We start from the raw sequence: 66,054 nt of genomic DNA, 5'->3' as shown, positions 1-66,054 counted from the left end.
TATTATATATTAATATGTATTACATATTTTATAAAATTTATATATATATATGGAGAAAGAGAGAGAGAGCAGGGGACCCACACAATAGCAAAGCTAAAAGAAATCCAGAAAAGCAAAGGAAATAAAAAGGATAAATATAATCAGAGAAAATCATAGTAAAAGCACCAAGGAATAGAACTTAAAATGGCAGAACATTGGATGGAGGCCAAACTATAGTTTTTTAAAAATCACATAGAATTTAGTGGAAAAAGACATGGAATGAAAGTGATCAAAAAGAAGATAAAAGATGTGCACTAGTGGAAAGCTAACATGTGAGTGAATGCTGTCTTTGAAAACATGAATGGGGAAAAGAAGAAAAGGACAAGAAAAAAGAGAGAATAGAAGGAAAAAATGGAAACAAAGCTTTTTGTAAATAAGGAGGGGATGAGGGATTGAAGGGAAGAGAGAAGAATGGGAAAAAAGAAGAAGCAAGATATATCACGTACAGGTGCAAATTTCCTATGATGAATGTGATCATTATGTATATGTAAAATGTACCAATAAAATTTTATAAAAGAAAATATGAATGGACAAAAGGAATGAAAAAATTGACATAATAGGAGACTTTTATGAAATACAGAAGGTCTCAAATTTGCATTTTGAAAGAGTTCACCATATTCCAAGAGCACTTAATAGAAGTTTTTTCCTTAAACTTTAAAGATAAAAGAATAATAATCCTACAGTCACCTAGCAGAGAAGGAAAGATCATCTTCATAAACAACAAAATCAGAAACATTCCAAGTAATGTGAGATGCTAAAAGAAAATGGAACACTGTAATGAATACTGAGGGGGAGGACCATTCTATACCGAGTCTGACCACGTTTCCCGTGGAGTGGTAACAGGAAGAAATTCTCAAACACGTAACACTCAAACAGTATTTATGCACTTCTAAAAAAACCTATCACAAAGAAAATCAAGACAATGAATAATAGTGAGTTCATGAATCATAGTCATGAAGTACAAAACTTGGTCCATGAGCCTTGAGTAAGTTTACATATAAAATTATATTTAAATAATTGGTATTTAAGTCATTAAAAAAACAAAAAGCTCTTCCTGAGCTTTTAATCTGTTTATAATATATATAAAATTATACTTAAATATCTGGTATTTAAGTCATAAAAATAAACTGGTAACATTTAACTCAAAAAAAGGTATAATATAAATAATAAGAACAGTGGACTGGAAGAAGAATGATATTTGCTTTCCAAACTAACTGAAAGGGAGGGAAGGAATGAGAGAAATCTAAGGCTGATTTTATCTTGCATTAATATTTCATGTCTAAAGTTAATTGAGAAATATTAATGGAAGATTATCATTTAAAGAAGACTGTATATCTTCCAAATTGCTGGAGTGATAGGTGGTCTTCTAAAACGACTCTCTGTGGTCCCCACTTCTTGGTATTCATGCCTTTGTGTGTGAGCTGAACCTAATAACTCATCGCTGACAAAGAGAATATGGCACTGATGGGATGATGGGATTTCATTTCTAAAAGTAAAAACATAATGGTGGAGTTTTACTTCTAAAATTAGGCTATAAAAGACTGACTCCTGTCCTGTTTACATTCTGCCTTTTCTCATGTACTTGTTTTGACAAAACAAGCCGCCGTGTTGTGAGCTTTCCTGTGGAGAAGTCCCTGCACTAAAAAACTGAGATCCTCAGCTCAACAGCCCTCAGGAAACTAAATCCTGTTAACAACCACATAGATGAGCTTGAAGGTAGGTTCTCTCCAAGTCTATCCTCCAGCTGAGACTACAGCCTTGGTCAGTACCTTGATCCCATATAAGTGCCTATACCTGATGATTCAGCCAAGCCCGGCCCCACAGAAAGTGCTAGTAAATGTGTGCTATTTTAAGCTGCTATATTTTGTGGTGTATAGTTTGTTACACAGTAATAGACAACGAATGGCAAAATGTTCTCCTTGACCAAACCATACTCAAGCTCTTTGAGTCCTCAACCTTGGCCTATAAAGATTCCAACAAAGAGTAGTATAGTTCCTAGAAACTCAAGGCCATGTCCCTTAGTTAGCCCTAGCACCTGTTAAAGTGCCTCCTTGATACTGTTCTAGGCCTTGCAAAGGCCTTGAACTATTTGTTTTAGTCGGCACCTGACAAAAGGTCCTGGACCGCCCTTTCTCAGAGCGTTTACTGAAGAAGGGCTTGCAATTTCAAATCTTTCCTCCATCTTTTGCATCTCTTATGACTCAGAAATGCTTTCTCAAGAACCTGAAAGCCAGCCTTTGGAAATATGATCACTAAGAAGAACAGGCCCTCTGACTTAGCCTCTGTAGGAGAGAAGACTCCAGTGGGCAGACACAGCTGGTCTTAACACTTTATGCTGTAGTTATCTCCTGCTCCCAATCCTAGAGAACACCTTCACATGAAGGGACCATTTTCTTCTTGCCTGTCTTCACCAAAATTCTTCCATTTGCTCAGTCATGCCTGAGTCAATATTCTACATACTGTGACCTACTGAATCAGCCTTGTTTATGGACCTTTATGCTTAGGGTAATTATCCCCTTGCTCCAATCCTCAGCTCCATTAAAAGGGTCAAATCCAATCAGAAAGATCAAGGGCGGAAAGAAAGAGGATGCTACAGTCCAAACAAGTCTGCCCCCCTTCTGGCAGGGATTATGAATAAGCAATGGTCCTTGGATTGAGTTCTTCCCTCCTAGGGCCTTCAACATTCCAATACGGACCATGAATCACATTGAGCGAGAAATAAGCCAGACTCAGAAAGACAAATACAACATCACGTATTCTCCCCAATATGTGGAATCTAAAACAACATGAGGAGAAAATAAAAAGGAAATTATTATTAGAAAAGGAGAAGGGAAGAAGCTCTGGAAGGAGGTATAAAAAGAAGATAAAAGATGTGCACCAGGATGGGGTAGTAAATTATATTTATTGAAAGCAAATAAAGGTAAAAATAGGTCTGACCATGAGGCAAGGAGAGCAACAAGGGGTGAAAATGATTAAAGTATGTTATATGTATGCGTGGATCTGTCAAAATGGAACACAGCAATCCATTTAGCCATTACACACTAATAAAAAGACAGTGGGGAAAAAAAGAAACCATTTGATTTTTATACCTCTACACCTCTAGCCATACAGTCAGAGTCCAACCATTCATCCCTAATCCCCACACTCACAGCCTCTCCATAATTCTATTTCTCGATTCCTCTGGGGCTGATTTCACTATGTCCTTTATCTGTATTTGTGCAGTCACCACAAAAAAAAAAGAAGTCTCAGACTTCCAGGTCCCTCCCAGTGTCTCATTCCCACAAGGTGCTACACATTCTTACTGTCTTCCACTCTTCTCTAGCCCCTGCAACTCTTCCTCTGTGTGCTCAGAAATTCTTCATTTTTCTTCCACATCTAACCCATCACCCTTCATTGCCACCACTCTGCTTCAAGATGCTATTATTTTTTGCCAGGGTCCCTGCAATAATTTCTTACTTAGTCAGCTTCCACCATGGTTGTTTTTACTCTACCCTTGACAGAGTGGCCAAAATGATCTAAAAATGTACCCAGCCATGTCGCTGGACTACTCAAAAACTCTCCAGCAGCGGCCCATTTTATTCAGGGTGAAAGCCAAAGTCCTTATGATGCCTAAAATCATACATCAGTTGTCCCCAACCCAAGGGTCATTTTTCAGTCGTCCCCTGTAACTTCCTATTCTCTTCATTCCAGCCACAATGGCCACCTTGCTGTTCCTTCTCTCAGAAATCCACAGGGCCAGCAGCTATCAGAGGCTGGGAAGAAGAGGGGGAGGGAGGGATGGGGAAAGGGCGGTCACTGGGTGTTAAGTTCCCAGTAGATAGGAGAAATAAGTGCTAGTGAGTAGTCAGACATTTGTGTGTATCTGCAGGTCCACCAAGGAAGGACAGCCACAAAATGAACTAATTCAAATTCAATAAATGATATTGCCGTTAAATTTACTGCATTCTGAGAAAACCCGTATCTCTTAAGCTCCGTGAACAATGCTCTATATTCATATGTAAAATAGATTCGAGGTTCAGATTATAAATAGGTTATCACCGACCTCAGTGAACAGTGGGACAGTTGAGACACCCAGGATTGTGGGAAGATTGTTTGCTGTGCAGGACTTTTTCAGGCAATGCAAGATGCCTCGCAATCTTCCAGTAGTGCTCCTCCCCAATCACTAGAAAAAGCAAAAGCACTCTGGTAGAATTGGAAAACTCAGAGAGGCAGTTCTACACCAACAGCCTCCAGACCTACACATCCAGTCCCTCTTTTCAGGGTCTCACTAAATTGTCCAGGCTGGCCTCGAACTCGGGATCCTGAACCACTCTGGCCAGGGGACACAGCGATTGCATTTTCCCTCCAGCCTGCTCACCGTCCTCTGTTTTTTTGTTTTTTGGGGTTTTTTTTTTGGTTTTTCCTCCGGTACCAGGAACCGAACTCACGACCTTGCGCTTGCCAGGCAGGCGCTTTGCCGCTGAGCTAAATCCCCAGCCCCCCACCGTCCTCTCTTGAGTCCGTTACAATCCCACTACCTCGTCCCTCCCCTAGTGTCCTTCCATTCCATAGGCGCTTATTTTGGTTTTCTTTATTTCCTTTTTTACTGAAGATTCGGTCCTCAGCTATTTCAGGACAATCCTGCACAGCAGGCCCCTCTTCTTTCACGGCGTCTACCACCTCTGTCCCCAGTCCTTTGTTTCCCTGTCCCCAGTCCTTTGTTTCCCTGTCCCCAGCTGCTGAGAGAAGGGCTGGAGAAGGGAATGAACAGTTCAGAGTGACTTCATTCCGCACAAGGAGAAGCACAGGAACCTCCCTACATCTCCGGCTTTTCTCTGCCTAAATCCCAATGTTGCTTTATGGGTCTAATATAACAGATTGTAAGATTTTTAAAAATGGTTTAGAAGTGCTGTAAAACATTCTAAGGCTTCTGAGGTATTTTGTGAGCCACAGAACAGTGTCCGGAGCAGAGGATGCCACAGGTGTGTGTTCACAGTGCAGGCAGAGTGGAGTCCCACAAAATAGGAACTTGGCCCGGGGAACCTCTAGGGATTTTTGTTGCCAAAGACCAGTTTAAAACTTCAGCAGGGGTTATCAGGAGCAAGCAAGACGGAAAAAATGGTACAAACTGAAAACACTGTTTTTAAAACATCTCTCCAGGAGTGCCCTCCCCTAGGGCTCTGGAAGTTTAAATTGCAGCAAATGTCTCCCCCAACCCTCCTCCGTGCCAAGTAGCCTGCTTCGGTTCAGGTCCCGCCCCCGCCCCCGCCCCCATCCCCATCCCGGTCCCCATCCCCATCCCCGTCCCCGTCCCCACCCCACGGACTACAACTCCCGGCGTGCCCCGCGCACTGGTGGGGCTCTGGGCTGGGTTGGGGGCCCTGCGCGGGGCAAACCTCGCGGGAGGTGAGCGCCGCCCTCTCCCCTCTGCAGGATGCGAGAAACCGAGGACGCCGCGGCAGAAAAGCGAAACAAAACAAGCCGACCTGGGCTACCGTCTGTTGCACCCGTGGGCGTGCACGCCCCCTCGAGTGGAACTGGGGCAGCGGCGTGCCCTGGCCAGGACAGGACCCCCACAATTTCTTTCCAAAGACCGGCGCCCCCATAGGAGCCACAGAGCCGCAGAGCGACTGGGTCGTAGCAGAAACTTTGCCCCAGCCTGTGGCGGTGCACGATGAATGGTCTGGCTCGTGGCCGGCGGTGCCACGCCACATACATACAGCGCAGACATGCACCACAGCACATACATATTCTTATCACTGAAAAGTTAGCCACAGTTTGTTGCAGAGTGTGAGGAGGGAACAGGTGAGTGCTAGTGAATGTGTTTTTATTCACAAATGTCAGTTTATTACCAAACTTTAAAACTAGCTGATAAGTGAAACTTCCTGTTGTCATACTTTAGAATTCCTTTGTGGTTCACTCTTTATACCATGGGACTGATTTCAGCAAATGTCCTGAAACCTTCCACTTGTTTAACAAGCAAACTTTTGCTCACAGCAGGCTATCGGGGAGGGGCTGTCCTTTCCTCTGTGTAGGAAGAAGTGCTTGGAAAAACTTCAGAGAATCCTTTCTCCTGTGAGTATATCTAAGAAAGGGTTGGGTGTACTACATTTTCTTTGCCTCTTTCAATTCAGGAGTGGTGAGCCTAGCTCGTGTTGTCAGGATACCTTTTTCCCCATTTCCCTGCCCTCGGGACTCACAGTCCAGCCCCCTTCCATTTGGATTTAGCTGGAGAGTAGTTTAGGAATTTTAGGTCCAAAAGCATGGAAATCTGTTGATGGAAGAGCTTTTTGTCTTCTCAGAGTTCATCATTTTGATCAGCAGCGATGACGCATCCACACGCCTGATCCATGGAGAGACAGACAGGCAGACAGAACTCAAGAATATTTGACCTCTTAGATTGGTCCCTAAATTAAAAATTGTTTATTTTTGCCAGGGGGGACAATGGCAAAGATAGGTAAAGAGAACACTTGCAATACTTATCAGCGATAAGTATTCCTGGAATAAACAATGGATACATTTTTTATTTTAGAATTCAGATTCTAAATTTAGATCATAGTTGCTGATCTGCATGTGCCCTTAAACATTTCTAGATAAACGGATGGTAGCACACTTTCTTCTCAATTCTACCTGAATTGTACACAAAGCAGTCATTTTCTAGGATCCTTTGGGGGAACAGGTATTCTGTACCCTATTTTGAGTAGTTTGTAGATACCCTTAACTAAATATGTCTAAATGTTGATTAATGTTTATTTCAATGAAGAGGCAGCTATGTATGTTTTCTCTATGTGCATAGAGTATTTATAGAGGGAGAGTGTTCCTCTTCAGGCAAGCCAGGGAACTGTGAGATTGAAGAGGGTAGTTTAATTAAAAGGTCTCACCCAGCATTTCTGTTCCACCTCCCAATTTCCTGATTTAGGATTTAGGATAATGGTAAGAGGCCATAAATTTGGGGGTTGATATAATATCTTCCTATTCCTATGTGACCCACATAGTACAATATCAGGTGCTCATAAATTGTGTTGGTTGCATTTGTTGAATTCTGCTTTTTTTTATGCAACTGGGATAAGCAGTTAAAATGAAGCCTTGCAGAACTATTTGTTTTCCTTTTGTAGAATAAAGGTTTGTTTCGTTTGAATTTTTGTTGGCTTCATGGGGTAGGATAAACGCCAAAATAAAAGACTGGGGGTGTTTTCAGGAGATCTGGTCATCTATTTTACATCCTCTCTGAAATATGCTACTTCCTGACTAATGAAGTAAAGGGATTTGCTGCTGGGCAGGGCTTTCCTTATTCTCACAAAGAGATTACTTAAAAGGCAGCTCTGGGAACTTTGTCCACGACTCTTTATTAGGACAAAAAAGAAAAGAAAAGAAAAGAAAAGAATAACACAGCATTGCAGCTTTCGGGTGTTCACTGAACGTAGCTCCTAACCCCGCAAGTTCTCTCTCTTTTCCTGGAGGAGGGACAAAAAGAAATAGTTTAAAACATGACATTTACACTCAGGACAGCAATAGAGGCATATGCAACAATAATAAAGCAGAGGAAGAAAAATAAGAGCCTATTAAGACAGCTTGGATTTTTTTCACCCAAGACAGGTGCAGGGAAATTTTTACAGTTTCTGGACTCGTGATTCATTCACTTCCACTAATTGTGCTGAAGGTACTTAGCCAAAGTGAACACTGTAGCTTTAAAAAGTCAGCCATGAACCAGAAGGCAGTTGGTGCAGCTTGTGTGTGATTCCTAACGTCATGTTGGCTGAGAGCCAGCCTGGTTTTATTTCACTGTGTCAAATTGTACCTCCTTATTGAATTCCTTTGCCAGCCTACTTTGTGAAAGAAAACATTGGGGTTTCTTTGGCTGTTCTTGATAAGCCTATAAAAATTGATATGTTTTAGTTGCTTCTAGGTAGGTTTTCTTTTTACTTTTCCACCAGAAAAAGAAAATACTAGTAATAATAATAAGACAATGTAGTGTGATGTTGCAGAGTATCATTGTGAGTGTTTTGTTTTGTTTTGTTTCTGAGACGCTTTAGAAAATGGTGAATGTGTAACAGTTTCCAACTGAAGTGAAATCATTCTTTAAGCTGGAGCAGTAGCGCTATCTTCCTGTCTACTCTGTAGCGGTGTGTGGATGTATGCTAATAATCTATAAGTATATTAAATGTGGGATTTCTCTAGCAATAATCTAAGTGGCTTAGCAGCTGGAAGTTTGTGTGTGTGTGTGTGTGTGTGGATATGTGTGTTTCAGGAGTGAAGATTATCCCACACTTACAGTGTTATTTGTTAATCATCTACTTCGCTAACAGTGGTAAAATCTTGTGAATTATACTAAATGATGCACTTGCCATGTCAGAGTAATCCCAGGAGAAGGAGTGCCGAAGTATAAAGTGATTTGAGAGGAAATGTATTGAATTTATGGCTTCAGTTGAATAACAGCAAATACGTTTCGGGACTAGTTTTTTTTTCTTCTTCTTCTTTCTTAAAGCAGTTTTGTTTATAGCTTTCTCATCTTGCTAATTGCACATTAATTGTGGAGGGCTTTTATTTTTGCACAGTCCTTATCCCTCAAACAAAAAGAGTGATAAATGCTACTCTATCTCCTTAAATGTTTTGATGATTTTACGTAAATCTGATTAGCTCCCTACACTGTCTTACACACACACACACACACACACACACACACACACCAGCACCACCTTTCTGTGCTAAGGGTTATCTAGCATTTTTTTGTAAGCTTTTTGCTTTAGCACAGCCTGGTCACCTTCCAGACTGGTTTTTTGAAGCTTTGACTGAGAATAGGTGAGGTAGGGGAACACTTCCTGACAAAAGCGTTAACTGCCCTACTGCATTACATTGAAAAAAATCTAGGAGTCAGCCCCCTCAAAAAAGGCAAATAAAAGAAACAATCAAAGCCCGTGGTGGGAGGCAGCAGGCAAAGGGGGATTGTTTGTCTTCTACTTTGACTCATTTATGAGTTGCAGTGTCTTCAGTGAGAGTCTGGCACCCAGAGGACGCTGTGCTGGGTCGCACAGCACTTATTTTGAACGAGGATTCAATTTCATTTGCAAATGCTCATTGTCGAGGAGGGGAGTGCCAGTACAGATGAAAGCACCCCAGTCCGTCTCCTCCAGTTCTGTAGGTTTAATCACATCTCTCCAATCGCTGACGGAACTGGAGATTTAAACAAAACATACCGTGAACTGGTGTGAAGCTGTGAAAGGGACCTTTATGTTTCCGATTCAGAATATATATTCTTCTCTCACTTTCTAAGAATTAAACACAAGCTTTTCTCCCTTATTGATTAGTTGCTGAAGTAAAGGAACCCTGCAGCCTTCCCATGCTCTCTGTTGACATGGAAAACAAGGAAAATGGCTCTGTCGGTGTAAAAAAGTAAGTGAAGCTGGCTTCTGAGTTCTGCACACAACAGAGGGACTTGGTTTCTATTTTTATACTTCTTGCTTATCTACCACAGTACACAGTTTGGGGATTGTCTTGGTTCGTCTGCCCTGGCCACTGGCCTCCTTTCTCTGCTCCCAACTCCAGTTGCCTTTTTCTGTGTTCCATTTCAGAGAGAGAGAGATGACTCAGACATCAAAATGTGCATGGGAAGGGTAGTGTGTTCGGCCGTGAACGAGGGTGAAGGATTTCAGTCCTGCATTCTCTATCCTGAAACAAAAACTCTAAAGCTAACAAACATTTTGCCTCACAAATCCATATGATACTAAGGTAGGGGCAGAAAATAGCATTTGAATTTGGTTTCCTGGTGTTAGTCCTTTTTTTTTCCTTTTTGGTTAAAATCACCTCCAACTCTCAAAACTGAGAAGGGAAAAGCTTCAGTCAAAATGGGAAGTTTAACAACTTCTCTGTCGTGTGTTTTTTTTAAAATTTATTCCTTGAATACAAAATATTTCAGTGCATACTGTAGTGTTCTATTTTAATGTCTGTTACTTCATTTGAAACTCCTGATTATATTTGTTGTGTAAGGGAAGTATGCTTGATTCTTTTAAAAAGGAAAATTCACTTTATTATGTAGCATTATATATTCTGAAACAACAGAAAGCTAAATCAGAGGATATCTGTAAGTATGTGGAAAATGTATATCACCAGTGAGGAGTTATAGCGAAACTATGACCATTTTCATTACCAAAAGAAAGGAAGTTCCAAGAGAGTGTTAATCTATTTTATTTCTTTCTGTGTTGTTTGGCGTCTAAAATTACTGTCAGACTTCAGCATTAGAGGAAACTAAACATTATCTACAGAAGTCATGACGTCTAAATGAAAAACAGTGTATTATATGTTTACGAACAAAATTATATTTTGCCTCAGAGCAATATTATTTTAAAATTAACTTAACAAAATCTTTTTTATTTACAAGTCTTGAGCAATTTATATATCAGTTTTATACCACCATGCTCTCTCCCATTCTTAAAAGTTTGGCATAGGTAGATGTGGGAGGGATGAAAGAAATGACTACTTCTTTATGAGATAGAGAAGTGCTGTCCTCCAGTACAAGTGGTGATCATAGAAATATCATGTATTGGTCCTACCCAAAATGGTAGCCACTAGTTATATATGGCTATTAAGAACTTGAAATGTGACTAGTGTATCTGGTGAACTGAGCTTTTAAATTTTTAAACTGTAATTATTTTAAAAATTAACAACTTTTTCTATATAATGTACATCTAATGAATAACAAGTGCTGAAAATATAAGATTGGGAAGTCTTGACATTTGAAACCACTACCACACCGCATCTCCTCATCATGCTTTGTAATCTCTCTCTCCTGTCTTCTTCTCTCTTCCTGTCCTGAGGCAACCATTGGTATGCTTGCTATCTGTCAGTATACATTAGTTGTATTTTCTGTAACTTAGTATAGATGGATTATTCTATACACACAAACATGTACTTGTATATAGCTTAGTGTCTCATTGGGCATAGTATACTTAGTTCATTGCTTTGATAACCGAGTAATTGTTCATGATCTGGATATACAACAATTGGTTATCTATTTCTCCTACATGATAGATATTTGGATTGCTTACACTTTTTTAGGTACTGTAAGCAAAGCTGCTTTCATCACTCATGCACAGGTCTCTGTGTGGAGATAGGCTTTCATTTCTCTGCCATAAATACTTAGGATTGGAATTGGCTGGGCTGTGTAGTAGGTGTTTAACTTTTTAACAAACTGTTCTCCAAACTTGGGGTCCCATAACCTTCCACTGATAGTGTGTAAGTATTCTAGTTGTTCCACATCCTCACAGACTTATGTTCAGTTGTTTCATTTGAGTCATTGTATTCAGTGTAGGAGTCATTTTTGTTTCCCTAGTAACTGAAGATGTTCAGCATCTTATGTCTGCTTATTTTACATCTGTCTATCTTCCTAGGTGATGTGTTATTCAAATGTTTTGCTCTTATTCTTATTGGGTTCATTTTTATCATATTTCTTGTAGAGAGAGCTTGTATATATTGTGAATATAAGTTCTTTATCATATGTATTACCTGAAAATATTTTGTTCCTATATATATATATATATATATATATATATATATATATATATATATTGTCCTTTCATTGCCTTTGAAAGTACAAAAGTTAGATTTGAGGAAGTCCCATTTATCAATTTTTCTTTATGGCTAGTGGTTTTGGTGACGTATTTAAGAAATCTTTGCCTAAACAGAGACTCAAGGATTCTCTTCTATGTTTTCTTCCAGAAATTTTATGATGGTAGGTTTTAGGATTTAGGACTATGATTTTTGGGTTAATTTTTATGTGTAGTGTGAAATAATGGTTGAAGTGTTTTTGTTGGTGGTGATGGTAGGGTTGTTGGATATTTTGCCTATGAATATCCAAATTTGTCAGCACCATTTATTTAAATGCTTCTGCAACTTTATTGAAAGATAATTGATCAGATATTGTGGATCTACTTCTAGGCTGTTTATTCTGTTCCATTGATCTTTTGGCAAAGGAAAGTTACACCAGTGCAAAATTGTTTCCGTAATTGTAGCTTTCATAATGATAGCCCGAAGTCAGATAGTTAGCCATCCAACTTTGTTCTTTCTCAAGATTGTTTTGGCTCTTTATTTTCAATACAAATTTTTAGAATGTGCTTGTCAGTTTTCAACAAAAAAAAAAAACAAACGACAACAACAAAACCCTCCTGGTATTTTAATTAGTATTGGCATAGATCAGTTTGGAAAGAAGTGACATCTTAACAATACCATGTCCTCCAATAAATGAACATGGTATATTTTTCCACTTACTTAGGTCTTCTTTAATTTATCTGAGCATTATTGTATAGTTTTCTGTGTGGGTCTTACACATTTTGTTAGATGCATCCTTATATATTTCATGTTTTTATACCATTGCAACTGATACTGCTTTTTTAAATCTGAATGTCCCAAGAGTTTGTTGATAGTATGTGGAAATGCAATTGATGTTTGCTTATTAATCTTGTATTCTACAACCTTACTAAATTTGTTTATTATTTCTAGTAACTTTTTGGTCAATTCTGTACTAGTTTTTAACATAAGCAATTATATCTTGTCACTAAATATGATTTTATTTCTTTCTTCAGATCTGGATGACACCTATTTATGTGTCTGTCTGTCTATTTTTTCCTTACTTTTGCACTACGAGAACCTCTAGTAAAAAGTTGAAAACAAAGTGGTAACAGCAGTTACCCTTATTTTGTTCCTCATCTTAGTCTTTTTAAATTTTTTTCCCCTATATACATGAGTCCTTTTTTCTATCTGCTTCTAGGATTTTTTCTTTATTTTTTATATTTTAAGCAATTTGATTATGAGAGTAAGTGTGATTTTTCTTCATGTTTCTTGTGTTTGGGATCTGTTCTGTTTCTTAGATCAATTTTGGAAATTTTTCAACAATTGTTTTTAAATATTTTTCCTGTTTTCCTTTTAGATGTATATTTGATCATTTGGTATTATTCTATTATGCACTGATGTTCAGTTATTATTTTGTTCTTTTTTCTCTGCTTCACTTGGAATGGATTCTATCGCTTTGCACTTCACTGTACTAATCTTTTAAAAATTATAATTTCGTATTAATCCTACACCATATATTTCATATTTCAAACAATATAGTTGTCTATAGAAGTTAACCTTGGAGATATATATATATATATATATGTTCTATGTGCCTACTTAACATATTTAATCTTAACCTTTTCTCTAGCTCCTTGAACACATGGAATACAGTCATTATCACTTTTTATGTCCTTGTGTATTAATTTTACCACTTGAATAATTTCTCAGCTTCAATTGATTGGTCTTTCCTCTCCTGATGAATTATATCTTTCTATTTCTTTGCATGTCTGTTAATTTTTGATTGAATACTAGGCAATATAAATTTTACCTTGCTGAGTGTTAGATGCTTTATATATTCCTATAAATATGATTGATTTTTGTCCTGGATGTCATTAAGTTACTTGAAAGCATGTTGATCCTTTTGCTAGGCAGAACCATAGCTACAGTCAATCTAAGGTTATTTTTCTCTCTTACTGGGGCAAGGCCCTTCTGTGCACTCCTACTACCCCTGAACTATGAGATTTTCCTCTCCGGCAGCAAGAAAAAGCACTATTTTCATTTCTGCATGATCTTCAGGGATTGTTTCCTAGAATCCTTTTGTATGGTTCCTCCCTTAGCCTCATAAAGTCTCTTCAGATATGGATGTTAATCAGAACTGTGCTAAACACTCAAGGCAAGGCCCTGAAGCTCATCGGAGTTCCCTTTTTGTGTTTTTCTTTCCTCTCCAGGGATGCCTTGTGCACACCCTAAAAACTTTCTCAATGGAGTAAGTGGGAGGGGCCTGCCTTTCTTGTTTTCTCTCTCTTAAGAGTCACTGTCACCTTTACTTCCTGTAACCAATGCTTTGGGTGCCATTTTTAAAAAATATATTTTTGTCTTTTCTCTGATTGTCATATGCAGAAAGATAAATATTATTCCCATGACTCCATCTTGACTAGAGGTAGAAGTATGTACATATGGTCACAAATGGTAGCGGCTTACATATTGGGTAAGACAGAACTATCTTATAGTGCAAGATCCATAAAGGCATAAAACATAGTCTTAAGGATATGTTGGGGAGGGGGCTGTCCTGGGCAGCGTCAGTGACATTCTTGGCCTCTACCAACTAGATGGTAATTGTAACCTCCCTCCAGTCATGACAATCCAGAATGTCTCTAGATGTTGCAAAATGATCCCTGAGAGACACAGTCATCCCTAATGAAGACCTACTAGTTTAGAATAACCTCTACACAAGAAATGTATACAGGGTGGCTTCTGTGTATTAGGAACTAGTGTACGTATTTATACCAATCCTTCTGCTTAAAACTCTAAAAAGACCAGGAATTTTAAAATGTTTCAGTCTGGAGACTGCTTTGCTTTTCTTCTTCTGCTTCTGCTTTATATATCATAGACGAGAGGGAAGAGGAACAATAAAAGCAAATGTAGTGAAATATTAATGTTTTGAGGGTTCTCGGTGAAGGATGTGTGAAATTTCTGGGCTATTCTTAATTTTTTATGACTCTGAAGTTATTCCTTACAAAGTTAGAATGAAGAAAGTTCATTACTTGGGAAGGAAAATGTATCCTTCTTTAGGGAAGAAGCAACACTCCTGACTCAGAATTGGAGACCAAGGCTGGGGAAATTAAACATCATATTGCAATGGAAAGTACTTTTGGCTTTCAGTCAAGTCTTAGGTTCGGAAGACTTGATTTTGTTTCTTCACTAGTAAAAGAATAATGAGTAGTCATTTAATTTCTCTTTACTTTGGTTCTCTTGACTATAAAATAGAAATGGAGAGTTGTTCACAGGATAAAAAAACAAAAAAACCAAAAAACCCAAACTCTTCCAAATTGTAAATAGCGGTGATAGTGCTTATTTTCCAATTCAAAAAGCATCTGAATGCATTGTGGTAATTATCTTCACAAATATTACTTCATTCAGTCATTGTGATGTTTGATATGATAAATATATCGCAGCTTTTTGTTTTTTAAAGTAGCTAAAGCTCAGAAACTATTTGAAAATCCAGGAGAAAGTAGCAAGACTGAGGGTTAAGAGCAGTGCTTTGGATTCCAGAGTAGCTCTCTTTTTTCCACACAACTTCTGTCTGTCCTGCAACTGTGTATCTTCACTCAATCCTATGAATGCAAGTGGGCTTTAGGCAGCCTGGGGGCAAACCAATTTCAGAGATGGACCTTGGCCTTTAGGTTACTGCTGCAAGAGGAAACCAAGGATGGTTGAACCTCCTATTTCACAGCTTCTTATTTGTCAGACTTGTTAACCTAAGTGAGATGGGATACATGATACCTTGACAGTTTTAAACAAAAATCATGTGAGACTTTTCTTACATCCTTCTTTGTTTCATTCATTTATTCCTGCTAAATTCTCCCAGCCTGGACCTATAACAGTTGTTCGCTAATATGAATCCTTGGTTGGATCTCTGTTATTCTCTATATGAGTTAATATGATGTTGGCATAACATTCACAAAGATTTAAAGTCTACTTGAATTCATGCTGGAAGGCAAGAGTGAATTTTATGTCAACAGTAAGTATCAACAAATCAATATGAAATGCACAAACAGAAAGAATATTGTAGAAAAATGGCCAAAAGGTTAGCAAACATTCCACAGAAGAGAAGATACATGGCCAATTAAAATATGGAGAGATATTTAGTGGTATTAGTGACCAAGAAAATGTAAATCAAAATCATATCAGTTCATTTGGCAGAACCAGTTGACTTAGCAGTTCACTTGGCAAAATTTTGAGAAAATGACAATACTAATCATTGGAACAGATGTATATTTATAGGTATGGTATTGATGAATACTATAAATTGGTAAATGACTTTGGAAAATAGTTCAGCATTATTTCCTGATATCAAACATTCAAATATTCTGTAGCTCAGCAATTCCATTTTTGGATCTACATTAGTGCTGCTCAATAGAAATAAAACCTAACTCACCTGGGTAGTTTTAAATTTTCCAGTGGTCATCTATAAACAAGTTAAATAAGTTTCAACAATACATTTAAGTAAATCTATAAAAACATTATTTTAACATGTAATGAACGTAACTATTAATGGGATACTTTATACTTGGTACTAAAGTTTCTTAATTCATTGTGTATTTTATACTTATAGTGTATCTCAAAAGGAACACAAAACTTTCTTTGGAAATACTTGATCCATATTTAGTTGTCATAAAATTTAGACAGTAGAAGTAGAAGAATCACATGCCAAACTAATTCCCAATATACTCAAATTTTCCAGTAACTATATTTGCACACAGTTGTGAAATATACTATTTATTTTGTCTTGATTTAACTTTGAAGCAAAAGCCTGTTGTTTTCATAACGATATCTGTCCAAGTTAAATACATTTGGTAATGTGCATATTGATGTTATTAACATTGAATTTGAAGAGGTTTGCATAAACTGATAACTCTAAGTGTATCAGTTCAGTAAAGTTTTGTTCAAATTTTTCTTGAATTTATTCATGTTAGAAAAATGTCTAAAATTATTATTATTGCCTTATACCCTGAAATGATATATTTTCAATGTAAAAATCTGATACCTACTTAGCTAGGTTACAGGTCAGCTTTCAAATCCAGTGTGCTATCAATAAGAAAACATAAACTCCTCTACCATTTTTGTCTTTAATTCTTGAATATTGGCAAACATTCCTTTTATTTAATAAAAACTTGCATTTGTCTTAGCAGTGCTACCAATCTTTGTAAAACTCTTCCATGACTTAAGCAATCAAGCTCTGGCAGAGTACAGATCATTAAATTTCTTGTATTCTACTTCTTTTCATAGTTCTGATTGCTGGCACTGATAGTCACTATTTACAGATATATGCTGATCTAAAACACTTTTCATGAGTCTGCTTCAGAAAACTGAACCTAGATATCAGATAGCAGAAGGAAGCAATAGGAAAACATTGGTCTTTCATATTAGCATTTTAATAAAACTAGTGTGTACTTATTTATTTATGTCAGACAGGTAATATGCTCACGTCTTAACAAGGATTTAGGGAGTGACATCTCATGCAGACGGCATGAACACCCAATCATCACGCTCATGAACCAAAAGATCTAAAACCAGTGTTTTAAAGCCTACATAGTTGAAGCACCATCCATTGGGATAGAATTTCATTATTTTATATGTAGCTGAAATTCCTCGGCAGAGGTAGAAGATGTAAAAGCATCTGTTATGACTTGTGTCTAGATGTCCCCCCAAACCTCATGGGGTTATTATAGGTGGAGCTTTTTTAGAGATCACTGAACCTAGAGTGTATGATTGATTCATGGTGTAATGCTGGGATTAAGGGTGTGTGATTACTAAATCAGTTCACTGATTGGTTTGACATGGCCCTAATCTTGGTAGCCTAGATAGGATATAAAAGAGGTAGAAAAAAACTGCTAAGGTCTCTTGCTTGCTTTTCTACCTTCTGCCTGCCATGAACTGTTTCTCCTCTGTGATGCCCTTCTGTCATGCCCCTGCCTTGGAGCCAGCCAAATATGGACTGAAACCTCTACAAACTGTGAGAGCCAAATAAACCTTTCCTCCTTAACTTTGGGTGTTGGGTAGTTTGTTTCAGCAATGAGAAAAGTAGCTAAGACAACATCTAAACCATGAGTTAAACTTTTCAGGTTGTAAATTGCTATTTCTTCATGATCTTGGAAGTCTTTTAATATAAAACATAAGCACTAACTGAACATGTTTATGTTGCACTTTCATCTGCAGCTAAAGAAAAGTACTTCCGCTTTTTTAAAGTTTTAATCAGTTGAGCTTAGGTTCTGGTAAATAACTTACTATTGTTTTTTGTGAAGTATCTGTTTAACCTTTTCTCATGTTTTATCAAAACTTCTCTAAATGAAGCACGTTAATAAAAGAATTGTTTTCTTTTTTGGAAAGAATGCAAACCATTGCCAGGTCTTGTAGTTTATACTTTCAAATGCTGTGCTCATAAGGCTGAGTAAAGAATGTCCTAAGTTTGAGGCCAACCTACACAATCTAGTGACACCTTGCTTCAAAATTTCTTTTAAAATTTAATGAAAAAAAAAAAAAACCCACAGGGGCTGGGGATTTAGCTCAGCGGCAAAAGCGCCTGCCTGGCAAGCGCAAGGTCGTGAGTTCGGTTCCTGGTACCGGAGAAAAACCAAAAAAAAAAAAAAAAAACCCACAACTAAGGATGTAGGAGTGCTGGACCATTTGCCTAGCATGTGTTAGGCCCTAGGTTTAATCCCTGTACAGAAAAAAAAAAAAAGAATCTAAACCATTTATAGCTGAACAAAGTATTAATTGTGGATTCTGTTTTAAATTTTTTTAATGATTTTTAATTTTTATTTCAGATGACTAACGCTATGAATTCATTATAATTCATTTTTACTTTTTAAGAAGAAATTTAGCAAATTTACGTTGCTGAAAATGTCTCCTAATAATATCCATTTTATTTACCATTTTCAACACAACAAACAGCATTTTTTCTTTTTGTTCTGCTCTAACAATGTGCAATTTCTATTCTTCATTAAATTGTCATATCTTCTTTCAATTCTTTTTTCTTTACTTTTCTAGTAGTAGTTCCTGAATCCCTTCTCAATTCTGTCTCTTTTTTAAATTTAAATTTTTTCTATTCTCTTTGTTAACTGAAAAAAAATTTAGTTATATAACAAAATAATAGCACAGAAATCAATTTAGTTAGCTATTACAACATAGAAAAGACTCTTTGTTAACTAATGTTGTCTGCAATACTCCACCAACAATGCGGAGGGAAAAATCATTTGAACTGAGTCAGTCTTTTGACACAAACTAGATGGATGATGTGCGTATGTGTAATGCTGGGGACATGGGGTCCTGATATGAGAATAAGAACTTCAACTCAAAAACATAATTCTGTGGGATGGAACAGTTAGAATACAATGGAGTCATAGCAAAACAATAGAGGTGTGCTTAACAGAAACATAGTTTGTACCACTTTGTTTTAAAATTTATATGCAAACTAAATGAAATTAAAAATTCAGTTCCTCAGCCAAATGTTAAATATTCAGTAGCCACATGTTACCAGTGGCTACCATACCGAAAAGCACAAAAAGAGAAGTCCTTGAGCATCCATACTGGGAGGAAGGTGAAATGCAAATAAGACTGAAAGTATGATTATCCCAGGTGGAGACAACAAGGGTTGGGGGTTGGGAGTTGAGCCTTGTAGGTAGATGTAGTTAATGCCAAGATTCTAGCTCTTCGCTTGCCTATTGGCTTCCTGGGAATTTATTATATTATTAAAAATAGCTAACTAAATATTAGGGAGCTGTCTTAATAGATTAGAATGCATCGTCCTAGACAGCTTTTGTATATAGTCTCTATATCCATACATACACATAGTCACACAAAAATGCACACAAATATTAAAGAAAATTCATGTGGGCATATACTCAAGAGTAAATATAAACATCTGAAGCGTACATGTATGTTTTTATTGAGTAAATGAAATCATGTAGTCTCCATTTTATGGATTTTAGATTAATCATAAACCTTGGAATATGGACATGCTCCTCACAGCAATATATGACCGGCTACGTTAGATCCATGTTCAAATTTGTACTAAATTCTAAAAAGTGTTCTAGATATTTTACACGTATTCACATACTTGTCCAAATCACAACTATTTGATGTTTTTTTTCTATTTTTTTCTTTATTTTCTTTCTTCTTGCATTCTGTTCAGTTTTACTCTTTTTCATCAGTTTTATCCCAGGACAAGAGGAGAAACCAATATCCTCCATGACAGATGCTTTCAAGTTAGCTGCTTTGTAATAAGAGGGTGGTACAGTTTCTCTCTCCGCACCACTGTTCTGCTCACCTCCTTCACGGAGAAACAATAGAATATTCTCAGTAACAAAGTTTAGCAAAGGTTTTCAAAATGAGCTATTTCAGCTGGACATGGTGGAGCACGCCTGCAATCCCAGCACTCGGGAAGCTAAGGCATTGCCGTGAGTTCAAGGCCAGCCTGCTACATAGAGGGACCCTGTCACAAAAAACCAAAAGCAAAGCAACAACAAAAATGAGCTGTTTCATATTGGTGTCACATCTTTTCTTGCATAGGTATGTCTCACCATATTCCTGTGACTCTGAATTCAGTGGGCTTCATCGTGAAGCAAAATACTGCTTTTTCATCAGAAGCAATATTTTTTATTTTGCAAGGTACATTCCTTTTAAAATTAGTAACTTGATACTTTTTTCTCAATAACAAATGTTATAAGCCTTGCAACAATATCAGTCTTTAAACTAACTTTAAAATTGTATTAACTTTTGAAATAGTTCTTACTAATAGCTAAGCCAGTGAAACCAAATGGTAAGTTAAAGAAATTATCATTCTCTCCCATGTGAATTACAGGATCAAGAGCTAAATGGTAGAAATAAAATACTGAGTTAAATTTATGGCAGAAATCATTATTAAGGTTGCTAGCATTTCAAAACGATGATCTCCTTGTACAATTATCAAAGAAAACTTTTCATAGATAATAAAACAATGGCCAGCCTGCCTCATTAAACACGTCCGTCCAGGCTTACACGCGCACCAAGCAGGTGTCCATTTGTAAGTTACACCAAAGACTGAATACATTACCACACAGCGTATTTGGTTGCTTTCTGGAAGCCTGGTAAAGTGGAACGGGAATCCATCCAGTAGCAGTAATTGTGTGGCTGCTCACTGCGCTCAGCTTTTATTTACTTCCTCCTGAACCTGTCTTCCTGCAGCATCGCACAAATAACCAGCAGTGCTTGAAAGTATGTTCTCTGAAAGCAACGAGGGGCCTGATCCAGCTTATTAGGTAGTTCCTGGGTACTCTCTCTCTTCCTCACGCCCACTCGTGTCCCTTGCACCCCCACAACCACACGCCTCTGACTATTCCTGAAGGCACCCTTTCACAGATTTTTAAGTGTACAATACAGTACTGATATCCATAGGCACTAAATAGATCTCTCAATCTCTCTTACTCATCTTGCATAACTGAAATTTTATATCAATTGGTTAACAGTAGCCCCTTTTCTCTTCCCCCACCTTTGCCAGCTGCTATTCCATTCTTTGCTTCACTGAATTTATTTATACCTCATTTAAGTAGAAAAATGTATTGTTTGTCCTTCCATGAATGACTTATTTCACTTAGCATAATATCCTCAAGCTTCATCTGTGCTGTCACAAATGAAAGTGGTTCCTTCTTTTCTAAAGGATAAATAATGTTTTACTATATGTATTGAAAAAATTTAAGCCAGTCACATATCAGTGGGCATTGTAGTTTTCCCACACCTTGGTTATTGTGACTAATGCTGCAGAAAACATGGAAGTGCTAATATCTCTTTGAGATCCTGATTTTAATACCTTTGGATAAACATCCGGCAGTGGTATTGCTGTATCATATAGTAGATCTAAATTTAAGTTTTTGAAGAGTCAACACACTGGTTTTGCTTCGTGACTGTACTATATTCCATCCCCACCAGCAGTATGCAGGGTTTCCAATTTATCCCCAGCCTTGCTAACACTGTCATTGTTTTGTATTAGATAGACTTTTCTGTTTCCACAGATGCATGAGAACATGAAGTATGTGTCTTTCTGTGTCTGGTTATTTCACTTAACATAACAATCTCCTTATGCTGTTGCAAAGGACAGGATTCCATTCTCTTTATGGCTGAATAATATTCTCTGTGTTTATGCCACTGTTTCTTCATTCATCTACTGATGGGGATGTAGATTGATTCCACATCTTTATTCAAGCATGCTTCAGTAAATGTGGGAGTGTTTACTTTGTGTCTCTTTGGTATAATGATTGCTTTCATCTAAAAGGCTGTTCAATTTCATCACATTTTCTGATCAAATAAAAGTATCATTGGTGTTTATCCTTCATTGTGTTATGTGGCGTATATAATATTTGATTTTTATATGTTGAGCTGTTCTTGTTTTCCAGGAATAAACTCCACTTGGGGTGGTATATTACTCTTTCAATGCACTATTAAATTTGGTTTGCTGATTTTTTGTTTTGGATTTTTCCTCCTCTGCTTATCATGAATGTTCTTAGTGTTCTTTTCTCATGGTATCTTTTTTAAGCTTTGGTATCACAGTACTGCTGACCTCATGAGGTCAGAAGTATTCCCTTCAATCTTAATCGCTTTTCTCATCACTGAGACCCAATACCTAACACCTGCAAATTAAAGGAAAAGAGGTTTATTTTGATTCATCATTACAGTCCAAGGTCAGCCAGCTTCAGGACAGTATCAGCACAGCAAAGGGACATAGCAGAGGAATGGCGCTCATATCATGGCTTCCAGGAAGCAGAGAGAAGGAAGGAGGTGGGGAGGCAGAGATGCCCTTCCAGGTTATGCCCCCTCTTCTGACCGGACCCCAGCTCCTAAGAGCAAGTCAGCTGTATCACCGCCATGATTCAATCATCTTCCAAATCCCCTGCCTATGACTATATAAAAGCCTTTGGATGACAATCTTGATACAAACCATAATACCTTCTCTTCAATATTTTGGAAGAGTTTGAGAAGGACTGGCACTCATTCTTCCTTAAGTGTTCGATAAAATTCTTCAATGAAGCCATCTTATCCCAGGTTTTTCTTCAATGAGAGGGTTTTGATTACTGACTTAATCTCCTTACTAGTTTTACGTCTGCTCATATTTTTGTTTCTTTATGATGCAGTCTTGGTACATTGTATGTTTCTAGTAATTTCTCCATTTCTTCTAGGTCGTCCAGTTTATTGACCTATCATTTTTATAGTAGTCTCTTATGATGCTTTTTATTTTTATGGCATCGTTGTAATGCTTTTTTCCTTTCTGGCTTAAACTGAATCTTCTTTCTTTGTTTCTTAGTCTTGCTAAAGATCTGTCAATTTTACTTGTTTTTTCAAAATCCAGTTCTTAGTTTCACTGACATTTTTTCTATTGAATTTTCTATTGTCTTTTGCTTATTTCTTCTACACTCTTTATTATTTCCTTTCTCCTGCTTGCTTTGGATTTAGTGTTCTTTTTCCTAGTTCTTTGATGTGCGGTTAGGTTATTTATTTGAGATATTTCTTCTTTCTTAATATAGACATTTATGACTATAAATTTCCCTACTAGTGCTGCTTTTATAGCAAGCCCTATATTTTGGTATACTATGTTTTCATTTTCAAGATATTTTCTAATCCACGTTTTTATTTCTTTTTGATTCATTAGTTGCTCCAAAATATGTTGTTTAATTCCCACATATTGATTTTTCCAGATTTCCTTCTGTTATTGATTTCCAGCTTCTTTCCTTTGCGATTGAAAAATGTGGTTGGCATGATTTCAGTCTTATTAAATTTGTTAAGACTTGTTCTGTGATGTAACATGTGATTTGTTCTAGAAAATGTTGCATGTGTACTTGCAAGAAGAATGTGAATTCTGTTGTTGGGATAAATGTTCTGTACACAACTGTTAGGTCATTTGGTCTGTAGTGTTTTGTTTTGTTTTCCTAAGACAAGAACTCACTATGTCATTTAGGCTGGCCTTGAACTGTCAGCAATCCTCCTGCATCAACCTCCCAAGTGCTGGGATTACAGGCATGTGTTGGTCTGTAGTGCTGAGCAAGCCACCTGTTTCTGTGTTGACTGATTTCTTAAATAAACAATAAATGGGAGCTAATATTATATCTGTAACTAGTACAGTTTTTTGTTTTTTTTTTTGGTTTTTCTCCGGTACCGGGAACCGAACTCACAACCTTGCGCTTGCCAGGCAGGCGCTTTTGCCGCTGAGCTAAATCCCCAGCCCCTACAGTTTTATTTTTCTTAGAGAAGCTAAAATTCTTTCTTCATGCTTCATAGCTGTCTGCTTATTTTGATATGTAGCCTAATACTAAATACCTCTTTGATTATTCCTTTCAGTTAAATGATAACTTGAGCAAAGGATTGAGCCTGTTTATTGTCTTTGATTTGCACCATTTTGTCCATTACAAATAACAGCCTCAGGGAATGTGTTTCAAAAGAGTAAAAAAAACATATAAAACTGCACATATTAAGGCATCATATTTTAAGTGTGGAAACAAAAGGCGTTTCAGTCAAGGCCAGCAGAGTCAAGATGTTCGTTATATATCTCTTTATCTTTGTGTTTGTTACATAATCTCTGTCTTGCTACCAAAATACCTGAAAGTGGAAAACCAAGTTTGTCTCAGCAACGGAGCTACACCTAAATCTTTTGGAATAGTGGTCATTGTAGTATGATTAGGACAGGAAAAGAAAGTTCCTCAGCCAATCTATAGGCTGCTATCAATATTAATAATTAGAATATGAATGATTCACATATTTGTGTTTGTCATGAATTGTATATGATAGTAAATAGAAAACCCCAGCAATTTGTCAAGTCCCCTTGGAAAGAGTATCCTTATATATGCTAGTTCAGAGGATTGTAAAAGAGCAGGTAAGAAAAGAAGTTGTTTCTAGAATCCTTTGTTTTCAGAACAATGGGGTACAGTATTCTATGTTAGAGAGCTGTGTGATTTGAAAGGAAAGCCATCGCTCGAGGAGCAATACCTATCACAGGAGGAAAAAAGGATACAGTAAGATCCGCACTGTTCTTCCCAGCCCCTGCTCCTGGGGTTGCTGCTGATCCCCGGCTCTAAAGCTGCTTATCCGTACACCTAGCACAGCCTGAATCACACTGCTGTGTTGACTTTTCACCCTTCCTCCACCTATTCATCTTGTTCCTTATGTGACTTTTTGGAATTAAAGAGTGAACAAACACGACTCTTCATCTCACAGCTGACTTGAGATTACCCACTTCATTAGACTATGAATTTTCTTATTAATGCCTGACTCACAATAGGCAGGTTACAATTTACTAATCTGTGACTGGAATAAAAACTTGACTGCAGGTATTTGAAGAGAATATTTAACTGGTACCTTTTAAAAATAGGGCTCCAATACCAGGAAATCAAACAGAGAGAGTTTAAGTGACATAAGAAAAGCTATGGATATGGACAGGTCTAGAATAATGCCCAGCTGGGTTTCAGTACAAACCAGAAAGTGATGTTTGAATTAAGTCTCTGAGTGCTAAGCTAAAGAATTTGAAATATACAGAAGGCTTGATGAGATTTCCTTTTCTAATGCTTTCACCGCTTGAGTATGCTGCGGCTAAATGCAACCAACTGTTATTTATCTGAATATTTTTAAATGAAAAATGCTCTGTCAAGAACTTTTGAATCACCCTTTCTCTTTTTGGGCCTGCCTTTTAGCCAGACCTCTGCTTCTTAGTACAAAGGGAGAGGGAGAGAAGAATGATGATAAAACTAAAATTCACTTAGTTACTTCATTTGTAGTCCCTTCATAGGCAGAGAGATCAATAAAAATTTATTAGAATCAAAATTAAATTGTTTTTAGCTAAAGGCTGTGTTAAAACATAGGCAAAAAATTGAGTAATTGAATTTTAAAATAAGTTGTAAAGATTAAGACAGTACAAAGAGTGCATTTCTGAACATAAATAATATTCACAATTCGTTTTCAGAGAAAAGGTAACATGACAAAATACTACCATAATATGTTAACCAGTCTCTAAAGTATCTTTTGCTTCAAACTTTGAACTAGAAATGCAGCAAATGAATGTAATTGGAGTTCTGAAGCACACATGGATTGTATTTAATCCAGAATACCCTTTTGGTCTTCCTGCCCCTCAGAATCTATGTCATAAACACCATGAAATGTATGCGTGATAGATTCAGAGAGATTTACAACTATTTCCCATTTGCATTCGTGTTAAGGGAAATGGAGACTTTTTGCTGCCAGATCTTAAAATGATGATGTGCCTACATGAAAAAGGCCCCAATTAACCTGCGTATAGCTGTCAAATTGGTTATTTATGGCATTTCTTTCCCCATGATTGTCTCTCTAGTGCTTTTTAAAAGTGAAGTGATTGTTTAATTAAGGGATTAATTGTTTCCTAGTGTGAATTATTCACACAAGATAAAATTTTTATCAATACATGATGTATCTAACCATATGCACGAGGGCTAAAAGATGACTGGGTTAAGTGGAAAGATTGATTTGATTAAGAGAAGGAATGAAGACAAATTCTGTATTTCATTTCCTGCTAATTTTTTGTACTAAGGCAATATATGCATACATAATTTTTCAAAGATTTCAATGCCTGGAAAATGTTCATCAATTTATCATTTTAATATTGCTTTCTAAGAACATTTTGCCACGATGAAACTGAAAAAATAAATGCCCAGTGTGACAATGATATCTTGTCATCTCATTTCATGCGTGCAAAATTAACAGCCACAATGGAACCACCATCTGCCATTTAAATTCCTTCTGGACTCTGATATGCACAAATTATGAGAAAAATATGGAGAGAATGGTCCACTTATAAGGAAATAAAATTCAGTGTCTCAGTTTGGCCATGAATACCAGTCAGTGGGTCTGTGAAAACGGTAGTATGGACTTGTAAACTATAAGTGCTTTCTGGTTATTAGTCCATTTGATGCGTCAGGTCCTTACTGTGGAACCACTGTGCACCACTCAGACCTTAAGTTCTGGTAATCTACAGGGCTGAAAGCAGTCAGGTTTTTCCTTATACTATAGGAGTAGTCTCATGCAACTTCTTCTCAGTATTTTGATTTTAGGTAGTCAATCATTAAATATATTAACTGGTTTTTAACCCCTTCTTTCTGCTGGGTGGGTTCCCTCAACTTACATGTGAGAGAGTGCCCAGCTCCATATTGCTCGTATTTTTTATGGTACACTGCCAGTAGCTTTATTATCTTTATTCTCTATGCCATTGCTAGTTCTCAAGATTATTTCAGAATTATGGGGTGGTATGACTGCATCCCAACACAATAAGAATCAGAAAACCGTCACACCCTAAAATCACAATGTCGTGTACTTCCTTATTGCAATCGAATAACTATTCCTTATGAGACAAAGTGGCTAACTAAAGTCGACCAAAGGGAGAATGAATTCAGAATTCATGTATTTCCAAGCACTTCAGAGTGTATCCATTGGGACTCTACTCATTGGTAGAAGTGAGCTGTTAGAAAACCTAAAAGATTTGTTAGAAGAATGGATTCCCAAACATTCCTGAAGTGCACTTTAAGTATGAAGGAGAAGGAAAATGGTACCTTGAGGAGGTCCTCAGTGTCAGCTTATGATTGCTTATGTTAACATAATAATGACAAATCCCAGCACATGATCATTAAAAAACATTTAGTATTGGCTTAAACATACACAATTAATGCTTGGCAATGTTAGAGTGAAAAGTAGGAATCTTCTTCCATTGACTGTTGCCTGTTAAATGGTAAGATGTGTATGCACACGTGCATTGGTACATGCAGACTTGGGCATCTATTGTTTAGGGATTAAGTCTCTAAATTCAAAACAGGAGATCTTTTAACTAGCAAGCATTGGATCCATTTTTAAATTAAGTGCTTTTGAGAAATGAGTAATCAAGTAAACCATTGATCAGTGACTCATTTTCCTTTAACAGGAACAGAAGTTTTTGTTTTATTTTAATCAACGGTTTCGGCTTACTACTGTGAACAAAACATTATTCTGGGAATACAACCGCTAGACTGTTAGACGTTGGAAGACCTTTAGTAATTCCCCAAGGGCTGGGCAATTTCATTTCAACTAAACGTGAAATGAATATTTTCACCTTTTACTACATCTTGAATCTCATCGAGTTTAATTCTAGGCCCATGTTTTTTCCTTCTTCTCCCTCAAAGGTTTGGTTACCACCTAGATGCCTCTGTCTCGCAGATGTGCACCTCTAGTTCACTCCTCTACCTTGAGTTCCACACTCTATCTCGCCTTAGGTGGGAGAGTTGTAGTTCAGGGTGTCAACTAAATAATCTCAATGCAGGTCTTACCATCCATTTAGTTTCATGGCACCTCCATCCCCTTTATTCTCTATGTCTAGTCTACCACTGAGTTATGTTGACTTCATTTGTTGCATATCTTTAAATCGACATTCTTCTTTCCTTCTCTTTAGCCACCATTCTAGTTTGGGTCACCATAATCTCCTGCTTAAGTGCTTTAGTAAACTTCTCACTCATACTTTTTCATCCCCTCTGACTCCTCTCCAATACCTTATCTTTTTTTCAAAATATTAATCTTTTCAGTTCACCCTGTTGACATAAAATTAGTCGACAACTTCTCATTTCTCTTAATAAAGTCCAAAAAAGTCAGTGTGGCCTCCAAGACTGGCATGGCTGCCTTGGCTATATGTACTTCTCCGGAGCCTAGAATAATCATCACCTGACTTCCTCATACAGTTCACTTCTGAACGCCTTGTAGTCCTGACCTCAAAGGAAACTTCCACAAGAAAGTATCCCCTAGACATTAAACTGTCATGGTGCAGCAGAGCTGTCATTCCCAGCATTTCACACAACTTGCAGCTGTACACTTGTATGGATTATTGGTTAGTGTCCTGTAGGACTGTAAGGACCATAAGGATGAGGACTGTGTCTGCTTTGCTCTCCAATGTGTTCCTAGATGGAGAGGTGGAAGGTCTTTGTCTTGAAAGACAGCTTAAGCTGTTTGGAATTTGTCCTAAGAGTAATAGGATGCCTTTGATGGATTTTAACCAGGATCAGATGACCACTCTGAGAGAATCACCTTGAATGAGGTGTAGAGATATCCAGGCAGTACTCCTGAAATGCAAAGTGAAGTAGAGTCACAGCAACTACTAGTCTTCACTGTTATTTCTTCATTTCAGTCTATCCCTCCTCTCTAAATCCAATGGCAAGGATTATACATGAAACTTCTCAGACAAATGTTTGACTGTCAACTGTTTATTCATCTGAACAATATTGATTGGAGTCCTAAGTACATGCCTGACACTGGGAATAAAAAATGAAAAGTAGTCTAGGCTCCAAGGTGTCTCTCTATCTCTAGCTGACACATCTCACCTTAGCGGGAGAGATTATCCAAAGTATAATCCAGTGTGAGGAATGCTACAATGAGAGTTTAAATGGAGAGCTAGAACTCAGAGGCAGTTATAAATAAAACACTTCCCTGTTGGTGCCAGAAAATGCCTCCAAGAAGAAGTGGACTTTGAGCTGGTAAGAAGAATAGGGTTTCACTGTGGAAAGTTAAGTGAGGAGTCATTCTACGTGGCTGGGACAGAATGTGCAAAGGTCCAGATCTGTAAAAGGGCATAGCCTACTGGGGAAGAGCTTTATCCTTGGATGCATGGAGTCTGGATGGCAAAGGTGGCAAGAAGTGAGGATTGGTATGTTAGAGTCATACTGTAAAGTGAATGTTCATACTGCAAAATGCAGTAGGCATAGCAAGCTATGGGGCATCAAAAATCATTAGACACCTCTCAGTGTATCTGGTTTAAAAAATAGAATATGAATAAATAATTTATATAAAAAGTCAGGGGATGGGGATGTAGCTTAGTGATAGAGCACTTGCCTAGTATATACGAGGCCTTAGGTTCAATCTCCAGCACCACAAAAAAAGTATTATATAAAAAGTCAAATTGTTTATTAGGAAAACAATGACTAACACAGTAAGAGTAATATGAAACCAAGAAATAAAAGAGTGATCATGGTCCTGCCAGTAGTAGGCTTGTTTTGTGCCTCTCAAGGAAGAGAGGGCCAGGGTCCCAGGGAGCTGGCGAGACTAGCAATGAGATACAAAGTAGTGAGCCTGGCCACATCTTCACACGTGCTATATACTATAACAACTGTCCGGGTTTGTGTTTTGCAGTTCCATGGAAAATGGGAGACCACCTGATCCTGCAGACTGGGCCGTGATGGATGTAGTCAATTATTTCCGAACAGCAGGATTTGAGGAGCAAGCTCGTGCTTTTCAGGAGCAGGTACCTCAGTCTGGAAAACATGACAAACATAATTACCTCCCTGGTCACAGTGAGCAGAGTGGGGTGAAGAGGAAGAGGACCAAAGAGCAGTAAGGGTTTAAGAAACTGAAGGCAAAGGAGGATGCAAATGACGGATGAATAATTCCTTCCCTCTACTATGGGCCCTAGCCCATTCAACTATTTCAGGAATGTACTTAGCAAAGTAGAGAGTAGGGTTTAGAATAATACTGTGGTTTTTTGTTAGTGTGTGATCCCATGCAAGTAACTATAGCTTTCTGGGGCTTGGTTTAACATCTAGTGAGAGACTATCAACAACTAACTTTTTAAGAAATTGTAAGAACTAAAGGACAAGATATAAAAATTGCCTGACAGTTCGGGGCACAGTGTTGATGCTCAAAAATGTGATTTCCTTTCTCTGAGACCCAGGGTTGTTGCTGGCAAGAGGGAGAGAGGAACAGGAATTTCTCCCACTTGTCCGGGTGATAGAACACTCCATTTTGCTGGATGAGCCGAGATCTACCAAGATAGTCGTCTAGGGGCTTTGACCATGAGGAGGAAAATTGGAGGAGACATTGTGGTCCACCCAGGTCAACTATTTAGGAAAACACAGAGTTCCTGGTTTTCTATCAATAGATACTGTAGTTTTCTAGGTTGTAACTTCACTTTTCTACCATTATATCTTCAAATTGAAGAATGTATCTGGCTTCTTCCATGTCCCTTCAGCATTAGTTATTTCTCAAGCTATTGGCTATATGGCCTGAGTTTTGATATGCTAACTTTTCTAATACTGCATATTTTGATCTTGTCAGCCACCAGGTCCTCTAATCCTGAACCTTATATATGTGTATTTTTTGCTATTTTGGAAAATTTGCCAAAATAGAAATTGAAATCACTTTACACCCACTAGAAGGACTAAAATTGGAAAAGCTGATATTGCCAAATGTTCACAAGGATGTGTAGCAACCAGAACTCTCCTACATTGTTGGTAGGAGTATAAAGTAAACACTCACACATCTACCCCATGATCCAGCAATATTGCTCCTGGGTATTTACCCAAGGGAAATGAAAACATATGCCTGCAAAGAGATTTGTACAAAATTGTTCCTCACAGCTTTTTTTTATCATAGTCAAAAATTGGAAGCCTAGATGTACATTAATAGGAAATGAATGTACAAAGTATGATATGTTCATAACAATGGGATAGTATCCAGGAATAAAGAGGAATGAATTCCTGACGTATGCAACAATTTGAATGAGTCTCAGAGCACTACACTGAGTGATAGAAGTGTATTCAACAGAAATAATGCTGAATGGGCCCATTACATTAAATTTTTCAAAGAAAATAATTGATGGCTGCCTCTGGATAGGTGTGAGTGAGGAATGATTGGGAAGAGATGTGAGGGTACTTTCTGGAATGTTGACATTGTGTATCTTAATGAAGGCTTGTAAAACAGGTCACTGCATTGGTCATTACATCTACTGCAGTCTACACAATGATTCATACTTGCACATTACATAGTCGACAGGTTTTACTTCAAAGGGAAAGTAAGTATAAAAAAATTAGAGAATGGTATGCCAATCTGATGTATTTGAGAGCAGGTGTACTAATACGTGCATCCAAAATATAAATTAAATAATTAAATGGAGGTATCACTGTATGGATAGCTAAGTAAGGACAGTAAATATTTATTGTACAATCTAGGTGGTAGGAATATATATGCTCACTATAAAACTATGACAACTATTTTTCATGTCTGAAAAATTCAATAATAAAATTGTAGTGGAAAATAACAGCTCAAGTCGGAAAGTGGAAGGTATCAGCTGGAACATATTTTCCTTTGATTTTTAATGGTATAATGCCTACTTGTGTCACTGCAGCTGAGTAAGTCTCTCTTAAAATTAAATTTAAATAATATTGTAAAAGGTTAGCCAAAAAAAAAAAAAAAAAGACTTAGCTAATAGGTCTCTTGGCCAGATTCCCAGAGGTCCAAAAGCTTTGCTCAGATTCCCCTGAGGCAGATGTCCCAGACTGGGGGACAGCATGCTCTCTGGGACTTCCAGATTCTGTGCATGACCTCAGAGACAGGACTGGCCAGCTCTGAGCTTGGCCCAGAAGCAGGACTTTTCTCCCACAGATGACATCATTCTGGGCACTAGACACACTGAGATGAAAAGAGGAACATTTCATTCAAAAATCCTTCAAAGGGGAAACAAACATCTTGCTACAGCGGTGAGTCTTCCAACCCAGGAGCCTGAGAAATGAATTCTCAGAACACTGATGTTTTGCAATCCTTGTCCAAACATTCAAGTTCCATCATTCTTATAGAAGGGTAGCTGGGTGGGTGAAAAGTCCGTCGTGATTATTCTCTGGAAATTATCCAGGTCTGAAACTTCTGAAATGACTGTTGCTTTTCCTCTTCTCATCAAAGGAAATAGAGGGCAAGGTGGGAGTCACTGGTCAGGTTCAGGTTAGTCAGACAAGTCATTGCTGTGATTTTCATGAAGACTACAAATTGTCCTTGTACGCTGCCTGCTCGTACATTAACCCGCTTCTTCCATCAGTCAGTCTCACTTCCAGGGTCTTCCAAGCAGTGACCTCAAGGAGATGTCAGATAACGTTCAGTCACCAAATATATCCTGGCAGGAAGACTGCAGACCATCTCCAGCCTAAATGCATGACCCTTCTGGGTGCATTTCTAGGTCATAGCCATGGAGATCCATAAGAATGGCCAGCCACATCCTACAGTCTTCTGAGGGAAACTTTTCCTTGCCATTTGACAGAATTAGGATAGGGACCAAAAAAAGTCCATAAAACCACCTCTGCAAAGAGCAGATTCGGAAAGGGCAGCACAGTTGCCAATGATGTGAGGAGCTTATTGTTTCATGGCTGTTACAAACCAAATGATTGTGTCCACCCGGACTCCTAATTTGAAAACCTCATTGGCAGTGTGATGGTATTAAGAGGCAAAGCTTTGAGGAGGTAATTAGGTTTAGATGAGGTCATGAGGCTGGAGCTCCATAATAGGACTAGTGCCCTTCTTAGAAGAGCCAGAGAGCTACATACCCCCCAATTCTGCCACTATGTAGGGATAAACAGAAAGATAACTGGCCATCTGTAAGCCAGGAAGAGAGTCATCACCAAGACAACAACTATGCTGCTATCCTGATCTTAGGCTTCCAGCCTCCAGAACTTCAGAAAATGAATTTGTATTGTTTGTGCCACCCAAGTTGTACTATCTTGTTAAAACTGCCCATGCTAAGATACTGACATTGATGCCAAACATGTCCACCAAGTATTCTGACATGATGTGGTTTCATGGTACATTGCTGGGTATTCTGTAGCAGCCACATGCAGATAAAGCTGGATAAACTCTTCTAGCAGTATGACTATTTCAAAGCTAATATGATAGGCCATGGAGTGAGATTCTTCTGAAAGATAGAAATGGTGTCCCCAGTTCCTGGGATATGAGGAGACTGCTGGATTAAGCTGGTGATCTTTGCCTCACCTCCTTTTCCCTGTGTGACATCCTGCTACCATGTAATGATTGCATCTATTAACTTTTTCCCTGATGTAATTATCTCCATCGAGTTTTCTGGAAAGCCTGGTTTGAGCCTCATTCATGAGCCATAGTTATAAACCAAAAAGAACTAGCAAGAGGGAAAGTCTAAGCTCTTGGCCACCCAACCACCTACGACTCAGTGTCAATAATGTGAGTGTTTTAGGCTGTATCACTGTTCTGGCCAGACCCCTTTTATAACCAGTAATGGTACTCCCCCTTGGGAGTTGGGTATTCCCCCTATGTCATCAGGACTGCATCTGTTTACCTGGTAGGGACTCAAGCCTGCTGGACTTGCTAACAGTGCTCTAAAGTGTTCCCTTGACTGGGAGAGCAGGAAGCAGTGGAAAACCCTCCCAGAGAAGGCAGTGATTACAGCATCATCAGCACCATCTGTTTTCCACTGACACTATGGTGCAATGGCTATTTTCTCAAGTCTCTTCTAGCACATGGATCATTGAGGCCTTAGTGAAGGACAAGAGTTGGTGTCATGACTGCCGGCTTATTTTCTCCTAATTTCCTCATGATCACTGGATGATCCTGGGGAATTTGCCTCTCTACAACTCATATTTCTATAAAGTAAATATTGAGTTCAATAAATAAATATTGTTCAAGCTCTGATATTAAGAGTCAAAGATAAAGGGTCTGGGGATTTAACTCAGAGGCACAGCGCCTGCCTGGCAAGCGCAAGGTTGTGAGTTCAGTTCCCGGTACTGGACCCCCCCCCCCCCGCAAAAAAAAGAGTCAAAGATGTTATCATGGAACTGGTCTTCATGAAGTATACTTACAGTGCCCAGTATAAAAACCACTTGAACCACAGAAGAATTTTTTTTGAATAGGTGGTAGGAAATTGGCACTGGTTTATAGATATGGGATGTCTGGTTTTCAAGAATCAAAGTTAGCTCAGCAATTTTACTTTCCTAAGAGTTTTGGTTTTTAAGAAAGACCATTTTGACTTACTCAAAGCCATCTCCTTCTTCCCCAGAGAGAACATTTATGATAAGATGTACTTTGCCAAATTCTGAAGGCTAAATTTGACAAAGTAAATCTCTATTGCCATCTGTATTAGTAATGCTGCTACATGCCTGTTAAGAAATTGTGGCATTCCATTATAAATTAGACCCCTCAAATTAGATCCTAACTGCGAGTCACAAAGACAACTCTCCCTGCTGTAGTATAGTCACTTCATTTCTATGCCTTTATCTATCTGACTCATATAGTCAGAATATATACAAAGAAGACATAAGATAGAGAACTGCCATTCAATCACTGTCATATAGCTCAGATTATTCTGATGTCTTTAACCTACAAGTAAGTGACATCGGTGTTTTTATTTCTAGAACAATATATATCTCCGAAGCCGTTTCTTTCTAAGCATCATGGCAAAATAAGATGCATCCCAAGGTGACAAATTAATTTTACTCTGTTGCTTCTTTACTTCAAGCCACATTAATATGAACAGTATTTTACTGTGAAATACCCAAATGGTTAAGTCATTCATTCGAAACATGAAGATTGGAGTTTCTGTTCAACTAACTTATTGCTAACTTTGAGTCAATTTCTGGAGTCCCTGACTTAATGAAGATAAATAAGATTTCTTATTGTTTCAAATTGCCAAGTCGTAACACCTACCTCAAAATGAACTAGTTATGGGGAAAGCCAATGAGAGCAACACTGAGCATAGTCCTAAATGATGCCTAGGTTGAATTCAACCATGGTGAGCCTAGATGGATATTTCTAAGTAGACCAGGGAAACATCCAGGTTTTGTGTGGTCACAAGTTTATGCAATTCTAAGATCACACCTTTAAAAATAAATTACAAAAGTGTGAATACAAAGTGTTAAACAGAAACTTGAGCTTCATTAGCTTCATGGTAAGCCAGCTCTGACCTAGGCCAATTACAACTTCACACACTGGAAATTAATTACTTTATTAGCATTTAATACTTCCAGTATTGGGGCTGGGGATTTAGCTCACCGGCAAAGCGCCTGCCTGGCAAGCGCAAGGTCGTGAGTTCGGTTCCCGGTATCGGAGAAAAACCAAAAAAAAAAAAAAAATAATTCCAGTATTGAGAATATTTGAAGAGCTCTGATGCTTAATATGTCTTAATAATTGAAGGCTACTGAAATGCTTAAAATATTTTGTGGCATAATAAATAGGGAATGTGGCAACTGAGACTCTGCTGATATGCCTTTTCAGTCCATAAATATTTAGAAACAATATTAAAATAACAGGCAAATGGGTAAGGTTATGTATCAGTCAGTGCTTACTAGAGAAATAGATTTAATGCAAGACATACAAATAGAAAGAGTTTGCAAGACTGGCTTACAGTGGCCACCCACAGAGTCAGGTGTGGAAGAGTGCAAAAGGCTGTGCACTGGGGAACCAAAGGGTGCAGTCGAAGGCCTGGAGCTCAGGGTAGTGTCATGTGCAAGTCCGTATCATGAGGCTAAAGAGTCTGTACTGGAGGCCTGAAGAGTGTGCTGGAGGCTGAAGCGGTTGCACTGGAATCCAGGAGACAATATTCAAGGTGAAGGCAAAGACTGGATCTCCTCTGAAGAAACACAAGTGAGCTTTTCTTCTTCGTTTTCCCTTTATATGTCTCAGGTTTCTGTCTGCAGCAAATCCCCTGAGCCACACTCAGAACTATGCTGGTCTAATTTAGTTGGGTGTTTCTTACTCCAGTTGACACAGTTAACCATCACAGGCTAACAGGTGGAAAGTAGCCAAGACAATTGAAAACAAACTGATGAGGAAAGAACCCTTTGAACTTTTACTGAAATATAATAGATTTATATAAAATAAATGTATTAGTTAGACTCCCAGTTGCTGCACACAATAACCAATACAATTTAAAGGAGGAAAACTTTAATTTAGCTCATGGTTGAAGGGATTCATTCCATAGTCAGATGGCTCCAGGCAGGAACATCATGGTGAAAGAGCATGGCAGAGCAGAGTGGCTTAGCTCATGGGAGCAGAAAGCACAGCAGGGAACACTGCTAGAAAGGAAAGAGCAAGGGATCATAAATAATGCCCAAAGCCACCCCTCTAGGACCCACCCAGACACACCCAGGAGCCTGCTTTACATATCTCTTTTAAGCATTTCTTAATCCAATGAAGTTGGCATATCAGGATTAACAGTTACATTAAAGGCCCCAAATGGTTAGTTAGATCATTTGTTTGAGATTAGAACAGGTATAATAGAAAATAAAATAGCCAAGTGAGGGGTGCTTATTTACATATTCAGTTATTTCTGTAGTTGCTATGGCTTTTTCTAATACTCATTAAAATAGGTATAAAACTATTAAAGTAAAATAATGTTTATTAATGTGATTGGCATTATCTTATTTTAATAAAGCCAGCTGACACTATTACAGATACGAGAAGCATCTGAGGAGCATAGAGATTCTGGGCAGAGTGAAGACCAGATATAATGACATGGACACCTAAAACAACATGGCTTATGCTGAGAACTCCGATTAACTTGTAGTAGGAGATGTGAAGCAGAGAATGTCAAGGATAAGACGGAAAATGGGCAAGGCTCCAGTTAACAGAGAGTTTGGTTGGGCTCACAGAAGACAGACTTCACCCAAGAGCCATGAGGGAATCACTGAAGGATATTAAGTGGGGAGTTCCATGATGAGATCTGTGTTTGTGAACCCCCAGATTAGTGGTAACCTGGAGGGTGGCTTGGAGGACAAAGAGACCGAAATCAGGAAAGCTGTTGTGATAGTCCCATTGGAGATGGAAAGGCAGAGGTAGAGTAGACAGTATAGTCATGCATCACTTAATGATGGGGCTACATTGTGGCCAGTGCATCCTGTAGTGATTTCATTGTCAGAACACCAGAGTGTACTTGCGTGACTTAGACATCCTACGTGATATACTCACATAGTTTAATTGGGCCACCATCATATATGCCGTCACTGACAGAACATTGTCATACAACTATATATAGAAAACAGTCAAAACAAGGTAATCGTGGCCAACAGAGGGTGAAAACTCGTCAGGTCTCTTTCTCTGCCATAGCTCCAGGCTTGAAGCCATTGCTCACAGGTAGGAGAGGGAGGAAGCTCCAATAACTGCCAGGTTTCCAGATTGGAAAGTAGTAAAATGGTGCCATTCACTGGAACATGTGTGGAGGTAAGTTTTAAAAGGGGTAACAGATTGGCGCACATTAAATATGAGGGCCTCTAAGTCATTTAAGAGAAGCTATCTAGCAGACACCTAAGGGGAAGAGTGAGGCCTGGAAGCAGGTATGAGAATCACCATCAGCCATAGGAAGAGAGAGAACAAGAGAGGCGTGTAGAAAGGGGAACGGGCCAAGGGCAGCACCCTGAGGAATACCAAAGCCTTAAATGTTGGGAGAGGAAAGGCAGTTTGAAAAGGAACTGAGAAAAGATAATCAGGGCAATGAGGAGAGACTTGGTAATGAGAGGTTTTATAGAAACCATTCAAGTTCAAGAAAAATTAAATAATCAAGGTCAGAATACCTCAAGAAGGTCAAGTGCAGGGAATTCTGGGAGTGCTGGTGAGTTGCAAATAGGATTATAATGGAGCTGCTGGGGAGGAGTGTGGAGCACAAGAGGGAGGAGGAGCAAGTGGGTGAGAGCGGGTAGCTGGAGGCTCACGCAGGCATGAGGGCTCGTTCCTCAGAGAGGAGACAGTCAGGCTTCTTTACATGCAGGAAAGCAGCCAAAAGAGTTGAGTAGGTTGAAATGATAGGAAATTGGGGAAAGTTAAATGAAGCAAACCCCTTAAGGATATCAAAAGGGATGAGATCAAAAGAGTTTGGAGGAGCAAGAATGGAGAAATTGAAACTTTTCTACATTGCTGGTGGGAATATTAGATGGTGCAGCCGCTGTGGAAAACAGCTTGGTAACTCTTCAAAAAGTGAAGCATAGAATTACCATATGATTCAGCAATTCCACCCAAAGGAGTTCAAAAGAGGACTCAGACACTTACTCTTGTGCCGTGGCCTTTGCAGTGTTATTCCCGATTGTCAAAGGTGGAAGCCACTTAAGTATCTGGGAAAAGCAAATAGGTAAGCAAAATAAAATGGAATAGTCAGTTAGAAAAAAGAATGAAGTTCTGATGTTTGCTGTAATGGGAATGAACTTTGAAAACACCGTGCTAAGTGAAATAAGACGGACAAATACTGTACAATTCCATTTATATGGAATAGCTAAAAAGGCAACTTCAGAGAGACACAAAGTAAATGAGAAGTTATCAGGGGCTGAAGGGAGGGAAGATTTATTAATTAATGGGTATAGGGTTTCTGACTGAAGTGATAGAAACAATTTAAAAATAGAGTGGTGATGACGGTGCCACGTTGCAATGCAGTTAATGCTACAGTACACTTATAAATGGCCAACATGACATTTCATGTAACACCTATTCTACCGTAGTGAAATGTTTTTAAATGTAACATCAGCCACTACTTTCATGATGATTCAATTTCATCAATAAAATATTCAAATATCGAAAACAGAATACCAAAGAATTAGTACTGAGCAAGACACAGATAAAAACACTATTTCTCGGTGTGTCTGTGAAGGAGCTTATGGATGAGTTTAACTTAGAATCAGTAACTGAATAAAGAAGGCGGCCTTCCTGAGTGTGGGTGGCCACATCCAATCTATCGATGGCCCTAACAGAAAAAGTGGAAGACGGACAAATCCATACTCTCTGTCTGACCTAGGGCATGCAGCTTCTCCTGCCTTCAGACACTGGTGCCCCTGGTTGGTTCTTAGGCCTTCATACCCTGAGGAGGACCTATGCCATCCACTCCATCCCGTATACCCCGAACCATTCTCAGGCATTCACACCCAGATTTAATTACACCAGCAGCTCTCTTGGTTTCCCAACTCACACCTTAGTTATATCTAACCAGTATCTTACGGGTTTGGTTTCTCTGGAGAACCCTGATTAGTACAACTTGTCTTCAGAGACATTAAGAGAGTTACCCACAGCTTCTACATTTTTTTTAACTAAACAAAAAGGAAGCTCCTCTTCTCAGAGTGGAGAGGTGAGTGTAGAGGTTTAATAAGGAACTAGAGGAGAATAGTCGAGGCTACCAAGAAGCATGGGAGAATGAGATGAGGATAAATGAAAGAGTTGTTGACAGGTTGTACTGATTCAGCTGAGACTGGTAAACTCCAAATGTGTACCGTTCCACCTTCTTGGTTCTGTTTTGTTTTTATAGCTGTATTGGGTAGAGGAATTAGAAAAGCTCGAGAACTGGACTTCTCCTAAATGGAGAATAGCTCCCACAGTCAAACAAGAAGTTCATACCTAAGAAGAGTCTGGAGGAGACTCAACCCTGGAGAGAGAGGAATAAAATGAAAAACTGGGTTTATTGAAAGTGAGGAGGGAGAGAGAGGACAGGACATTGGGTTTTTACTGTCACAGAGGTAGGATTGTTCGGGTGGATGACATCACAAAAGTAGGTTCTAAAGGTGAAGATGAAATTGTAGAAATGATTACTATATGACAGTAGACCAACTGACATCACAAGTAGATGAAGCTTATAGAGTAGTTTAGCTACAGTAGTTTATTTCTTGCCCATATAAATAATCCAAAGTGGCTGGTGGGAACGCACTGTTTCACTGTAATTGAAAGCCCCAGACATCTGGAGGGGCTGTCACCTTCAGCTGGCAACTTTCAAGTTCATCCGGGCAGTTGGTACATGGAGACAGGGAAAGCGGAGCCCACTCCGGTGGTTGTAGGAGGCAGGCCTGGAAGAGGTGCGCTTCCACCCTCCACATTCCGTTCTCCGGAGCTCAGCCACGGCCCACCCAGAGTGGCACACTAGTCCGGAAGTTGTGAAGTTGTGCATCCTTGTCAAAAGGACAGCGACAATTAGCCCTGCTATGCTGGGGATTTCAAGCTCTTCATTTTTAAAAGCACTTGCCGTTTTGATGCTGTTATTTAGTTTAGTTCCTAAGTCCATGTTTGAAATAAACTTCAAGAAATGCTCATGTTACCAGAACTGAGGAAGTCTTATCTGACAATACATGGAAAGTCTTCCTGTCTAACTCTATTCCTCCATCTATCCTTTTTTTATAATCTACGTGGATTAATTTCTGTGACCCGGTTTCTTCACTTGATTAAATGGGTTTTTAGTCTTTTACCAGAATTAGGAATGTGTACAGATTATTTTCTCATAGAACGGCTCCTTTGTCATTCACTTTGTGCCAACAGCAAATCTTAAATAACACAAGGAAACACTCATGACCTCACTGAAGGCAGTGGCCCTGATGTAAATAAGAGTGCGTGGTGTGTCTGAATCAAGTGCAAGACCCATCAGGGTTATGATGAGGTAAAAACTTTTAAAACGATGCATATAGTTTCTCTCTGTTAATAATCCAATCAGCACACATTTATTTATTTATTTATTAATGTGTACTTTTTAAAAGCCTCCCTAGGATATACAGTAGTCACCCCAAATTTTCCACCAATAGCAAGGCAGGCACAGTTGAGCATCATTAGCTTGGAATGCTGAGCTCATAGTCACTCCGCCCCAGTGAGCTGTGCAGTGTGAGTGGGCATGTAAAGGATCCACGCACTGAGAAGGAACTTCTCCTCCCCCTCCCTGAAGGAACTGCATCCCAAAAACCATGTGGTAAGATTCGAAAGGATAAACTTGAATAGCTCACCATCTTCCTTTCCAATGTTATGTGGCCACCCTGCAGAGAATAAACTGTGTGTCTTGGTAGGGAAAGGCTGTTTGACGAACCATGGTGAATTACTACAAAGTACTGGGGGTACCTCAGAATGCTTCCTCCACTGCCATCAAAAAGGCCTATCACCAGTTGGCTCTACAAGTCCACCCAGACAAGAATCCAGAGAATAAGCAGGCAGCTGAGGAGAAATTCAAACAAGTAGCAGAGGCCTATGAGGTCTTATCTGATGCCAAGAGGCGCAATGACTATGACAGGACCAGAAAGAATTGCACCCAAAGGGAATACAGAGGAGGTGGCAGGAACAAAAGTCATCCGGAGGAGGAACTGCTCTTTGAGAGGCCACGCAATGTCTTTGACAACGTGTTTGAAGATGAAGACCCTTTCTCAGGAGATTATTTTTCCACTGGCCGCTTGAATAGGCCCAAGAGATCCCAATCCTCCTTCTTTGATGTGACCCCCATATTGGACACAGGATTCTCCACTTTTGTATCCCTTGGCTCCAGACCAAGTCCCTCTATTTCAGAGACATTCGTGCCCTTTGTAAGCAGTGGAATGGGAAGTTTCAGGCTGGTTACCACTTGTACCCAGATGGTGAATGGCAAAAGGGTTGTTACAAAGAAAGTTCTAGAACATGTGAGGGGAGGAGACTAAAGTGGAGAAAGAAAAACTATTTCATAAGGTCCCTTTGTGTCTTTGGTAAGGAGTTGGTGGTGTGTTAACAGGGACTTTCATGTGAAACTGGTGTGTCTTGATGTTTATCAAAGACTATCGGAATCTGAGAGGGTGTTGAACTGAAATAGACAGAAGTCTGCTTAGTCCAGATCTCTCCTTTCACTGAGGAGGGGAGTTATGGGCCAAATATGAGCACAAGAAACTAACAGGCAGCAAAGTTGAACCAATGAGTCTCTGAGTCTCAGTTGAGCCATCTTTCCCTTTCCTCTGCACACTGGCGCTGTTGAGACCACCAATCACCACAGACCCGGCCTTCTGAATCAGTTGCAGCTTCCTTCACAAATCCTATTGGCTTCCTTGTATTTCTTTCCTGGCCTACTTTGTTGTTGCCCAGTTGCCTTTTTCATGGCTACTCTTTTTCTCTCCCAGCCTCTTCCTCCAATTTTTCTCTTCCCATACCACCTTTTTTCCCACCCATTTGACATGGACCGTATGAAAAACAGACTTAATTCATTATCTTCAATTAGATAAGTGCGACAGAAAGAGAAATAATGGTAAAGTTTTATTGTTTTGTCTTTTGCATTTTTTTTGTTATGTTACCTATTTTTCTCTTCATTGAAGTTGGTCAGATTACCAGATGTAAGAATGCAAGATTAATCAAACCATTAAAGGGAATTAAAAAATAAAAACAAAAAAATTATAAACTACAGAGAGTTTCAACAAACAAGATGATAGGAATTCAACAATGCAATACTGGATCTAGGGGCTTTCTACCACTGAGCTACATCCTCAGCCCTTTATCTACATTTTTTTTTTTTTTATTTTGAGACAGGATCTCACTAAACTGCCCAGGTGAGACACAAACTTGGAATTCTTCTGCTTCAGTTTCTCTCAATTCTGAGATGACAGGCATGTGTCGCTGTGCCCAGCAGTGTTAAGATAGATAGGTAGATATTTTTAATAGCTAGTGTGCCAGTCAATCTTGACAGTGAACCTGACTAGATTAAGAGATTCCTAGAGAGGCAATTGAATTGTGAGGTCACTCACTCACCAACCAGTTATCAGTGAATTCTTAGCTGAATGGACCCATTACAAAGTGGGACCTAGTTGGAGGGAGTGGGTCCTGGGGAGCGTGACCTGGGGGCTATATCAGGTCCTGGGTCCCCTGGCCCCTTCCTCTCTGGCTCTGTCAACCTACTCTGCCGTGTGACCACCATGAGTTGGGCGCCTTTCCCCCACCATACCTTTCCGCCATGATGCTTCTGCCCTGGTGCCAACTCACAGTGGACGGAAAGCACTGTGAGCCAAATCAAAATAAACCTGTCCTCCTTTAAGTTGTTTATGTACAGTATTTGGTCCCAGCAACAAACAGTGGACTAATACAGCTAGCATTTATTGAGTGCTCAGGAGGTGTCTGGAATTCTACTTCACATGTGTTATCTCAAAAATGCTTTCGGCAATGAAGTACAGTTGCTGTTTTTTCCCATCATCTAGATAAGGCAATGAGGCTTACAGAGATTAAGGAACATGCTCCAGGCCCCACCTAATAAGCAGTAAAATAGTGCTGTACTCTACTGCACATTCTTATCTACTGAGCTATGACATCCAAGGATCCTACTCATTTATTTTTAAACCTAGGGTCTCGCCCTCATTGCAAATATAGATCTATCATCTCCAAACCTTTCTTCAGTACCTGAGTGCCTGGTGGAACTTATTAAGTAGGCAAACATTTGGAATTTTATGGCCTGATGGGAACCTGAAGTTTACTTTCACATGGAGACACAATCACTATACCGAGTTTCACTGAAGCTAACAAATGATTATCTGTTTCTCAAGTTATGAAATTATATTTTTGCTTTGGATTTAATGATGGTTTAAGGACATGCAAAATTTGTGGGATGTTTGAATAGCTGAAATCAGTCATATGTCAACCCCTCTATATGAAAGAACAGACAGGGACCCGGAGCAGTAGTTCTTTATGGAAAGCTACTGATAGAATCTGCACTAGAATCTCTGACTTCCACTTTCCAGTCCCAAGCTCATTTCAGCACACCATGCTGCATGGTGAATTGTGAACGATTTCATTCACAGTTGTCATCTTTTATTGCATTTTATCATGTGACAAATTAGCAGCTTTCTTGTGGTGGGGTGTTGAAGAATTGAACCCGGGGATGCTCCACCAGCCCCAACTTTTTGTTTTTCAATTTTTATTTTGAGACAGGGTCTCACTAAGTTGCCCAGGCTGGACTCAAACTTGCAATCCTCCATCAACCTCTCACACAGCTAGGGTTACAACAAACATGTGTCACCTCACTCTGTTTAGCTTTCTTAATCAAGGAACTTTTCTCTATGTGTGGTTTTTATAAGACAAAGGTTTTGTGTACTTTTGAACATTTTATTCTTAGCAAACTTTTGGAACTTGAAAGGAAACGTGATTCTGTCTCTGCAAAAGGGCCCACAGGAAGAAAAAAGAAGGTGGATTTGGGGTTACAAAACATCTCACTTCTTTCAAAGCCCATAAATTTCCACTTAGTAATCACTGAGAGACTCCTTTATGTCAGGCACCGTGCTGGGTGCTTTATATCAATTATTTCTAATTCCAAAGTCATTCACAGGTTTACAGTATTGTCATGTGACAAATGAGGAAGCGGAAGCTCAGGGAGGTGAACTCCCCTACCCACGGTGCCACAGTGAGCTGTGGAGACAGGGCTCAGACTGCAGTGTGCCTGATCTGAAGCTCGTATTTCTGTTCTGCTCTCTTCCACTTTCATTCATCTGAGCTACCGTGGTTATTTCAACATTTTTATAATAATGATACCCAGATGGAGCTTTCTTCCACCAACTCTGGCATAGAAGTGAACTTCACTGTCTCTACTGAACAAAGGGAAAATCAAATTGGAGTAGAAAATATGATTTTTCATTTCATCTTACATAAAACCCAAATTTCAGCACTTTCTCCCGACATAGTTGGCTTTTGACAGAAATGCTGAGTTGTACAAGGACTTTTTGCCAGCAAAGATTTTTGCTTCAAATTCACTTTGAGTTAGCGAAGGAAGCTTTCTTACTGTGTAGAAATAAAAGCAGTGTCCTCTCTTCCTGATGCCTGTTTCAAATACGAAGAGGATTAAGCAAGAGCCAACAACAGCAAAGCAAAGATGGCGGAAGGAAGGGCTTTACTGCTCAGGAATATCCCAAGTCAATCAGTTGCTTTTTAAAATGTGTTCTAGTTTTGTTCTAGTTGTCTCTCACACATTACTGTGAGATATTTTGTCTTTTGGTTGCTGACAACATAAATGCTTCCAAAAGTCACAGGCCAGCGTGAAGGAATTCCTTGTTCTGCTGTGGTTCGTGCTAGTAGGTGGTTGACAAGAGGAGTGAGTGCTACAGTCCTGCCTAGCGTAGCAGAAGGAATAATGACACACAGTGTTACCACTCATAGCTCAGGGACCTTATACTAGAGCAATTTCTCACGGAATCCTGTCAGAAACCCCATGTCCCCACATTAGCAAGGGAGGAGATAGAGGAGGAAGGAGTTGCCTGAAGAAGAAAGTAGGTAAGTGGGCTTCTCTTCAGCCCTAACCTGGTGCTATTTCTTCCACACACTCGGGCATTCAAAGTGTTTTTTCCTGCACCCTGGAAAGGAACAGAAAAGAATTGGGAGGAATGACCTTTGTAGGAGGGAGTCACAATTTTACGTATTTTCATGTCCCGTGGTCTGTTGTTCAGGTAGGTGCAGGAGTGTGTAGGCAAAATCATGAACAGAAATGGTAAGCAAAGCTGCTCCATCTCTTAGAAGACCCCAAGTCTCCTAGGAATCAGCTCAAACTCTTATGGGTAGAGACATAAAGTCTCTACCGTAAACAGCAACATTCTCAGGGCTTCCTTTCCAAAACTGTTAAACCTCTTTGTATACTTGGGGCCCTGTTGCTTTTGCAAGAAGCTCGGTTTTATTTTACCCCAGAGCTTTATCATGTCCACAGTTCCTGGAGTTAAGTGTACCTGATCATGTGCCTGGAGGGTGTGAGATGGGGAATGGACTCTGAACCAAACAGTGAAGGCATTTGCGGCTGGCAGGGCCATACCGTTTATTGTACCGTATTTAAAGTCTTGAAGATCCCTTGAAAGTGAATGTGGTCAGGGCCCTCAGCATGGAGAGGTTGATTTTCTGGTTAAGTAGAATGGCTCTATTTTTTAAAAGGTAGGAAGACTACCCCAAAAGGTAAGTCATTTTACAAATACATCTTATGATTGACAAGATGCTTGGAAGCCTAAGATTCTAGACCTCATTGGACTGTCCAGACAAGACATATGTTTTTCAGTATCAAAAAGGAACAAAGGGGACTTTTAAAATATCAGGTTTGACCATAGCAGATGAGAATTCAAATACCACGCCATCCTTCCCTGACTCCTTGATCTTAAATTAGGCACATTCACTTCTTGCTTGATCCTTGTTGCCTTACCTGTAAAGTAAGGATGATGATTTCTGCCCATCCTAATTTATACAGTTTTTTGAAAAATTAAACACAAAGAAAAGTTCTGCATAAACTTTGAAATATTTTGTAAATGGAAAGTGTTCTTGTTCCTTTTAGAAGCAACGTCTTTGATCCATAGGGCACCAGCTATAAATCTTCTGTAAGTTGGGTAGAGGTATGACATTTGTGTTAAGATATGACATTTGTGTTAAGATATGACATTTGTGTTAAGATATGACATTTGTGTTGTGATCTTGAAAACAAGATCAACTATAGATTTTATTTAATCCCCAAATAAAAAGGATGCTCCAAATATACAGTGAATAGTTAAAATTTTTAGAATAATTACAGTAAAAGACACATTCCTATTAATTCCCCCAAGATACTCCTTCTTGCTTCACACTTAACCCATCATTCTTGCCATTTTCTGAAGCAGTTCTAGAAACCCTCTTTTGTGTGTATCCTTACAAGATACAATCAAAAATATGGTGAATGGTACTCCCTAGTGCCGTCCAACACAATGACGTGATCATAAAAACATTACAGTGCGTCCTCATCCACCTTATTCACTAGATCTGGAACTGTGTAGCTTCTGGCTCTTCCTCAAAGTCAAAATGGCCATGAAAGATAAACATTTTTAATTGATTCAAGACACCAGGTAGCTACAACAGTGCTACTAAAGACACTCATGACAGAGGACTTCCAGAACTGCTTCAGAAAATGACAAGAATGATGAAATAAGTATGTTCAAAGTAAGGAGGAGTATTTGAAGGAGATTAATGACACTGTGTCTTTTACTGTAATCATTTTTTAAGTTTAAATATTCATTGTATTTTTCAATCACACCTCATGCAAGTAAAATAAGGTAAAAATAGAGGATTTCAGTCTTTCCATTTTAGCACTACTGCAAATATAATTTTGAGCCTTGCGGCGACTGGTATGACTGTTGCCTTTGAACTTCCGTTTTCCTTCATTATATTTGAATTTTTGGACTTACATGTGGGCTTTACCTTCTGCTTCCATTATAGGAAATTGATGGGAAATCCCTGCTCTTGATGACGAGGAATGATGTGTTAACAGGACTTCAGTTAAAATTGGGGCCAGCTCTGAAAATCTATGAATATCATATAAAGCCTCTCCAGACAAAGCATTTAAAGAACAACTCTTCATAATGCCATCAAGTTGGGTCTTAGACCTCAAAAAGTACACGATGACATTTTTTAGTTTCATGCAATGAAACTTTGTAAATCAATACATACATACATACATATGTATATGTAAACAATTTCAAGCAAATGAAAAGATATCCTATTGGATAGACCAGGCAATCCATCAGCTGACTTAAATTCAGCTAGGAGGAGCAAGGACCAGACAAGCATGCAATGATTTTTCTAGTGGAATTTGTCAACTGGAATGATCTTTGCTACTGCTACATACCCCTCTTCACAAAGGCTTGAGATCATAAGGATTTTCTTCATTCCTTCATAGATTGCTTTCTCAAGCATCTTTACAAAGAAAAAGAAACAAACATCTTCAGCTTACAGGCTCAGAGTACAATAAGGAAACTAGGAGAAGGGTAGAAAAGAGAAAGGGATCACTGTCTCCCTTGAATTCCTCTGCTCTGTAGAGTTTGTGTTATGTGGATGGAATTGCCAACACCCTTTTTTATAGAAGGTACTCCACTTGACCTTATTAAGGTTTCACTGGGACATACTGTGATGGTAAAAGTGAACATACATCATGGTCCCTTGAGGAGCAGAATTGTAGCTCTGAAAAGAGAAACTATGTTGCGTACAGGGGATATCTATCCATTCTCACCTAACTGTCACAGGGGTAACGGTTTTTCTGCATAGATTTGCTTACATTGGTTCTTTGTTTCTGAAGAAAGCATTTTTTTTTTACTTTATGGTTTGTATTTATAATAATTTGTTTCTGAAAAAAAATTGCCAAGAGTTATAGATCAAAAAGCCTGTTATTGGTATAGAATATTTTTATATATATATTCCTTCCTAATGCTGTAATATTTTTTTAATTGTCCTAAGCTTTGTTTGATTTCTGGCTTAAGTACTTGTTTTTAAGAACTTGAAAAAGTGGGGTTGCTACATCTCTGTTCAAAGAGACATTTGTTCAATTTCTGTGTGTTGATACCTTGTTGAAATGGTGCTTTGTGGTTGCAATAAAGCATTGCTTCAGTTTATTCCCAGTGTATCTTTGATTTCTTCTTTGGGTCACTTCTTTGGGAATAAAGGAATAAATCTCAAAACAACAGGGGAAAAATCAAGGCTTTAAAAAAATCTTTAGATGCATAAATTATATAGATCTACATGTGAATTTATCTTCTTTATAAACTAAATCATCCACATAATCTCATTTCTAACCTTATCCCCACCCAAAAATTTCAGGTATAATTTTAACTAAAGATTCTTTATTTGCTTGTCAAGACTATGATTTTTCTTAATTCTGATGAAAGCAAGGCAAAAGTTCATATTCCCACAAATAACACCTTGCAAAGAGTTGATGGTGCTCCAAGTGTCCCTCTTCCTCCTCAAGTCTTAAGTGCCTATTTTAGAGTGTGTTGTAATTCAGTCCCTGGTAGAGAGAATTTCTCCAAAGAATAGAAAACCTGAAGAGAACAGTGAAAGAACATAAGAAATGGTACAGTAAATGAGGGTCAAAAAAGCTTCCAAATTATTTCAATTACTAAGTTCATGGAGTGTGTGGAACTTAAGTAATGCTTTGTTTTGCACTGTAAATGGGAAAAGTAACAAAAGAGCTATTTTCTATTCCCAAATTCCTATCATCTACCTAAGGCAGCAAGCACAGGACAAGTAAAAGGCAAAGCACAGGTAAGTGCTGTAAGGAACGATGGACACAAGAGCCGAGAACTGCAGCTGCTGGAGACCTGGGGGTGGGGGTGGGTCATGGAAAATAAAAGTGAAATGAAGAACTCAGTTAAAACGTTAATAAAGAAGTTTCCCACTTGCATCAGTGATGGCGTTTCACCTCTTGCTACCTTAAAGAGACAACATGAGGAATGTCCGAGCCTACTTCTGTCCATCCACTTGATACTTTTTATTAGTTTAGGATAGGTTCAGCCTTTTGCCCCAACTAGGTAATGTAAACATGATAGATGCCTTGTTCTCTCTCACGTCAGTGTTCAGATAGAGGGACCAGGGTAGAATGGCTCTTCTTGGTTTTAGGAACATAGCCTCCTCCCAGTGCTCTATGATGCATGACATCCATTCCCAGAATCATTTCACAGCCTATAAGGCTGCTTCTGCAATTGCCATCACTGAAATCCAACCAGCAAGGAAAAGAAAAGAGAGAAGGAAAAAACCTTCAAAGTCTCATTATTCTGTTGTTAAATGGACACAAATCTGGCCTAAACCTGCCTATGTGAGTGAGAAAATTTGGCTCCAAGTAGTCTCTGGTAGATAGTGAACTACAAGTTAGTGTGAAGTGCAAGCAAGTTGGACTCTAACCCTTGAAACTGAGTGACTGAGCCTTAGCCCATAACAGTCATCACCCTTCAGCTAATGCCAAGTGGAAGGGATTCCAAATTATGCCCAAGGCCCGGGGATATAGCTCAGTGGGATAAGCACCTGCCTGGCAAGCGCAAGGTCCTGAGTTCCATTCCTGGTACAAACAAAACAAAACAAAACAAATTATGCCCAAATAAGGCAACACTAAGCTACACCAATTGATAATAATTTCTGTATGTCATTTCCTGTCCTTGTTATACAAGTAGCTCACTACATTGTAAGAGGGGGCGTTCTAAACTATCTTTGTTCTACAGGACAGCCTGGTTCCAGAATCTTTTTCTTGCTTAAGTTAATTTTGTTAAATTTAACTGGTCTCGCTTTTATTTTTAATACTGTAGATAAAGAAGAAAGGATATTTATGGTTAACTTGTAGTTGCTTCTGCCAGTAGGCCACTAAGCATGCAGAGTAAATGACTTTGAAAGTGTGTCTTCAGCTGTGTTTTTCTCCAGAGTGAGCTTGGACTCTGCTAACTCAACTGAATTTCAGACCTGAATCTCTCTGTAAATTTTTGTTCAGGGGAAGAGGAAAGGGAAATAATTTAAAAGCAAACCTAAAAGTATAAAGTCATTCCTCAGCCTCTGAGGACATCTTTCCAGCATAATCAGCGAATGAAGGATGGTTTGCCTTTCTCATGCACACAGTGAAGGTCTATGGTGGGCAGGGCTGAGCGCCTCAACAATGACAGAGGGTGCTTTCACCCTCCATGCAGGGGAAGACCAGTGTGATCCAGACAATCAAGTCATAGAGAGAGGCTTGAGACTCAGCAGGTAGGGAGCCTTTGTCTCCAGATGGCTGGAAAAACCAGGCAGGGTCGGATTCCTTCTCAGATCACACTGGATTTCCATCAACATGACCTCAGTCTGCAGCGGATAGCAAATACACATGTTTCGTGGAGAAGCACCTCGTGAATATGAGTGGGAAAGGGGGCCAAGATGACAAATATATCTTATAGCGAAGGTTCATGTGAGAATTGATTAATATTGAATTTGATTGTTTCAACCCAGGCAGGATATCAGATCCAGAAGGGATTTAAGAAAGTACTTACCACTCCACTTCCTCTCCCCACGCCACACTTGAAGCCTAGATTCAAAACTTACAAATGAGATTTAATTTAAAGGCTAGATCACAAACTGTCCACTGTTCAGTGGAATCTAACCTCACTTGTTTTCTATCAGACAAAGTATGTGTGTAACAGAAAATGTGCCCCCCACCCACCCACATCCCTACCCAGTATACTTCAGTTTCTTAGTTGCCCAGGTGATAGTTCCTGTCAGATCCAGTTGCTCCTGTCTCTTAGAAACAACTGGTCACTGTGATGCATAGCTGGTTACTATGATGCACATTGTATAAACCAATCCCTAAGTGACACGCCATTCTGCCTCATACTTCCTGCTTGCTTACCCAATATAAGACCTAGACCACCAGAGATCAGCGCCTGATATTCTGGGAATGATCCTGATGAGTATCTGTCAATGTAAATAAATCTGCCTCCAAATCCTGGGTGTTATTTCAGTGTTTCTGCATGCTGTTGCACATATAGTGTATTCTAATGAGGCTGAAATTTCCTGTTCAGTGGTATCTTCCATTCTTTGATGGTTACAACCAGCAACTTCACACTTTTACATTAAGTGTCTGTACTTCAAAGGCATTTGAGTTTCAGATACCACTCATACACTGTCCATTGTAAAGCAAACACACACACACACACACACACACACACACACACACAGAGTCTCCAGATTTAGTTGAAAAACAAGGTGGCTTAGTGTGTTAGAATGTGCAACAGATTTGAGCATCATTTTTGGCCCCTAGTGGACATGGTGATGAATATGAAGAAAAAAAGATCAATTGTTGGCAGTGTCTTCATCTGTCCTCAATAAATATCCTATATGAATATAGATTTTTGACCCTCTGAGATTAGCATATGCTGGTCAGGGACACGCATTGTCTTTTGGTTGTATTAGTAAAGTATGTCTTTGAGGAAATGTAATTTACAAAAGTTTAAGGACCCACAGTTGCCCAAAACTACTCCCCTATTTGGAAATCAAATGCAAAAGGTACTTACTGGTGGTGATTCATCTGCCTTTGACAATCCTTGCAAATGGAATCTGCAGGGGTTACCTCTGGGCCCAGAGCCATTAAGTGTTTTCTGTAATGATTTGGAGGATGAAGTTAAATGTTCAAATTGCTGAGTGCTACAGGACAGATATACCTCTTAGGAGAAAACTTGTTAATTCTGCTTCTAAACCAGGAACAGAAGCCACAGGAAGCAGGAGTGCATTGGATGCATTAATGAATAGCTTGTTAGTTTCATGCTGCAGCTCCATAGGCAATTAAATGGTCTGGGTACCATTTCTGGCCAGTTTTGGCAGGATCATATAGAAAGAGAGAGGTGAAAATCATCACAACCAAGGTCATTTGGTGGTTGTGGCTGCATGTGTCTTATATTCACTTGGAAGGGGGAGGAAACTTCAGGGGACCATTGTATGTAGCAGACTGGTGTCAACAATGGAGGTCCCTGCAAGAGATCCCAGAGAAGTCTCTGACTGTCACCTAATAGGAAGCTAATCTGATACCTCTTTGCCTCTGATCAGGGTGTTCTTGTCTATGGTGGTCTTGAACAAGAAATCAGGAAAGCTGAGATGCTAAGCCATCTCCAGATAGAAATATGCCCCTCTTCACAGAGCAAGGACTGATCTAGCACCTTTATCACAGCAGAGGTGATAGTAAGATCAGTGAACAATGTCTAAATAATACCAAACGTGCTTAGTACCTGCTAGGGATGCCTAAGCCCAGATAGCCAGATCCTTAAGAAACCAATAAGGGGACAGATATACCAAGATGGTTTGTGCAGTCACTCAAGCACCACCCCATGGGACACCTTTGGTCACAGAGGTTAAGGATCTTAAACTTCCAGCAAAGTGAGATAAAGCAACTAAAGCAAGTTTTATCACAAGAGCCTTTTATCTGTGGCAAACATCCCAAGCTAAATATCTTCTTTCTGCATCCAAAGCAGCAGAGTTCAGTAAACTGTGCTTTAGATCCTGTTTTCAATAGATTGCATTCTGTCTTTACATGCTTAGAAATAACTGACTTGACAATAATACTATAAAACCCATCCAATTATAAACATTTTCAGGAAAAGTTAGGGAAACTCTTCAAGAACTCAGTAGTTTCTCCCTTTTAAGAGTTAACATTCTGGTTGGTGTTTTTTTGTTTTGTTTTGTTTTGTTTTGTTTTTGTGGGCCCGAAGTAATATTATTTACTTATGGACCTGAAGACTCCTGCTGAGATAGGCTGTGTGCAGTGGGTGAAATCAATGTGCCAGGTAGACCCGAGCTTGCCTCCAGCCCCTCATTTACCTGATGAGGGAAGCTAGCTGAGTGGTATGGCCCCACTGTGTCTCAGTACTTCCGCTCTTCTTCCCTGCACACAGAGCCAAGCAGCAGGAGCCTAGCACTGCCCAGTAAACTTATAACATAAGCCGTGTCATTACCTTAAGATTTCTAGTGGTCACCTTTAAAAAAAAAAAAGGAAAGAAAACCAAGAGAATGATTGAGTAATTTTGATAATGATTTTATGCCCATGTATCCCAAATATTATCCTAATATATAATCAATATAAAATTTTAATGATAAACCTTATAATCTTCTTGAGTTTTTTCCTTTGAAATCCAATGTGTATTTTATACCTACAGCACATCTCAATTAAGTAATATCCAAAAAAAACCGTAGCAACAACTTAAATAAGAAAGACTTTCCTGATTATGTATTTGAGTTCTGAAGGTCAGTTGTCCAGGGTTGGTATGCCTACTCCATATGGTTGGATCCCAATCTTAACACGTTACTTCATCACCTCAACACATAGTTTTCTTCATGGCCCAGAGTAGCTGCTTGGATGTCAGTCATCGTAACTGTACTCCAGGCAAGAAGAAGCAGTAAAGAAAGGCACTTGTTATGAATAGTTGTAAGCAGCACTTCCAATTATAAATGACTTCCACTTCCAAATGAGAAGAACTTCGTCACTTGGCAATACCCAGCTGCGAAGGAGATGGGAACTGTGGTCTTGTTGCAGATAGTCAAGTGTCAGTTAAACTGGGACAGGAGGGTGGATACTGTGGTAAAGCTAGCAGTGCTTCTATAATGCTGGTCTCATGAGGCTTATTGGCAATTGAATGGGAGTCTACTATACAGTGATTGGTATGACATAAAATGTGCATTAAAATATGATTTTATTACTATAACCCCATCCAGTTCAGGACTTGTACAGTCACAGAATTAAATGTATGACAACCCTAGGTACTGCTTATTTGATGCATACTAACATTGATTTAAAAAATAAAATAGTATTACTTTTTTAGGTCCTTGAATACTGAGTAGTTCTAGAAGTTTTATCTTCATAAGGGCATATACGCCCAAGCAAAACAAGTAAGAAAAACTTGCATTATTTAAGCTTGTTAAGAAGTTGTTATGCTAAGTTAAAGGAAATGTACTAAGACAAATGCATGTAAGTTTTTATTGGCCTCCAAAGACCTAAGGAAGTTAGTTTAAAGAATTGGTATATTCTAAATATATCTTGTCCCTATTCCAAAGTAATCATTCAGTGCTATTCAGGATGCTTTTGTGAGACTAATTAAAGGGAGCCTTGTGATACTTGTGTGATTTTAATGAAGGTTGGTATAAGTCAATAACAGCAAAAATTAAAAACAAAATAAAGTTAAAATCTGAGTGGAGCAGCCTTCATTAACTTGAGCCAATTAGGTTGACATTAGTCTGCTTAATTATCTATTTGAGCAGATTTCTATTCTGAATTTTTAATGCTAAGGTGACTTCTCCCAATCACCAGGATGTCTAGAGATCAGTCATCAGCCTTCAGTGTGCTGTGGGTGCAGAATGCAGAATAAATTAACACATACTTAATCCATCCATAATAAAAAAAAAAAAACATCTCTGGAAGAAGGAGGAAGGGAGTACTGGACTGGGGATCAGAAAACCTGGATCTGGTCTCAGATCTGCTACTGATTTATCTGCAAACCTTGCATAGGTCCCTTAATTTCTCCCTCTCCAGTTGATACCCGTCTAAAATAAACAGCTAGAGCTTTATCTCAGCACTCAGTTTCTATGATTTTCTAAGAATGCAGTGATTTGAGTTATATATGTCACTGCTCCCCTCCACTATTCAGTTAAAACAGCATTGTCACATTCTAGATCATTTCCTCTTCATAAACATTCTAAGATTTTGGTCTGATTATGATCCTCTCTGCAACATGCTAGAACAGCTGTTTTCCTTGAGAATTGTCAAGCTTGCTGATTGTACAATTCTGTAGACTTAAATTTAAATCATTTCCACTGTTTCCTCTGGTAAAAGTGTCTCCCTAGGAATAGAACGTCATTACAGTCAGAACCTAGAGTTGAGGGGATTGAGATGCACACGTGTTTCCCAGGTGGATCACAGGGGTGAAGGCAAAGAGATCCAATCAACCTTATATCCTGAGGACAGTACCTTATCATCACAAGTGTACCCTCCAAGCTGAAACCTCAGTTGTACCTTTAAGAGGTCATTCCATCACTCTATTGGGCCAGAAGCTTTATGATAGATCAGTATGTGATAGGACAATAGATCATATGGTCACTTGCAGATTGCCATCTCTCCTTTATTTTATAGTGAAACCCTTGGCCTGAGTAATACTGTGTGGGATTCTGTACATCCTTGGAGAGTATTTCTGACTGAATCCTGTGGATTCAGGAAATATGTACCCATTTTAGTTAAGATGAATCACTGTCCCTTTTAGAATGAAAGGCATCCAGTGTATTTAACTGGCTGTTAAGTAGCTGATTAGCCTTCTCAAAGATTGATGCCATATCTAGTATCACTAAATATCAGTGCAAAAGTTGGAAGCTTGGCTATTTGTTAACCAGAATTTTTGGTAACAGTAAGCCAGACTCCATGCTTTGGGTGTATGTGTGGTCCCCACTCCTGCCACCACGGCTACTGTATTCTTGAGTTCATTGGCACTGCCCATCACAGAGGCTGGCTGACACTAGTTGGCCAAGTTATTCTGTCTGCTTGATTATTGAGTGCCTCTTCCATGGCAGATACTATTTGGTAGACATTAATTAGTACTTGAAAACAATCTTCACATTTAACGCCCACTTTCATAAATCTACTTACAAGTCTCTTCTTTCTTCCCGGTGTGTTCTGCCTAATCATTTTCTTCCCAGTTGCCTGACCAACCAAACAAGCCATTTGTACTGCCCTTGAGTTTGTACACACTCCATCTAACCTTGGGACATGTTACATAAGTAGATGACCCTTTGATGTGTTTCCAAATATGGACTTATTGGGAGGATTTCCCTTCACTACCATTCTAAGATGCACCCTCCTCTTACAGAAATAATTGTGAGAGTGCTGAAGAAACTATAGTAGATAACAGGGGGATCTGGGCCACATGCTCATGTGCTTTATTGTGACCTCCTTTTTGTACCTGGTCCTAGATCTCTCATTTCCATCTTACAGGATACTGCTCACCAGATCTCAATACTTCATAGGTATGGTAGAAGCCAGCTCATGGTGACCACTGCTGAGCACTGCTTGTTGATTTCCCATAGCTAGACATTTGTCTTTACTGAGATTCGGTAATACACCAGGAACTCTTTTTCAAAGTGATAATTCTCTGCTACAGATAACATGGTATTGCTTCATAACCTTGGAAGTCCATGTTGTACTTTCTGAATTGAGTTTTGCCATAAACCTTACAAAGAACATTCCCTTATTAAAAAATCACCTCTCCTAGCACTGAGTCAGAGCTTTCAAGAAGGTGGCTGAGCAGTAAGCAGCAACCAATCAGCCACTCCAAGATTCAGAATCCAGGCACTGGAAAATAACAATTTGGGGAAGAAAAGGAAGGAGTTTGATACCTGGGTCCCAGGAAGGAACTGATGGGAAAATTGGAGCCTTCAGGGAAATTGAAGAAATAGACCATAGTGTAGAAAAAGGAAGTGGTAATGTGCACCTTCTTCCTGGCTCTTGGCTCATGTCTCGTGGGAAAGGAAGATCAAATCTGCAGAGACACAGTGAAAGTAGGTGACTCCAAAGGTCTTCAGAGAGAAATGCGCCAGTGGAATGGAACAGTGGATGCTGTGCCCTATCAAAGCTGGTGAGGGATTCCAGTGCGAGCATCTGCCATATCCTGGGAAGGTTGCTTGGTTGGAAACCATTCTAGGGTGGGGGCAAATTGAACCTAGCACTCAGAGCAGCCATGAGTTGTCTTCATCTCAGGACTTTCAGTGTTAAACTTCCACAGTGACTGGGTGAAGGACAAGGATGGGAGACATCTATGGTCAAGACATCTATGGTCAGTATGGCAAGCAATACCCAGAGTGTTATAAGCTAAACACCTCATGCCTTGAGTTGAATATTGCTACAAAACTGTAGACCCCAGAAGATAACAACAAACTTGAAATCACAGAGACATTTCTTTTTCTTTGCTCTTGGTTTTCTTTTCTTTTTGTTTAATTGGGTGTCATTTTTCATTAATTTTGTTTTTAGTGAGTGTGAACATTATTATTAGTTTTTTGTCCTTGTTTTAGTTCTTTTTTCTTCTTTCCTTCCCTCCTGTCTTCTTCACCAGTTTCCTGAGGCTAGGGTAATCTTTTGTTCTTCAGCCTTGCTTCTAATCTCTTTTTCTTCTTTTCTCTGTATATTTCTCTTCTGCATTTTAGATATCCCCCCCTTAATTACATCTCCTTTTTTACTCTGTAATTTCTTTCTTTCTTCTCCCTTTTTCTTTCATCTTCTGTTTCTTGTGTTTTTGTCCTACCTTCACCCAGTTTTACAGACATCCTTCTATTCCCCAATAAGGTCCTTTCTACCACTTCTCTCTCCTCCTTCTCATATCATAGTTTAAGATTTCAAAGTTTTCCTGTTGCACCTCCCCTCAATTCCTGAACTTTAAATCTTTAGTATTATAGCCATAAGGCTTTGTTAGTCTGTAATATTACTGTTAAATTCTTTTTTACCATTAGCAGAAATACAGTTACATCTATAACTATATTAGCGGTAAGTTAATATCTGAGTTGCCTCAATGTTCACATCATAATTAACAGTTTCTTCTCTAGGATTAAGGGTGTACATAACTGGTTCTTATGGTATGTTGAATCTAATTTGTCTTGGGCAATACTATGGTAGGTGTTTCACTTTATAATAACGGGTCACATAATTGTCACTATTTCTCTGTAAAGCAGCACTAAGACGGCCTTTATGACATTAACAATACTATTGTACATTCTCAGAGAACCTGGTTGGTGGACTAAATACACTGAGTCCTCTTTTCCCAAAATCACCAAGGTGGTCCAATCTTAGGGCTATGGCAAAGGATTATGGTTAGCCATGTCCAGAGTACAACACCGAAAAGCAAATAAAGAGATCTCAATACTAGCAACAAAGGCTTTAGACTATCAGCATCCACAAACTTCAGCACAAAGCAAAACAAATAAATAAAAACATGGGAAGAAAAGGCAATAAGATCTTCCCCAAATCCGCAACTCCCCCAAAACCAGTCCAGAGGGTATCAAAGGGGAAAATAGTATAAGCTACACACCTAGATTACTCAGAAGCATAGCAGAGGAAGTTAGAAAATCATTCAAAGAGATCTCAGCAAGATTAGAGGAGATATAACTAAACATACAATGGAGCTGGGTATGGAGTTGCACACCTGTAGAGCCAGCAATTAGGAGGCTGAGGCAGGGATCATTGTGAGTTCAGCACTATCTTGGGCTACAAAATGAGCTCAAGGCCAGCCTGAACTGCGTAGTGAGATCCTGTCTCAAAAAGACAAAAAAATATATATATATATATATAATGAAGGTAATACCAAAAAGATGAAGGAGCTCTCAGAAGTCACTAATAGAAAACTAGATGAACAAAACAAAGCAATACAAAACCTGAATGACCAGTTTACTAAAGAATTACAATGCATGAAGTTTCAATCAGAAATACAGGAGATTAAAAACCGTATTGAAAATATAGGCAGGGGCTGGGGATTTAGCTCAGCGGCAAAGCGCCTGCCTGGCAAGCGCAAGGGTGTGAGTTCAGTTCCCGGTACCGGAGAAAAACCAAAAAAAAAAATATATATATATATAGGCAGTTGGACAGACTGATGTGAGGACAGAATTTCAGAACTAGACAACCATACCTTCAAAGACCAGCTACCTAAAGACACCTTAAAAACAGCAAGAGAAAATGGAAATTGATCCAGCAACTGCTAGGTGATGCAAAGAAGACTAATATAGGAATAATTGGAATAAGTGAAAAATCAGAAGATAACACAAATGGCATTAAAACTTGTTCACAGGAGTAACAGCAGAAAACTTCCCAAATATAGCCAAAGAAATTAACACACAAATAGGTGAGGTATATCAAACACCAAATAGCCAAGACTAAAAGAGAACTTTTCCATATCACATTATACTCAAAATTCTAAAAGGCCTATCAGAGGAACAAAATCCTACCAGCACTGAATCTGCTAATTCACACGGTTCAAGCAGAAAGGAATGTATGTAACCAGTCTAGATTGCCTACAATGTGCTAGGCCAGGAATGACCAATGTTTTTCTATAAAGGACCAGACAGTAATTATTTTAGGCTTTGTAGACCAATCTCTTTTGCAACTACTCAACTCTGCCATTATAAAAATAACACAACAGCAACCATAGACTGCACACAGGCAAAATGTTCCAGTACAATTTTACAAAAACAATTGGTGGAATAGATTTTGTCAATCCTTGCCTTAGGCCACTGGACTCCTTCAATAATGTGGTGGCACCCTGATAGATTTCCACCATTCTCCACAATAGAAGTGTCACCTCTTTTAATCCAGTCCATTTAATATGATATCATGAATACAATGGACCAGTGTGACATGTGGAGTGTCCAGATGCTCCAGTCTAACACACAAAGGCCAGGAGGATTAAGAGAGTCCTGGAACAAGGCCATAAATGTATATGCAGCTGTCCATCCCAAGAGAATAGAAGCTATTTCTCTCTCTTGCTTGATTTGATATTTTCACGTATTTTATCCAGCACCCGTGTTGGTTTATGATGTGACTGTACACTGTATATGCCTGATGGCAAGGAGGTGGGTATGAATCTCAAAAGGGCATGTGTTTCCTTGCAGAAAGACACCCCTTCAAACAAGAGGGACCCTCTGACTTTTAACAGGGGAGAGTAAGCTAGTACTGCTGGCTGGAAAATTCAGGGAAAGCTTAGGATTCACAATTTCAAGTGAATCAATCAGGAACCTGAACTTAATGTGATGCACCTGTCAGGGTTAAGAATTCAGTGTTCCCTGGAGCACTTCTATCCTTATAATTAAGTCTTGGGCTCAAGCCCAAGCCTTTTCTCCTATGTAGATATAAAGCTTCTGTATGTACTGCCAAGTGGGCCTCCTTGCTTTCACATTTTGCCTTACATTGATTATTACTCATCCTCAGTATCTCACTATCTTTCCTAATGCGTTAAAGTCCCTAGACATACCCATCCAAGTCTTTATAATAACTATTTCTCTTAGAGCTCTTAAGTATCTGAGATATTACTCCAGCCAACTGATATCTTTCCTTCAGTATCCCAGCCCAATTCACCTCTGGGGAAAATATCAACCACTGAATGACTACAGCCCTCTAGGGGCTCATTGCCAGCTAGCCAGTGGGTAATACAGCTCCAAAATCTCAGTTTAGTCTTTTTTCGAGGATCACTCCTAGTATCACAAGTCAGTTTCCCCAAATAACCACAATGAGGCCCAAGATTTGCATGCAGGAGGTTCACTGGTAATGCTCTCTGGAATGACACTATGAAGACTCCCTCCTACAAAGGTCATTCCTCCCAATTCTTTTCTGTTCCTTTCCAGGGCGTAGGAAAAAACACTTTGAATGCCTGAGTGTGTGGAAGAAATAGCACCAGGTTAGGGCTGAAGAGAAGCCCACTTACCTACCTTCTTCTTCAGGCAACTCCTTCCATGCTCAGGGAGAAGGCACCACCCACCACCTATTTCTTCTTCATTGGAGTGCCTTTCTTCTCTCTCCCCAAGGACTTCAATTTTTACTTCAGATCCACTCTGGGTTCAGGGGACCCAATTCCTTCCTCCTTCTCTTCCTCATATTGCTATATTACAGTGTCTGGACACCAAATCTCAGAGAAATTCTTTCTTGGCTGCTTACCATTCTGACATCTTCCTGGAATTTTACAACACCTTGATCTTGGACTTCTGGCCTCTACAACTAATTATGAGGTAGTAAATTTCTGTTGTTTTATACCACCAAGTTTCTGATAATTTGTTACAGCAGCCTCAAGAAACTAATATCCCTGAGATCTTTCTTTTTTTTCTAAATATATTTATTTCTCTTTCTCATGTAAAGGTGAGAAGTATACTTATCTTCTATGTTAGGTTGAATGCATTCCTTATGTGGTAAATTCACATTAGACTACTGTATATTTTAAGGGTAGGGTGTAAACTTTTTAGTACAGATTGAGGCACCGTAGAGACATGAATGAGGATTTTTGGGGGAAAAAGATCCATAGCCACTATATTCTCAGTAATGTTTCCATAGCCTCCAAAAACCTTCGAGATTTCTGAGATGAAGTCTAGACAAAGGGAAGAATATGATGTTACTGGGCTCTAAAAGAGATGAGAATAAAGACTATGAATACAACAGATTGAGTCTGAGGCCTATGCAAGCAGAATGGGTGCCTGGTTAGGAGGCTTGAAATCCATGCCTTTGAAAACAAGCTTTGGTTTCCTCCTATGTGCAGGTATGGAGACAAAATTTACAAAGGTTTTACAAAGGTGACTATACAGGCAAATTCCATACAGCTCAGAGTCCAAAGGAAAGAAAATGTTCTTTCTGGACAAAGCATAGAAAGGTTAGAAAAAAGTTCAAGTTTCTGCAGTGAAAACCTGCAGGGGATTGAAAAAGATAAATTCTGTTTCAATGACAAATAAGTAAAATGCTACCTTAAAAGATTTCTTTCTGTTATGTGAATGTTTAAAAAGAGAGGAAAAGCAATTTCAAAAAATAAAGAGTAGGATGGACTTAAGTGTCCAGCTCTAAAAGGAAAGGGGGCATAGTTTCTGAATCTGTCACTATGAAAGGTTATATGATGAGATTTGCAAGATGTGAAACAAGCCTTTGGCAGAATCTTGATGGATGAAATTACAAGTCCCAAATGATAGCCTGCTTCATAGAATACTATACAAACTGCCTTTTCCATACAGCTCATGGCGTTGGAGTCACCTGCATTACCCTTTCATGAAAGTATTAGGCATAGGGTTAGGGGAAGGACAGGGAGAAAGAAGAGGGAGAGTATTGTGAGATCATCCTTCTGCCAGAGCCAACAGAAGGAGGTGTAACCAATTCTGACCCCAAGGAAACATCCTTCACAAAATAGGAACCTGTTCCTTGACAGTTGGATAGACTACAGCTTTCCCAACATGCATCTGGAATGTAACATCCAATAGCTTATTTGCAGTCCATTGCAGTGAATATCTTAAGAGTCAAAAGAAGCAAAATGTGCACATGTATAAAATGGGCCACAATTTCTATCTAAGGCTTATGTTATAACATAGACTTTTTTCTTCAAATAAAAAGTATCTAAAATTTACACAACTAAGAGAACAACAGGTAAGAAAGGCCTAATTAAGTTTTTTTTCTTGTTTATGTTTTTTTTTTATTTTTTTTTTAGGGATTCATGTTAAACTCTCCTCTTGGAACAGAATTATCAAATTAACAGGGGAATAGAATGTACCAGCCATTTGGCATTGCAATTTACATGATGTAGAAGCACATATTATAGCATGAGTATTCAATCTAGCATAAAACCTTCCTTGTCAGATTATTTCCTTTTTCTTACCCTATGTTCTTTCTAAGTAATCACTAGCTTGTGAATGGCCTCCAGTATCTTGTAGGGTTTGGTAGTGCTCAAGATCTCCCTCTGTCACCCGACTCACACAAGCCAATGATGGGTCTTGTCACCTAGTCATCTAATAGACTGGTAACAATGAAAAGAAGGCAGGCTGCTTATTACATTTGGTCAACATTTGCCTAGAAATGCTATCTATCAGGCATGAAAACTACCATAACTCTTACAAACTTTAAGCCATTCAGTTCACAAATACCAATACAGTAGGTTCTACTTCCACTTCCATTTTTTAGAAAAGGAAACTTATCACATATGTAGTAAAAGGTGGCACCAGGATTTAGGTGAGTTTCAGTTCACACCATTGCTATCATTTAGATAAGTGTCCCCAGATATCACAAGCTAAATGCTACATCTCCAGAGTGCTGTTATGGGGAAGCAGTAGAGACTTGTAGGGGGTGCTCAGGTTATTAGGGTATGCTCTCGAAGGGGATTGTGGGACCTTCCTGTGTTCCTCTTTGCTTCGTGGTTGTGATACAAGAGAACTGGCTCCTCTATTTGCTCCCACTGTAATGTACCACTTTTGCAAGAGACCCAAGGCAAAAGGACCACCTGAACATGGATGGGAACTTCTAGAACCATGAGCTAAAATAAATCTTTTCTCTTTTTAAGTTAATTGGCTTAGGTATCTCACATATTGGTGTCAATGTTAGTAATACAATTCTACTACTTTAGGTTGTAGTAGTATAATGATGAATAAAGTAAAATTATTGAACAATACTGGGAGCTCAAGTGTAAGCATTTCTAAGGTAATGGAGATTTTATTTTTTTAATTAAAAGGAAAATTATATAGAATGTTCAGATTAATAGGTTTTAACCATGGATTTTGGAAATTATAACTTGTGAATCTTTGCAGAATATATACAGTAGTGTTATGGTTTATATCTAATGTTCCCCCAAAGACTCATCTGCTCACAGGTGAGGCTTTTGGGAGGTAATGAGATCATGGGTGTGTGGCACTCATCACTGGATGGGTCCACTGATGGGTTTATAGCTGGGTATGGTATTGGAAGGTGAAGTCTGGTAGGAAGAGGTGGGTCACTGTGATGTGATGTCCAAGGGTCCATATTCCTCCTCTTCCTCCCTCAGTCCCTCTCTACTTCCTGCCTACCATGCCATGGATTTTCTCCTCTGCCATGCTTCCCTGCCATGGAGGAAGCCAACTATGGACTGAAGTCTCTGCAGACTGTGAGTCAAAATAAACCTTTCCTCCTTAGAGTTGTGGGTGTGAGGTATTTGCCTCAATGATGAGAAAATAATTAATGCAAATATTTCTCTGATCTTGAAAGCAATAAATGTTCATACCTAGAAGACTCTGAAAGTATGTGGTGAAAAATTACTCATATCTTGTTATTCAGAAATCACCATTGCTAATATTTTCATGTATATATTCTGTTTTTATATGCATATTCATCCATCTGAATATTGACTTCATTTGTATTAAATGTAGTTCTTTGTGCCAAGAGCATGCATTATTTAAAGAAAAACAATTTACACTGATGTGAACACCCCAATGTGTATTAAATGTTCTCTCAGTGTTGTAAAGCCATAAAAATCAATCCATAAAATCATAATAGTGCTATCAGACTACAAATAAACTACCAATGATACATGTGCTACAGAATTTTTAAAAAATTCAAATATTCAAGCAACTGAAATAACAATGATAAAATTTTGCAGTAGTTTTATTACATTTTCTGCATTACCTAGAAGCATCAGTAAGATTAAAACAATAATGGCTTTTCATATTTGTGCCCAAATTAATTGATGTGACACCTCCATTAATTCATGATCATTTTCTTAATAAATTGATTCTGTATCTTCTCTAACATAAGAATGCACAAAACCACCAAAAAGAGATGTTGATTTATGATTGTTCTAATATTATTCAGCATTTTTAAAGTAAACTATATTCACAAAACATATTATACTTGCTAATGAGATAACCCACATGATGTCTTTTGCTGAGTTAGGAATAAAGAAATAAATTATTTTATAGAAGAGGAAAGTGTAAACTGTAAATTAATATACTGGGCTGAAAATTTGCATATACATTATAATTTCCAGCATCACAAATAACTTAAAGAATCCCTCAGCTACAGTGGACTACTATCGGGGGTCACAGTGTCACAGCTTTGAAGACAGCTTCCTCTTGACTGTACCAGTAATTTTGCCATATGGATTGTCTAATGGCAGCAAGACCTGCAGAAAAAGCACAGGGAAATTTTAGAGATGTTAAAACAATCCTCTCCTTCCTATGAATCAGTATTAAAACAACAGTGAAAATAGTTCGTTAAGCAGCAAAATGTATATGCCCTACCATAAAGTTACTCCAATTATGTTAATGCTTTGTTTTTCTGGCAATAGCTGAGAGATGCATTGATTATCCAGAAAATTAAAAAGTTTTGTAAAAGTTGAATGAATGGGATATAAATGTTTCTAAAACGCATTGTGTATCCCTGCTTTTAAAACTGAGTGTAGTGAGTACAATTTGACCTTTTCTGTTTGACTCATTTTGGACATCAATCATCGTCCAGTCATGCCCTTGGAGCATCTGAGGTCCACATGGCTGTTAGCACAACACTAAATGGCTCCAGACAGCTGGGCTTTTAGAGTTCTTCTGTGTTCCCACCCTGTCATTTGTCACTTCTTTGCTGCTGTTGTTAGTGTATCTCTACTTTCTCATAGGTTGATTTCACTTTGTGCACACCTGGGTGAGGGTTCCAGGCAACCCCAAGGTATAGGAACAGCATGTTCAGCCACTTGGGGGCCTTTATGCAGAGCCCTGATCCAAAGGAATCCAGGGTTTCCTGCCTCCAGGACCCCAGCAAGGATTTAGGAGGGAGCTGTGAGTTCCGCACCTTAGAGGAAGGGACACGGTCTCAGCCCATAGGCGAGCCCTTGAAAAGATCAGTGTAATCCTGAGGCTCAAGGGGCCCCAAGGATATCCTCTTCTTTCTTTCTGGGGTCCTGAGCTAAACACTGTCTAGTTATGACACCTGATCCTGATTCTTCTTAGGGCTCATTTGTCCTGCCTCCAGTGGACATGGCTAGGATTATTTTCAGGTATCTGTCTTGTTCTTTAGCAGACAATCATTGCAAAAAGGCTTTATATAGCCTAATTAATGAAACTCTGGACACTACCATCCTTTCCATGCTCCGAGGTAGTACTGCCTGTCCTTTCAGATGAATGAAAAATGCCTTGGACACAGTGTGTCCCCTTCTGCAACTCGGAGCTCAGGTCAACTCTACCAGAAAAGCATAACCTTTGTTTTACAATGTCACCTGCTCATGT

The 66,054-nt window shown here is 38.9% G+C and overlaps 3 protein-coding genes across 7 annotated transcripts in view; 2 read left to right on the top strand and 1 right to left on the bottom strand.

The window, feature by feature from the left end:
• The first annotated feature begins 5,672 nt into the window (after nucleotides 1-5,672).
• Nucleotides 5,673-48,447, top strand: Samd13 (sterile alpha motif domain containing 13). Of its 5 annotated transcripts, none has more exons than XM_005385163.2 (4): nucleotides 5,691-5,823; nucleotides 9,324-9,408; nucleotides 29,752-29,863; nucleotides 47,278-48,447. In XM_005385163.2, the coding sequence occupies exons 2-4, from the start codon at nucleotides 9,356-9,358 to the stop codon at nucleotides 47,419-47,421; spliced, it is 309 nt and encodes a 102-aa protein (XP_005385220.1). In that variant the 5' UTR covers nucleotides 5,691-5,823; nucleotides 9,324-9,355; the 3' UTR covers nucleotides 47,422-48,447. The 5 variants fall into 5 exon arrangements, with proteins under 5 accessions (XP_013370028.1, XP_005385220.1, XP_005385221.1 ...); XM_005385164.2 differs by lacking the exon at nucleotides 5,691-5,823 and adding an exon at nucleotides 5,999-6,093; XM_005385162.2 differs by lacking the exon at nucleotides 5,691-5,823 and adding an exon at nucleotides 7,722-7,924.
• LOC102003666 (dnaJ homolog subfamily B member 6-like) lies at nucleotides 40,914-41,787 on the top strand. The gene has a single exon (XM_013514572.1). The coding sequence runs from the start codon at nucleotides 41,160-41,162 to the stop codon at nucleotides 41,754-41,756; it is 597 nt and encodes a 198-aa protein (XP_013370026.1). The 5' UTR covers nucleotides 40,914-41,159; the 3' UTR covers nucleotides 41,757-41,787.
• Nucleotides 48,448-64,448: 16,001 nt separating the features above from the next.
• LOC102028102 (uricase) overlaps nucleotides 64,449-66,054 on the bottom strand; it is a 27,537-nt gene continuing 25,931 nt past the window's right edge. The window contains exon 8 of the mRNA XM_005385361.1: nucleotides 64,449-64,961. Within this exon, the coding sequence (XP_005385418.1) occupies nucleotides 64,887-64,961 (75 nt within the window). The 3' untranslated portion in view covers nucleotides 64,449-64,886. The remainder of the gene's footprint in view (nucleotides 64,962-66,054) is intronic.

Source organism: Chinchilla lanigera, unplaced genomic scaffold, assembly GCF_000276665.1.
Source record: "Chinchilla lanigera isolate Chin_1 unplaced genomic scaffold, ChiLan1.0 scaffold00022, whole genome shotgun sequence".
Lineage (NCBI taxonomy): Eukaryota > Metazoa > Chordata > Mammalia > Rodentia > Chinchillidae > Chinchilla > Chinchilla lanigera.
The sequence above is the reverse complement of the archived record's forward strand: the minus strand, read 5'-3'. Positions and strand labels throughout refer to the sequence as shown.

Excerpts from the sequence above, each read along its gene's own strand:
- Samd13 (XM_005385163.2), top strand. The coding sequence starts at position 9,356 with ATGCTCTCTGTTGACATGGAAAACAAGGAAAATGGCTCTGTCGGTGTA. Across the intron at positions 9,409-29,751 it reads GGCTCTGTCGGTGTAAAAAA|TTCCATGGAAAATGGGAGAC; the intron begins GTAAGTGAAGCT and ends TGTGTTTTGCAG. Across the intron at positions 29,864-47,277 it reads CTCGTGCTTTTCAGGAGCAG|GAAATTGATGGGAAATCCCT; the intron begins GTACCTCAGTCT and ends CTTCCATTATAG.
- LOC102003666 (XM_013514572.1), top strand. The coding sequence starts at position 41,160 with ATGGTGAATTACTACAAAGTACTGGGGGTACCTCAGAATGCTTCCTCC.